A 71,778-nucleotide genomic window follows, 5' to 3' on the forward strand; every position below is an offset into this window, starting at 1 on the left:
ATGGAAGCATGGAGAGCATTGTGACACTAAGGAAACTCCTGGAACCAAGATGACCACTGGCACATAATGGAACCTCATGGAAGCAAGCCTCCACAATGACTTTGGAGGGCCTCAGGGACCACAGGACCCATTGTGACACAGCAGGACCTGGTGGAACCAAGGAGCCTTTGTGATACTCCACATCCACATGGAAGCCAGGGTGCACTGAGACACAGCGGGGCCTTGTTGGAACCAAAGACACCTCTGCAAAAAGCAGGCTAGCTCATAGAAGCAAGGAGTCCATTGTTACAACGTAAAAGCTATGGAAGCAAGGGACCATTGTGACACTGCGGGGCCTCATGGAACCAATTGTCCATGATGACAATGCGGATCAAAGGAGACCATGGTGACACTGCGGAACCTGATGGAACCAAGGAGCCATTGTGACACAGTGGGGCCTCATGGAATCAAGGAGACCATTGTGACCCAGGTGTTGCATGGGAAGGCAAGGAGCCATTGTGACACTTTGGGCTTCTTCCCTTGAGCTCTGCAGCTGGCTGTCCCAGCCCAGCGCACCATGTGCCACCTGCTCTCCTCAGGGCTCTGCCTGCACACAGCCCCAGGAGAAGTTTTCCTGTTTGCAAGGAAAGAATGGAAAAGCCGGAGCAGGTTTCCTAAACAACAAACCCCACTCAGGAGCCACATGCTCAGTACAGGCTGCCTGGAACGATGTCCCCTTTCTACAAGGGTCAGTGTGAGCAGGAATGAATGATCTCTGGGAGCAGAATTCTCGGAGTCTTTCCACTGAATTCTCTGTCCCTGTGTCTTGGGGTGACTTTATTGTGTGTATCCCCTATTGCTGCTCTATGCCCAGAAGTGAACTTTGTGCGTTTCTGTGCCTTTCAACTGAGCCTGAGAGGGGGGAGAGGAAAAAAAACCGGACAAACTTCTCAGAGCGTTTGTTCAAGGACACACATACACACTCCTCTGCATCCTGCTTGCAGCAAGAGCAGAGGAAGCAACTTTGTTTCTTTTTAGCCAGTTTTCAGCTCCTTTTCTCTGGGGGGAGATGGAGAGTTGAACTTTGTTTTCCTGGGACTTCGGGGGTTTTTTTTCCCTTCTTCTCTTCTTGACTCTTTCAACATCAGAGCACATTGGGAGAATTTTCTCCCGAGGTGGGGGCCCTGAATGTGGGCCCATGAGCCAGCTGCAAGGAGGAGGAGAGAGACTACACCTACGGAAGTGTTGGGGTTCCTCCCCCCTGCCATGCGGTCATGGGAGAGGGGACCCTGGGGTAGAGGCATGGCCTGGGCACGGGGGTCTCCCTGCTCCCTGCTCACATGTGCCCTAATCCTGTTCAGCACTGCTTATTTTGTGTTGCCCTGTGCGAGGAGGGCCCTGGTTGTGCTGTGATTGCTCAGTTCTTTGGCAGTGCCCCGCCCATGTGGCTGGAGAAGAAAGAGCTCTGAAACTTCTCTCAAGAATCGCTCCCTGTTTCTTTGCACGGGCCTCGCTGTCTATGGATGTTTCAGGAGACCCCACCGAAACACAGAAGGACTCTCAAATTATCCCAGCTTTCTCTGCACAGCGAGAGCTTTTAATATTTAGCATTGTTATCCTTTTCCTGTGTGTTTGTTAAAAAAATAGTTTTTATCTCTTTCACTTTCTTCCCAGGAAAGTTCTTTTTTCCAAAAACCTGGTGGGGGAGGGCTGGGTGTAACCTACCTTCTATCAGAGGATATTTTCCTCCACATTTGTCCAAACCGGCACAGCCTGTCCTTTCCTGGGTCTCTGTTGCAGATGGAAGCTGCTGGTGCCATTGTCAGCTTGAAGCCCTCTTTTGATGCAAGCAGATGTTGCCAGGTGTGTTCAGCAGCTGTTGCTCAATGCTTATGCCAAGCTATTGTGTTCCTCATGGAACCAAGGAGCCATTGTGACACTGCAGGGGCTGATGGCATCAAGGAGGCAATTGTGACAGTACAGAACCTCCTAGAAACAAGGCTCCATTGTGACACCGTGGGGAATCATGGAATCAAGGAGCCCATTGTGACACAGCCAGGCCGCATGGAACCAATGGTCCATGGTTACACTGCGGATTCAAGAAGAGCACGGTGACACCACGCAACATCATGGAACCATAGGTCCATTGTGACACAGCGGGGCCTCATGGAAACAAGGGGACCATTGTGGCAAAGCAGGGCCTAATGGAAGCATGGAGAGCATTGTGACACTAAGGAAACTCCTGGAACCAAGATGACCACTGGCACATAATGGAACCTCATGGAAGCAAGCCTCCACAATGACTTTGGAGGGCCTCAGGGACCACAGGACCCATTGTGACACAGCAGGACCTGGTGGAACCAAGGAGCCTTTGTGATACTCCACATCCACATGGAAGCCAGGGTGCACTGAGACACAGCGGGGCCTTGTTGGAACCAAAGACACCTCTGCAAAAAGCAGGCTAGCTCATAGAAGCAAGGAGTCCATTGTTACAACGTAAAAGCTATGGAAGCAAGGGACCATTGTGACACTGCGGGGCCTCATGGAACCAATTGTCCATGATGACAATGCGGATCAAAGGAGACCATGGTGACACTGCGGAACCTGATGGAACCAAGGAGCCATTGTGACACAGTGGGGCCTCATGGAATCAAGGAGACCATTGTGACCCAGGTGTTGCATGTGAAGGCAAGGAGCCATTGTGACACTTTGGGCTTCTTCCCTTGAGCTCTGCAGCTGGCTGTCCCAGCCCAGCGCACCATGTGCCACCTGCTCTCCTCAGGGCTCTGCCTGCACACAGCCCCAGGAGAAGTTTTCCTGTTTGCAAGGAAAGAATGGAAAAGCCGGAGCAGGTTTCCTAAACAACAAACCCCACTCAGGAGCCACATGCTCAGTACAGGCTGCCTGGAACGATGTCCCCTTTCTACAAGGGTCAGTGTGAGCAGGAATGAATGATCTCTGGGAGCAGAATTCTTGGAGTCTTTCCACTGAATTCTCTGTCCCTGTGTCTTGGGGTGACTTTATTGTGTGTATCCCCTATTGCTGCTCTATGCCCAGAAGTGAACTTTGTGCGTTTCTGTGCCTTTCAACTGAGCCTGAGAGGGGGGAGAGGAAAAAAAACCGGACAAACTTCTCAGAGCGTTTGTTCAAGGACACACATACACACTCCTCTGCATCCTGCTTGCAGCAAGAGCAGAGGAAGCAACTTTGTTTCTTTTTAGCCAGTTTTCAGCTCCTTTTCTCTGGGGGGAGATGGAGAGTTGAACTTTGTTTTCCTGGGACTTCGGGGGTTTTTTTTCCCTTCTTCTCTTCTTGACTCTTTCAACATCAGAGCACATTGGGAGAATTTTCTCCCGAGGTGGGGGCCCTGAATGTGGGCCCATGAGCCAGCTGCAAGGAGGAGGAGAGAGACTACACCTACGGAAGTGTTGGGGTTCCTCCCTCCTGCCATGCGGTCATGGGAGAGGGGACCCTGGAGTAGAGGCATGGCCTGGGCACGGGGGTCTCCCTGCTCCCTGCTCACATGTGCCCTAACCCTGTTCAGCACTGCTTATTTTGTGTTGCCTTGTGCGAGGAGGGCCCTGGTTGTGCTGTGATTGCTCAGTTCTTTGGCAGTGCCCCGCCCGTGTGGCTGGAGAAGAAAGAGCTCTGAAACTTCTCTCAAGAATCGCTCCCTGTTTCTTTGCACGGGCCTCGCTGTCTATGGATGTTTCAGGAGACCCCACCGAAACACAGAAGGACTCTCAAATTATCCCAGCTTTCTCTGCACAGCGAGAGCTTTTAATATTTAGTATTGCTATCCTTTTCCTGTGTGTTTGTTAAAAAAATAGTTTTTATCTCTTTCACTTTCTTCCCAGGAAAGTTCTTTTTTCCAAAAACCTGGTGGGGGAGGGCTGGGTGTAACCTGCCTTCTATCAGAGGATATTTTCCTCCAAATTTGTCCAAACCGGCACAGCCTGTCCTTTCCTGGGTCTCTGTTGCAGATGGAAGCTGCTGGTGCCATTGTCAGCTTGAAGCCCTCTTTTGATGCAAGCAGATGTTGCCAGGTGTGTTCAGCAGCTGTTGCTCAATGCTTATGCCAAGCTATTGTGTTCCTCATGGAACCAAGGAGCCATTGTGACACTGCAGGGGCTGATGGCATCAAGGAGGCAATTGTGACAGTACAGAACCTCCTAGAAACAAGGCTCCATTGTGACACCGTGGGGAATCATGGAATCAAGGAGCCCATTGTGACACGCCGCATGGAACCAATGGTCCATGGTTACACGGCGGATTCAAGAAGAGCACGGTGACACCACGCAACATCATGGAACCATAGGTCCATTGTGACACAGCGGGGCCTCATGGAAACAAGGGGACCATTGTGGCAAAGCAGGGCCTAATGGAAGCATGGAGAGCATTGTGACACTAAGGAAACTCCTGGAACCAAGATGACCACTGGCACATAATGGAACCTCATGGAAGCAAGCCTCCACAATGACTTTGGAGGGCCTCAGGGACCACAGGACCCATTGTGACACAGCAGGACCTGGTGGAACCAAGGAGCCTTTGTGATACTCCACATCCACATGGAAGCCAGGGTGCACTGAGACACAGCGGGGCCTTGTTGGAACCAAAGACACCTCTGCAAAAAGCAGGCTAGCTCATAGAAGCAAGGAGTCCATTGTTACAACGTAAAAGCTATGGAAGCAAGGGACCATTGTGACACTGCGGGGCCTCATGGAACCAATTGTCCATGATGACAGTGCGGATCAAAGGAGACCATGGTGACACTGCGGAACCTGATGGAACCAAGGAGCCATTGTGACACAGTGGGGCCTCATGGAATCAAGGAGACCATTGTGACCCAGGTGTTGCATGTGAAGGCAAGGAGCCATTGTGACACTTTGGGCTTCTTCCCTTGAGCTCTGCAGCTGGCTGTCCCAGCCCAGCGCACCATGTGCCACCTGCTCTCCTCAGGGCTCTGCCTGCACACAGCCCCAGGAGAAGTTTTCCTGTTTGCAAGGAAAGAATGGAAAAGCTGGAGCAGGTTTCCTAAACAACAAACCCCACTCAGGAGCCCCATGCTCAGTACAGGCTGCCTGGAACGATGTCCCCTTTCTACAAGGGTCAGTGTGAGCAGGAATGAATGATCTCTGGGAGCAGAATTCTCGGAGTCTTTCCACTGAATTCTCTGTCCCTGTGTCTTGGGGTGACTTTATTGTGTGTATCCCCTATTGCTGCTCTATGCCCAGAAGTGAACTTTGTGCGTTTCTGTGCCTTTCAACTGAGCCTGAGAGGGGGGAGAGGAAAAAAAACCGGACAAACTTCTCAGAGCGTTTGTTCAAGGACACACATACACACTCCTCTGCATCCTGCTTGCAGCAAGAGCAGAGGAAGCAACTTTGTTTCTTTTTAGCCAGTTTTCAGCTCCTTTTCTCTGGGAGGAGATGGAGAGTTGAACTTTGTTTTCCTGGGACTTCGGGGGTTTTTTTTCCCTTCTTCTCTTCTTGACTCTTTCAACATCAGAGCACATTGGGAGAATTTTCTCCCGAGGTGGGGGCCCTGAATGTGGGCCCATGAGCCAGCTGCAAGGAGGAGGAGAGAGACTACACCTACGGAAGTGTTGGGGTTCCTCCCCCCTGCCATGAGGTCATGGGAGAGGGGACCCTGGGGTAGAGGCATGGCCTGGGCACGGGGGTCTCCCTGCTCCCTGCTCACATGTGCCCTAATCCTGTTCAGCACTGCTTATTTTGTGTTGCCCTGTGCGAGGAGGGCCCTGGTTGTGCTGTGATTGCTCAGTTCTTTGGCAGTGCCCCGCCCATGTGGCTGGAGAAGAAAGAGCTCTGAAACTTCTGTCAAGAATCGCTCCCTGTTTCTTTGCACGGGCCTCGCTGTCTATGGATGTTTCAGGAGACCCCACCGAAACACGGAAGGACTCTCAAATTATCCCAGCTTTCTCTGCACAGCGAGAGCTTTTAATATTTAGCATTGCTATCCTTTTCCTGTGTGTTTGTTAAAAAAATAGTTTTTATCTCTTTCACTTTCTTCCCAGGAAAGTTCTTTTTTCCAAAAACCTGGTGGGGGAGGGCTGGGTGTAACCTGCCTTCTATCAGAGGATATTTTCCTCCACATTTGTCCAAACCGGCACAGCCTGTCCTTTCCTGGGTCTCTGTTGCAGATGGAAGCTGCTGGTGCCATTGTCAGCTTGAAGCCCTCTTTTGATGCAAGCAGATGTTGCCAGGTGTGTTCAGCAGCTGTTGCTCAATGCTTATGCCAAGCTATTGTGTTCCTCATGGAACCAAGGAGCCATTGTGACACTGCAGGGGCTGATGGCATCAAGGAGGCAATTGTGACAGTACAGAACCTCCTAGAAACAAGGCTCCATTGTGACACCGTGGGGAATCATGGAATCAAGGAGCCCATTGTGACACGGCTGCATGGAACCAATGGTCCATGGTTACACTGCGGATTCAAGAAGAGCACGGTGACACCACGCAACATCATGGAACCATAGGTCCATTGTGACACAGCGGGGCCTCATGGAAACAAGGGGACCATTGTGGCAAAGCAGGGCCTAATGGAAGCATGGAGAGCATTGTGACACTAAGGAAACTCCTGGAACCAAGATGACCACTGGCACATAATGGAACCTCATGGAACCAAGCCTCCATGGTGACTTTGGGGCGCCTCAGGGACCACAGGACCCATTGTGACACAGCAGGACCTGGTGGAACCAAGGAGCCTTTGTGATTCTCCAGATCCACATGGAAGCCAGGGTGCACTGAGACACAGCGGGGCCTTGTTGGAACCAAAGACACCTCTGCAAAAAGCAGGCTAGCTCATAGAAGCAAGGAGTCCATTGTTACAACGTAAAATCTATGGAACCAAGGGACCATTGTGACACTGCGGGGCCTCATGGAACCAATTGTCCATGATGACAATGCGGATCAAAGGAGACCATGGTGACACTGCGGAACCTGATGGAACCAAGGAGCCATTGTGACACAGTGGGGCCTCATGGAATCAAGGAGACCATTGTGACCCAGGTGTTGCATGTGAAGGCAAGGAGCCATTGTGACACTTTGGGCTTCTTCCCTTGAGCTCTGCAGCTGGCTGTCCCAGCCCAGCGCACCATGTGCCACCTGCTCTCCTCAGGGCTCTGCCTGCACACAGCCCCAGGAGAAGTTTTCCTGTTTGCAAGGAAAGAATGGAAAAGCCGGAGCAGGTTTCCTAAACAACAAACCCCACTCAGGAGCCACATGCTCAGTACAGGCTGCCTGGAACGATGTCCCCTTTCTACAAGGGTCAGTGTGAGCAGGAATGAATGATCTCTGGGAGCAGAATTCTTGGAGTCTTTCCACTGAATTCTCTGTCCCTGTGTCTTGGGGTGACTTTATTGTGTGTATCCCCTATTGCTGCTCTATGCCCAGAAGTGAACTTTGTGCGTTTCTGTGCCTTTCAACTGAGCCTGAGAGGGGGGAGAGGAAAAAAAAACCGGACAAACTTCTCAGAGCGTTTGTTCAAGGACACACATACACACTCCTCTGCATCCTGCTTGCAGCAAGAGCAGAGGAAGCAACTTTGTTTCTTTTTAGCCAGTTTTCAGCTCCTTTTCTCTGGGGGGAGATGGAGAGTTGAACTTTGTTTTCCTGGGACTTCGGGGGTTTTTTTTCCCTTCTTCTCTTCTTGACTCTTTCAACATCAGAGCACATTGGGAGAATTTTCTCCCGAGGTGGGGGCCCTGAATGCGGGCCCATGAGCCAGCTGCAAGGAGGAGGAGAGAGACTACACCTACGGAAGTGTTGGGGTTCCTCCCTCCTGCCATGCGGTCATGGGAGAGGGGACCCTGGGGTAGAGGCATGGCCTGGGCACGGGGGTCTCCCTGCTCCCTGCTCACATGTGCCCTAATCCTGTTCAGCACTGCTTATTTTGTGTTGCCCTGTGCGAGGAGGGCCCTGGTTGTGCTGTGATTGCTCAGTTCTTTGGCAGTGCCCCGCCCATGTGGCTGGAGAAGAAAGAGCTCTGAAACTTCTCTCAAGAATCGCTCCCTGTTTCTTTGCACGGGCCTCGCTGTCTATGGATGTTTCAGGAGACCCCACCGAAACACAGAAGGACTCTCAAATTATCCCAGCTTTCTCTGCACAGCGAGAGCTTTTAATATTTAGCATTGTTATCCTTTTCCTGTGTGTTTGTTAAAAAAATAGTTTTTATCTCTTTCACTTTCTTCCCAGGAAAGTTCTTTTTTCCAAAAACCTGGTGGGGGAGGGCTGGGTGTAACCTGCCTTCTATCAGAGGATATTTTCCTCCACATTTGTCCAAACCGGCACAGCCTGTCCTTTCCTGGGTCTCTGTTGCAGATGGAAGCTGCTGGTGCCATTGTCAGCTTGAAGCCCTCTTTTGATGCAAGCAGATGTTGCCAGGTGTGTTCAGCAGCTGTTGCTCAATGCTTATGCCAAGCTATTGTGTTCCTCATGGAACCAAGGAGCCATTGTGACACTGCAGGGGCTGATGGCATCAAGGAGGCAATTGTGACAGTACAGAACCTCCTAGAAACAAGGCTCCATTGTGACACCGTGGGGAATCATGGAATCAAGGAGCCCATTGTGACACGCCGCATGGAACCAATGGTCCATGGTTACACGGCGGATTCAAGAAGAGCACGGTGACACCACGCAACATCATGGAACCATAGGTCCATTGTGACACAGCGGGGCCTCATGGAAACAAGGGGACCATTGTGGCAAAGCAGGGCCTAATGGAAGCATGGAGAGCATTGTGACACTAAGGAAACTCCTGGAACCAAGATGACCACTGGCACATAATGGAACCTCATGGAAGCAAGCCTCCACAATGACTTTGGAGGGCCTCAGGGACCACAGGACCCATTGTGACACAGCAGGACCTGGTGGAACCAAGGAGCCTTTGTGATACTCCACATCCACATGGAAGCCAGGGTGCACTGAGACACAGCGGGGCCTTGTTGGAACCAAAGACACCTCTGCAAAAAGCAGGCTAGCTCATAGAAGCAAGGAGTCCATTGTTACAACGTAAAAGCTATGGAAGCAAGGGACCATTGTGACACTGCGGGGCCTCATGGAACCAATTGTCCATGATGACAATGCGGATCAAAGGAGACCATGGTGACACTGCGGAACCTGATGGAACCAAGGAGCCATTGTGACACAGTGGGGCCTCATGGAATCAAGGAGACCATTGTGACCCAGGTGTTGCATGTGAAGGCAAGGAGCCATTGTGACACTTTGGGCTTCTTCCCTTGAGCTCTGCAGCTGGCTGTCCCAGCCCAGCGCACCATGTGCCACCTGCTCTCTTCAGGGCTCTGCCTGCACACAGCCCCAGGAGAAGTTTTCCTGTTTGCAAGGAAAGAATGGAAAAGCCGGAGCAGGTTTCCTAAACAACAAACCCCACTCAGGAGCCACATGCTCAGTACAGGCTGCCTGGAACGATGTCCCCTTTCTACAAGGGTCAGTGTGAGCAGGAATGAATGATCTCTGGGAGCAGAATTCTCGGAGTCTTTCCACTGAATTCTCTGTCCCTGTGTCTTGGGGTGACTTTATTGTGTGTATCCCCTATTGCTGCTCTATGCCCAGAAGTGAACTTTGTGCGTTTCTGTGCCTTTCAACTGAGCCTGAGAGGGGGGAGAGGAAAAAAAACCGGACAAACTTCTCAGAGCGTTTGTTCAAGGACACACATACACACTCCTCTGCATCCTGCTTGCAGCAAGAGCAGAGGAAGCAACTTTGTTTCTTTTTAGCCAGTTTTCAGCTCCTTTTCTCTGGGAGGAGATGGAGAGTTGAACTTTGTTTTCCTGGGGCTTCGGGGGTTTTTTTTCCCTTCTTCTCTTCTTGACTCTTTCAACATCAGAGCACATTGGGAGAATTTTCTCCCGAGGTGGGGGCCCTGAATGTGGGCCCATGAGCCAGCTGCAAGGAGGAGGAGAGAGACTACACCTCCGGAAGTGTTGGGGTTCCTCCCCCCTGCCATGAGGTCATGGGAGAGGGGACCCTGGGGTAGAGGCATGGCCTGGGCACGGGGGTCTCCCTGCTCCCTGCTCACATGTGCCCTAACCCTGTTCAGCACTGCTTATTTTGTGTTGCCTTGTGCGAGGAGGGCCCTGGTTGTGCTGTGATTGCTCAGTTCTTTGGCAGTGCCCCGCCCGTGTGGCTGGAGAAGAAAGAGCTCTGAAACTTCTCTCAAGAATCGCTCCCTGTTTCTTTGCACGGGCCTCGCTGTCTATGGATGTTTCAGGAGACCCCACCGAAACACGGAAGGACTCTCAAATTATCCCAGCTTTCTCTGCACAGCGAGAGCTTTTAATATTTAGCATTGCTATCCTTTTCCTGTGTGTTTGTTAAAAAAATAGTTTTTATCTCTTTCACTTTCTTCCCAGGAAAGTTCTTTTTTCCAAAAACCTGGTGGGGGAGGGCTGGGTGTAACCTGCCTTCTATCAGAGGATATTTTCCTCCACATTTGTCCAAACCGGCACAGCCTGTCCTTTCCTGGGTCTCTGTTGCAGATGGAAGCTGCTGGTGCCATTGTCAGCTTGAAGCCCTCTTTTGATGCAAGCAGATGTTGCCAGGTGTGTTCAGCAGCTGTTGCTCAATGCTTATGCCAAGCTATTGTGTTCCTCATGGAACCAAGGAGCCATTGTGACACTGCAGGGGCTGATGGCATCAAGGAGGCAATTGTGACAGTACAGAACCTCCTAGAAACAAGGCTCCATTGTGACACCGTGGGGAATCATGGAATCAAGGAGCCCATTGTGACACAGCCAGGCCGCATGGAACCAATGGTCCATGGTTACACTGCGGATTCAAGAAGAGCACGGTGACACCACGCAACATCATGGAACCATAGGTCCATTGTGACACAGCGGGGCCTCATGGAAACAAGGGGACCATTGTGGCAAAGCAGGGCCTAATGGAAGCATGGAGAGCATTGTGACACTAAGGAAACTCCTGGAACCAAGATGACCACTGGCACATAATGGAACCTCATGGAAGCAAGCCTCCACAATGACTTTGGAGGGCCTCAGGGACCACAGGACCCATTGTGACACAGCAGGACCTGGTGGAACCAAGGAGCCTTTGTGATACTCCAGATCCACATGGAAGCCAGGGTGCACTGAGACACAGCGGGGCCTTGTTGGAACCAAAGACACCTCTGCAAAAAGCAGGCTAGCTCATAGAAGCAAGGAGTCCATTGTTACAACGTAAAAGCTATGGAAGCAAGGGACCATTGTGACACTGCGGGGCCTCATGGAACCAATTGTCCATGATGACAATGCGGATCAAAGGAGACCATGGTGACACTGCGGAACCTGATGGAACCAAGGAGCCATTGTGACACAGTGGGGCCTCATGGAATCAAGGAGACCATTGTGACCCAGGTGTTGCATGTGAAGGCAAGGAGCCATTGTGACACTTTGGGCTTCTTCCCTTGAGCTCTGCAGCTGGCTGTCCCAGCCCAGCGCACCATGTGCCACCTGCTCTCCTCAGGGCTCTGCCTGCACACAGCCCCAGGAGAAGTTTTCCTGTTTGCAAGGAAAGAATGGAAAAGCCGGAGCAGGTTTCCTAAACAACAAACCCCACTCAGGAGCCACATGCTCAGTACAGGCTGCCTGGAACGATGTCCCCTTTCTACAAGGGTCAGTGTGAGCAGGAATGAATGATCTCTGGGAGCAGAATTCTTGGAGTCTTTCCACTGAATTCTCTGTCCCTGTGTCTTGGGGTGACTTTATTGTGTGTATCCCCTATTGCTGCTCTATGCCCAGAAGTGAACTTTGTGCGTTTCTGTGCCTTTCAACTGAGCCTGAGAGGGGGGAGAGGAAAAAAAACCGGACAAACTTCTCAGAGCGTTTGTTCAAGGACACACATACACACTCCTCTGCATCCTGCTTGCAGCAAGAGCAGAGGAAGCAACTTTGTTTCTTTTTAGCCAGTTTTCAGCTCCTTTTCTCTGGGGGGAGATGGAGAGTTGAACTTTGTTTTCCTGGGACTTCGGGGGTTTTTTTTCCCTTCTTCTCTTCTTGACTCTTTCAACATCAGAGCACATTGGGAGAATTTTCTCCCGAGGTGGGGGCCCTGAATGTGGGCCCATGAGCCAGCTGCAAGGAGGAGGAGAGAGACTACACCTACGGAAGTGTTGGGGTTCCTCCCTCCTGCCATGCGGTCATGGGAGAGGGGACCCTGGAGTAGAGGCATGGCCTGGGCACGGGGGTCTCCCTGCTCCCTGCTCACATGTGCCCTAACCCTGTTCAGCACTGCTTATTTTGTGTTGCCTTGTGCGAGGAGGGCCCTGGTTGTGCTGTGATTGCTCAGTTCTTTGGCAGTGCCCCGCCCGTGTGGCTGGAGAAGAAAGAGCTCTGAAACTTCTCTCAAGAATCGCTCCCTGTTTCTTTGCACGGGCCTCGCTGTCTATGGATGTTTCAGGAGACCCCACCGAAACACAGAAGGACTCTCAAATTATCCCAGCTTTCTCTGCACAGCGAGAGCTTTTAATATTTAGTATTGCTATCCTTTTCCTGTGTGTTTGTTAAAAAAATAGTTTTTATCTCTTTCACTTTCTTCCCAGGAAAGTTCTTTTTTCCAAAAACCTGGTGGGGGAGGGCTGGGTGTAACCTGCCTTCTATCAGAGGATATTTTCCTCCAAATTTGTCCAAACCGGCACAGCCTGTCCTTTCCTGGGTCTCTGTTGCAGATGGAAGCTGCTGGTGCCATTGTCAGCTTGAAGCCCTCTTTTGATGCAAGCAGATGTTGCCAGGTGTGTTCAGCAGCTGTTGCTCAATGCTTATGCCAAGCTATTGTGTTCCTCATGGAACCAAGGAGCCATTGTGACACTGCAGGGGCTGATGGCATCAAGGAGGCAATTGTGACAGTACAGAACCTCCTAGAAACAAGGCTCCATTGTGACACCGTGGGGAATCATGGAATCAAGGAGCCCATTGTGACACGCCGCATGGAACCAATGGTCCATGGTTACACGGCGGATTCAAGAAGAGCACGGTGACACCACGCAACATCATGGAACCATAGGTCCATTGTGACACAGCGGGGCCTCATGGAAACAAGGGGACCATTGTGGCAAAGCAGGGCCTAATGGAAGCATGGAGAGCATTGTGACACTAAGGAAACTCCTGGAACCAAGATGACCACTGGCACATAATGGAACCTCATGGAAGCAAGCCTCCACAATGACTTTGGAGGGCCTCAGGGACCACAGGACCCATTGTGACACAGCAGGACCTGGTGGAACCAAGGAGCCTTTGTGATACTCCACATCCACATGGAAGCCAGGGTGCACTGAGACACAGCGGGGCCTTGTTGGAACCAAAGACACCTCTGCAAAAAGCAGGCTAGCTCATAGAAGCAAGGAGTCCATTGTTACAACATCAAACCTATGGAAGCAAGGGACCATTGTGACACTGCGGGGCCTCATGGAACCAATTGTCCATGATGACAGTGCGGATCAAAGGAGACCATGGTGACACTGCGGAACCTGATGGAACCAAGGAGCCATTGTGACACAGTGGGGCCTCATGGAATCAAGGAGACCATTGTGACCCAGGTGTTGCATGTGAAGGCAAGGAGCCATTGTGACACTTTGGGCTTCTTCCCTTGAGCTCTGCAGCTGGCTGTCCCAGCCCAGCGCACCATGTGCCACCTGCTCTCCTCAGGGCTCTGCCTGCACACAGCCCCAGGAGAAGTTTTCCTGTTTGCAAGGAAAGAATGGAAAAGCTGGAGCAGGTTTCCTAAACAACAAACCCCACTCAGGAGCCACATGCTCAGTACAGGCTGCCTGGAACGATGTCCCCTTTCTACAAGGGTCAGTGTGAGCAGGAATGAATGATCTCTGGGAGCAGAATTCTCGGAGTCTTTCCACTGAATTCTCTGTCCCTGTGTCTTGGGGTGACTTTATTGTGTGTATCCCCTATTGCTGCTCTATGCCCAGAAGTGAACTTTGTGCGTTTCTGTGCCTTTCAACTGAGCCTGAGAGGGGGGAGAGGAAAAAAAACCGGACAAACTTCTCAGAGCGTTTGTTCAAGGACACACATACACACTCCTCTGCATCCTGCTTGCAGCAAGAGCAGAGGAAGCAACTTTGTTTCTTTTTAGCCAGTTTTCAGCTCCTTTTCTCTGGGGGGAGATGGAGAGTTGAACTTTGTTTTCCTGGGACTTCGGGGGTTTTTTTTCCCTTCTTCTCTTCTTGACTCTTTCAACATCAGAGCACATTGGGAGAATTTTCTCCCGAGGTGGGGGCCCTGAATGTGGGCCCATGAGCCAGCTGCAAGGAGGAGGAGAGAGACTACACCTACGGAAGTGTTGGGGTTCCTCCCCCCTGCCATGAGGTCATGGGAGAGGGGACCCTGGGGTAGAGGCATGGCCTGGGCACGGGGGTCTCCCTGCTCCCTGCTCACATGTGCCCTAATCCTGTTCAGCACTGCTTATTTTGTGTTGCCTTGTGCGAGGAGGGCCCTGGTTGTGCTGTGATTGCTCAGTTCTTTGGCAGTGCCCCGCCCATGTGGCTGGAGAAGAAAGAGCTCTGAAACTTCTCTCAAGAATCGCTCCCTGTTTCTTTGCACGGGCCTCGCTGTCTATGGATGTTTCAGGAGACCCCACCGAAACACGGAAGGACTCTCAAATTATCCCAGCTTTCTCTGCACAGCGAGAGCTTTTAATATTTAGCATTGCTATCCTTTTCCTGTGTGTTTGTTAAAAAAATAGTTTTTATCTCTTTCACTTTCTTCCCAGGAAAGTTCTTTTTTCCAAAAACCTGGTGGGGGAGGGCTGGGTGTAACCTGCCTTCTATCAGAGGATATTTTCCTCCACATTTGTCCAAACCGGCACAGCCTGTCCTTTCCTGGGTCTCTGTTGCAGATGGAAGCTGCTGGTGCCATTGTCAGCTTGAAGCCCTCTTTTGATGCAAGCAGATGTTGCCAGGTGTGTTCAGCAGCTGTTGCTCAATGCTTATGCCAAGCTATTGTGTTCCTCATGGAACCAAGGAGCCATTGTGACACTGCAGGGGCTGATGGCATCAAGGAGGCAATTGTGACAGTACAGAACCTCCTAGAAACAAGGCTCCATTGTGACACCGTGGGGAATCATGGAATCAAGGAGCCCATTGTGACACGGCTGCATGGAACCAATGGTCCATGGTTACACTGCGGATTCAAGAAGAGCACGGTGACACCACGCAACATCATGGAACCATAGGTCCATTGTGACACAGCGGGGCCTCATGGAAACAAGGGGACCATTGTGGCAAAGCAGGGCCTAATGGAAGCATGGAGAGCATTGTGACACTAAGGAAACTCCTGGAACCAAGATGACCACTGGCACATAATGGAACCTCATGGAACCAAGCCTCCATGGTGACTTTGGGGCGCCTCAGGGACCACAGGACCCATTGTGACACAGCAGGACCTGGTGGAACCAAGGAGCCTTTGTGATTCTCCAGATCCACATGGAAGCCAGGGTGCACTGAGACACAGCGGGGCCTTGTTGGAACCAAAGACACCTCTGCAAAAAGCAGGCTAGCTCATAGAAGCAAGGAGTCCATTGTTACAACGTAAAAGCTATGGAACCAAGGGACCATTGTGACACTGCGGGGCCTCATGGAACCAATTGTCCATGATGACAATGCGGATCAAAGGAGACCATGGTGACACTGCGGAACCTGATGGAACCAAGGAGCCATTGTGACACAGTGGGGCCTCATGGAATCAAGGAGACCATTGTGACCCAGGTGTTGCATGTGAAGGCAAGGAGCCATTGTGACACTTTGGGCTTCTTCCCTTGAGCTCTGCAGCTGGCTGTCCCAGCCCAGCGCACCATGTGCCACCTGCTCTCCTCAGGGCTCTGCCTGCACACAGCCCCAGGAGAAGTTTTCCTGTTTGCAAGGAAAGAATGGAAAAGCCGGAGCAGGTTTCCTAAACAACAAACCCCACTCAGGAGCCACATGCTCAGTACAGGCTGCCTGGAACGATGTCCCCTTTCTACAAGGGTCAGTGTGAGCAGGAATGAATGATCTCTGGGAGCAGAATTCTTGGAGTCTTTCCACTGAATTCTCTGTCCCTGTGTCTTGGGGTGACTTTATTGTGTGTATCCCCTATTGCTGCTCTATGCCCAGAAGTGAACTTTGTGCGTTTCTGTGCCTTTCAACTGAGCCTGAGAGGGGGGAGAGGAAAAAAAAACCGGACAAACTTCTCAGAGCGTTTGTTCAAGGACACACATACACACTCCTCTGCATCCTGCTTGCAGCAAGAGCAGAGGAAGCAACTTTGTTTCTTTTTAGCCAGTTTTCAGCTCCTTTTCTCTGGGGGGAGATGGAGAGTTGAACTTTGTTTTCCTGGGACTTCGGGGGTTTTTTTTCCCTTCTTCTCTTCTTGACTCTTTCAACATCAGAGCACATTGGGAGAATTTTCTCCCGAGGTGGGGGCCCTGAATGCGGGCCCATGAGCCAGCTGCAAGGAGGAGGAGAGAGACTACACCTACGGAAGTGTTGGGGTTCCTCCCTCCTGCCATGCGGTCATGGGAGAGGGGACCCTGGGGTAGAGGCATGGCCTGGGCACGGGGGTCTCCCTGCTCCCTGCTCACATGTGCCCTAATCCTGTTCAGCACTGCTTATTTTGTGTTGCCCTGTGCGAGGAGGGCCCTGGTTGTGCTGTGATTGCTCAGTTCTTTGGCAGTGCCCCGCCCATGTGGCTGGAGAAGAAAGAGCTCTGAAACTTCTCTCAAGAATCGCTCCCTGTTTCTTTGCACGGGCCTCGCTGTCTATGGATGTTTCAGGAGACCCCACCGAAACACAGAAGGACTCTCAAATTATCCCAGCTTTCTCTGCACAGCGAGAGCTTTTAATATTTAGCATTGTTATCCTTTTCCTGTGTGTTTGTTAAAAAAATAGTTTTTATCTCTTTCACTTTCTTCCCAGGAAAGTTCTTTTTTCCAAAAACCTGGTGGGGGAGGGCTGGGTGTAACCTGCCTTCTATCAGAGGATATTTTCCTCCACATTTGTCCAAACCGGCACAGCCTGTCCTTTCCTGGGTCTCTGTTGCAGATGGAAGCTGCTGGTGCCATTGTCAGCTTGAAGCCCTCTTTTGATGCAAGCAGATGTTGCCAGGTGTGTTCAGCAGCTGTTGCTCAATGCTTATGCCAAGCTATTGTGTTCCTCATGGAACCAAGGAGCCATTGTGACACTGCAGGGGCTGATGGCATCAAGGAGGCAATTGTGACAGTACAGAACCTCCTAGAAACAAGGCTCCATTGTGACACCGTGGGGAATCATGGAATCAAGGAGCCCATTGTGACACAGCCAGGCCGCATGGAACCAATGGTCCATGGTTCCACTGCGGATTCAAGAAGAGCACGGTGACACCACGCAACATCATGGAACCATAGGTCCATTGTGACACAGCGGGGCCTCATGGAAACAAGGGGACCATTGTGGCAAAGCAGGGCCTAATGGAAGCATGGAGAGCATTGTGACACTAAGGAAACTCCTGGAACCAAGATGACCACTGGCACATAATGGAACCTCATGGAAGCAAGCCTCCACAATGACTTTGGAGGGCCTCAGGGACCACAGGACCCATTGTGACACAGCAGGACCTGGTGGAACCAAGGAGCCTTTGTGATACTCCACATCCACATGGAAGCCAGGGTGCACTGAGACACAGCGGGGCCTTGTTGGAACCAAAGACACCTCTGCAAAAAGCAGGCTAGCTCATAGAAGCAAGGAGTCCATTGTTACAACATCAAACCTATGGAAGCAAGGGACCATTGTGACACTGCGGGGCCTCATGGAACCAATTGTCCATGATGACAATGCGGATCAAAGGAGACCATGGTGACACTGCGGAACCTGATGGAACCAAGGAGCCATTGTGACACAGTGGGGCCTCATGGAATCAAGGAGACCATTGTGACCCAGGTGTTGCATGTGAAGGCAAGGAGCCATTGTGACACTTTGGGCTTCTTCCCTTGAGCTCTGCAGCTGGCTGTCCCAGCCCAGCGCACCATGTGCCACCTGCTCTCCTCAGGGCTCTGCCTGCACACAGCCCCAGGAGAAGTTTTCCTGTTTGCAAGGAAAGAATGGAAAAGCCGGAGCAGGTTTCCTAAACAACAAACCCCACTCAGGAGCCACATGCTCAGTACAGGCTGCCTGGAACGATGTCCCCTTTCTACAAGGGTCAGTGTGAGCAGGAATGAATGATCTCTGGGAGCAGAATTCTCGGAGTCTTTCCACTGAATTCTCTGTCCCTGTGTCTTGGGGTGACTTTATTGTGTGTATCCCCTATTGCTGCTCTATGCCCAGAAGTGAACTTTGTGCGTTTCTGTGCCTTTCAACTGAGCCTGAGAGGGGGGAGAGGAAAAAAAACCGGACAAACTTCTCAGAGCGTTTGTTCAAGGACACACATACACACTCCTCTGCATCCTGCTTGCAGCAAGAGCAGAGGAAGCAACTTTGTTTCTTTTTAGCCAGTTTTCAGCTCCTTTTCTCTGGGAGGAGATGGAGAGTTGAACTTTGTTTTCCTGGGACTTCGGGGGTTTTTTTTCCCTTCTTCTCTTCTTGACTCTTTCAACATCAGAGCACATTGGGAGAATTTTCTCCCGAGGTGGGGGCCCTGGATGTGGGCCCATGAGCCAGCTGCAAGGAGGAGGAGAGAGACTACACCTACGGAAGTGTTGGGGTTCCTCCCCCCTGCCATGAGGTCATGGGAGAGGGGACCCTGGGGTAGAGGCATGGCCTGGGCACGGGGGTCTCCCTGCTCCCTGCTCACATGTGCCCTAATCCTGTTCAGCACTGCTTATTTTGTGTTGCCTTGTGCGAGGAGCGCCCTGGTTGTGCTGTGATTGCTCAGTTCTTTGGCAGTGCCCCGCCCGTGTGGCTGGAGAAGAAAGAGCTCTGAAACTTCTCTCAAGAATCGCTCCCTGTTTCTTTGCACGGGCCTCGCTGTCTATGGATGTTTCAGGAGACCCCACCGAAACACGGAAGGACTCTCAAATTATCCCAGCTTTCTCTGCACAGCGAGAGCTTTTAATATTTAGCATTGCTATCCTTTTCCTGTGTGTTTGTTAAAAAAATAGTTTTTATCTCTTTCACTTTCTTCCCAGGAAAGTTCTTTTTTCCAAAAACCTGGTGGGGGAGGGCTGGGTGTAACCTGCCTTCTATCAGAGGATATTTTCCTCCACATTTGTCCAAACCGGCACAGCCTGTCCTTTCCTGGGTCTCTGTTGCAGATGGAAGCTGCTGGTGCCATTGTCAGCTTGAAGCCCTCTTTTGATGCAAGCAGATGTTGCCAGGTGTGTTCAGCAGCTGTTGCTCAATGCTTATGCCAAGCTATTGTGTTCCTCATGGAACCAAGGAGCCATTGTGACACTGCAGGGGCTGATGGCATCAAGGAGGCAATTGTGACAGTACAGAACCTCCTAGAAACAAGGCTCCATTGTGACACCGTGGGGAATCATGGAATCAAGGAGCCCATTGTGACACGCCGCATGGAACCAATGGTCCATGGTTACACGGCGGATTCAAGAAGAGCACGGTGACACCACGCAACATCATGGAACCATAGGTCCATTGTGACACAGCGGGGCCTCATGGAAACAAGGGGACCATTGTGGCAAAGCAGGGCCTAATGGAAGCATGGAGAGCATTGTGACACTAAGGAAACTCCTGGAACCAAGATGACCACTGGCACATAATGGAACCTCATGGAAGCAAGCCTCCACAATGACTTTGGAGGGCCTCAGGGACCACAGGACCCATTGTGACACAGCAGGACCTGGTGGAACCAAGGAGCCTTTGTGATACTCCACATCCACATGGAAGCCAGGGTGCACTGAGACACAGCGGGGCCTTGTTGGAACCAAAGACACCTCTGCAAAAAGCAGGCTAGCTCATAGAAGCAAGGAGTCCATTGTTACAACATCAAACCTATGGAAGCAAGGGACCATTGTGACACTGCGGGGCCTCATGGAACCAATTGTCCATGATGACAGTGCGGATCAAAGGAGACCATGGTGACACTGCGGAACCTGATGGAACCAAGGAGCCATTGTGACACAGTGGGGCCTCATGGAATCAAGGAGACCATTGTGACCCAGGTGTTGCATGGGAAGGCAAGGAGCCATTGTGACACTTTGGGCTTCTTCCCTTGAGCTCTGCAGCTGGCTGTCCCAGCCCAGCGCACCATGTGCCACCTGCTCTCCTCAGGGCTCTGCCTGCACACAGCCCCAGGAGAAGTTTTCCTGTTTGCAAGGAAAGAATGGAAAAGCCGGAGCAGGTTTCCTAAACAACAAACCCCACTCAGGAGCCACATGCTCAGTACAGGCTGCCTGGAACGATGTCCCCTTTCTACAAGGGTCAGTGTGAGCAGGAATGAATGATCTCTGGGAGCAGAATTCTTGGAGTCTTTCCACTGAATTCTCTGTCCCTGTGTCTTGGGGTGACTTTATTGTGTGTATCCCCTATTGCTGCTCTATGCCCAGAAGTGAACTTTGTGCGTTTCTGTGCCTTTCAACTGAGCCTGAGAGGGGGGAGAGGAAAAAAAACCGGACAAACTTCTCAGAGCGTTTGTTCAAGGACACACATACACAGTCCTCTGCATCCTGCTTGCAGCAAGAGCAGAGGAAGCAACTTTGTTTCTTTTTAGCCAGTTTTCAGCTCCTTTTCTCTGGGGGGAGATGGAGAGTTGAACTTTGTTTTCCTGGGACTTCGGGGGTTTTTTTTCCCTTCTTCTCTTCTTGACTCTTTCAACATCAGAGCACATTGGGAGAATTTTCTCCCGAGGTGGGGGCCCTGAATGTGGGCCCATGAGCCAGCTGCAAGGAGGAGGAGAGAGACTACACCTACGGAAGTGTTGGGGTTCCTCCCTCCTGCCATGCGGTCATGGGAGAGGGGACCCTGGAGTAGAGGCATGGCCTGGGCACGGGGGTCTCCCTGCTCCCTGCTCACATGTGCCCTAACCCTGTTCAGCACTGCTTATTTTGTGTTGCCTTGTGCGAGGAGGGCCCTGGTTGTGCTGTGATTGCTCAGTTCTTTGGCAGTGCCCCGCCCGTGTGGCTGGAGAAGAAAGAGCTCTGAAACTTCTCTCAAGAATCGCTCCCTGTTTCTTTGCACGGGCCTCGCTGTCTATGGATGTTTCAGGAGACCCCACCGAAACACGGAAGGACTCTCAAATTATCCCAGGTTTCTCTGCACAGCGAGAGCTTTTAATATTTAGTATTGCTATCCTTTTCCTGTGTGTTTGTTAAAAAAATAGTTTTTATCTCTTTCACTTTCTTCCCAGGAAAGTTCTTTTTTCCAAAAACCTGGTGGGGGAGGGCTGGGTGTAACCTGCCTTCTATCAGAGGATATTTTCCTCCACATTTGTCCAAACTTGCACAGCCTGTCCTTTCCTGGGTCTCTGTTGCAGATGGAAGCTGCTGGTGCCATTGTCAGCTTGAAGCCCTCTTTTGATGCAAGCAGATGTTGCCAGGTGTGTTCAGCAGCTGTTGCTCAATGCTTATGCCAAGCTATTGTGTTCCTCATGGAACCAAGGAGCCATTGTGACACTGCAGGGGCTGATGGCATCAAGGAGGCAATTGTGACAGTACAGAACCTCCTAGAAACAAGGCTCCATTGTGACACCGTGGGGAATCATGGAATCAAGGAGCCCATTGTGACACGCCGCATGGAACCAATGGTCCATGGTTACACGGCGGATTCAAGAAGAGCACGGTGACACCACGCAACATCATGGAACCATAGGTCCATTGTGACACAGCGGGGCCTCATGGAAACAAGGGGACCATTGTGGCAAAGCAGGGCCTAATGGAAGCATGGAGAGCATTGTGACACTAAGGAAACTCCTGGAACCAAGATGACCACTGGCACATAATGGAACCTCATGGAAGCAAGCCTCCACAATGACTTTGGAGGGCCTCAGGGACCACAGGACCCATTGTGACACAGCAGGACCTGGTGGAACCAAGGAGCCTTTGTGATACTCCAGATCCACATGGAAGCCAGGGTGCACTGAGACACAGCGGGGCCTTGTTGGAACCAAAGACACCTCTGCAAAAAGCAGGCTAGCTCATAGAAGCAAGGAGTCCATTGTTACAACGTAAAAGCTATGGAAGCAAGGGACCATTGTGACACTGCGGGGCCTCATGGAACCAATTGTCCATGATGACAGTGCGGATCAAAGGAGACCATGGTGACACTGCGGAACCTGATGGAACCAAGGAGCCATTGTGACACAGTGGGGCCTCATGGAATCAAGGAGACCATTGTGACCCAGGTGTTGCATGTGAAGGCAAGGAGCCATTGTGACACTTTGGGCTTCTTCCCTTGAGCTCTGCAGCTGGCTGTCCCAGCCCAGCGCACCATGTGCCACCTGCTCTCCTCAGGGCTCTGCCTGCACACAGCCCCAGGAGAAGTTTTCCTGTTTGCAAGGAAAGAATGGAAAAGCCTGAGCAGGTTTCCTAAACAACAAACCCCACTCAGGAGCCACATGCTCAGTACAGGCTGCCTGGAACGATGTCCCCTTTCTACAAGGGTCAGTGTGAGCAGGAATGAATGATCTCTGGGAGCAGAATTCTCGGAGTCTTTCCACTGAATTCTCTGTCCCTGTGTCTTGGGGTGACTTTATTGTGTGTATCCCCTATTGCTGCTCTATGCCCAGAAGTGAACTTTGTGCGTTTCTGTGCCTTTCAACTGAGCCTGAGAGGGGGGAGAGGAAAAAAAACCGGACAAACTTCTCAGAGCGTTTGTTCAAGGACACACATACACACTCCTCTGCATCCTGCTTGCAGCAAGAGCAGAGGAAGCAACTTTGTTTCTTTTTAGCCAGTTTTCAGCTCCTTTTCTCTGGGGGGAGATGGAGAGTTGAACTTTGTTTTCCTGGGACTTCGGGGGTTTTTTTTCCCTTCTTCTCTTCTTGACTCTTTCAACATCAGAGCACATTGGGAGAATTTTCTCCCGAGGTGGGGGCCCTGAATGTGGGCCCATGAGCCAGCTGCAAGGAGGAGGAGAGAGACTACACCTACGGAAGTGTTGGGGTTCCTCCCCCCTGCCATGAGGTCATGGGAGAGGGGACCCTGGGGTAGAGGCATGGCCTGGGCACGGGGGTCTCCCTGCTCCCTGCTCACATGTGCCCTAATCCTGTTCAGCACTGCTTATTTTGTGTTGCCTTGTGCGAGGAGGGCCCTGGTTGTGCTGTGATTGCTCAGTTCTTTGGCAGTGCCCCGCCCATGTGGCTGGAGAAGAAAGAGCTCTGAAACTTCTCTCAAGAATCGCTCCCTGTTTCTTTGCACGGGCCTCGCTGTCTATGGATGTTTCAGGAGACCCCACCGAAACACGGAAGGACTCTCAAATTATCCCAGCTTTCTCTGCACAGCGAGAGCTTTTAATATTTAGCATTGCTATCCTTTTCCTGTGTGTTTGTTAAAAAAATAGTTTTTATCTCTTTCACTTTCTTCCCAGGAAAGTTCTTTTTTCCAAAAACCTGGTGGGGGAGGGCTGGGTGTAACCTGCCTTCTATCAGAGGATATTTTCCTCCACATTTGTCCAAACCGGCACAGCCTGTCCTTTCCTGGGTCTCTGTTGCAGATGGAAGCTGCTGGTGCCATTGTCAGCTTGAAGCCCTCTTTTGATGCAAGCAGATGTTGCCAGGTGTGTTCAGCAGCTGTTGCTCAATGCTTATGCCAAGCTATTGTGTTCCTCATGGAACCAAGGAGCCATTGTGACACTGCAGGGGCTGATGGCATCAAGGAGGCAATTGTGACAGTACAGAACCTCCTAGAAACAAGGCTCCATTGTGACACCGTGGGGAATCATGGAATCAAGGAGCCCATTGTGACACGGCTGCATGGAACCAATGGTCCATGGTTACACTGCGGATTCAAGAAGAGCACGGTGACACCACGCAACATCATGGAACCATAGGTCCATTGTGACACAGCGGGGCCTCATGGAAACAAGGGGACCATTGTGGCAAAGCAGGGCCTAATGGAAGCATGGAGAGCATTGTGACACTAAGGAAACTCCTGGAACCAAGATGACCACTGGCACATAATGGAACCTCATGGAAGCAAGCCTCCACAATGACTTTGGAGGGCCTCAGGGACCACAGGACCCATTGTGACACAGCAGGACCTGGTGGAACCAAGGAGCCTTTGTGATACTCCACATCCACATGGAAGCCAGGGTGCACTGAGACACAGCGGGGCCTTGTTGGAACCAAAGACACCTCTGCAAAAAGCAGGCTAGCTCATAGAAGCAAGGAGTCCATTGTTACAACGTAAAAGCTATGGAACCAAGGGACCATTGTGACACTGCGGGGCCTCATGGAACCAATTGTCCATGATGACAATGCGGATCAAAGGAGACCATGGTGACACTGCGGAACCTGATGGAACCAAGGAGCCATTGTGACACAGTGGGGCCTCATGGAATCAAGGAGACCATTGTGACCCAGGTGTTGCATGGGAAGGCAAGGAGCCATTGTGACACTTTGGGCTTCTTCCCTTGAGCTCTGCAGCTGGCTGTCCCAGCCCAGCGCACCATGTGCCACCTGCTCTCCTCAGGGCTCTGCCTGCACACAGCCCCAGGAGAAGTTTTCCTGTTTGCAAGGAAAGAATGGAAAAGCCGGAGCAGGTTTCCTAAACAACAAACCCCACTCAGGAGCCACATGCTCAGTACAGGCTGCCTGGAACGATGTCCCCTTTCTACAAGGGTCAGTGTGAGCAGGAATGAATGATCTCTGGGAGCAGAATTCTCGGAGTCTTTCCACTGAATTCTCTGTCCCTGTGTCTTGGGGTGACTTTATTGTGTGTATCCCCTATTGCTGCTCTATGCCCAGAAGTGAACTTTGTGCGTTTCTGTGCCTTTCAACTGAGCCTGAGAGGGGGGAGAGGAAAAAAAACCGGACAAACTTCTCAGAGCGTTTGTTCAAGGACACACATACACACTCCTCTGCATCCTGCTTGCAGCAAGAGCAGAGGAAGCAACTTTGTTTCTTTTTAGCCAGTTTTCAGCTCCTTTTCTCTGGGGGGAGATGGAGAGTTGAACTTTGTTTTCCTGGGACTTCGGGGGTTTTTTTTCCCTTCTTCTCTTCTTGACTCTTTCAACATCAGAGCACATTGGGAGAATTTTCTCCCGAGGTGGGGGCCCTGAATGTGGGCCCATGAGCCAGCTGCAAGGAGGAGGAGAGAGACTACACCTACGGAAGTGTTGGGGTTCCTCCCCCCTGCCATGCGGTCATGGGAGAGGGGACCCTGGGGTAGAGGCATGGCCTGGGCACGGGGGTCTCCCTGCTCCCTGCTCACATGTGCCCTAATCCTGTTCAGCACTGCTTATTTTGTGTTGCCCTGTGCGAGGAGGGCCCTGGTTGTGCTGTGATTGCTCAGTTCTTTGGCAGTGCCCCGCCCATGTGGCTGGAGAAGAAAGAGCTCTGAAACTTCTCTCAAGAATCGCTCCCTGTTTCTTTGCACGGGCCTCGCTGTCTATGGATGTTTCAGGAGACCCCACCGAAACACAGAAGGACTCTCAAATTATCCCAGCTTTCTCTGCACAGCGAGAGCTTTTAATATTTAGCATTGCTATCCTTTTCCTGTGTGTTTGTTAAAAAAATAGTTTTTATCTCTTTCACTTTCTTCCCAGGAAAGTTCTTTTTTCCAAAAACCTGGTGGGGGAGGGCTGGGTGTAACCTGCCTTCTATCAGAGGATATTTTCCTCCACATTTGTCCAAACCGGCACAGCCTGTCCTTTCCTGGGTCTCTGTTGCAGATGGAAGCTGCTGGTGCCATTGTCAGCTTGAAGCCCTCTTTTGATGCAAGCAGATGTTGCCAGGTGTGTTCAGCAGCTGTTGCTCAATGCTTATGCCAAGCTATTGTGTTCCTCATGGAACCAAGGAGCCATTGTGACACTGCAGGGGCTGATGGCATCAAGGAGGCAATTGTGACAGTACAGAACCTCCTAGAAACAAGGCTCCATTGTGACACCGTGGGGAATCATGGAATCAAGGAGCCCATTGTGACACAGCCAGGCCGCATGGAACCAATGGTCCATGGTTCCACTGCGGATTCAAGAAGAGCACGGTGACACCACGCAACATCATGGAACCATAGGTCCATTGTGACACAGCGGGGCCTCATGGAAACAAGGGGACCATTGTGGCAAAGCAGGGCCTAATGGAAGCATGGAGAGCATTGTGACACTAAGGAAACTCCTGGAACCAAGATGACCACTGGCACATAATGGAACCTCATGGAAGCAAGCCTCCACAATGACTTTGGAGGGCCTCAGGGACCACAGGACCCATTGTGACACAGCAGGACCTGGTGGAACCAAGGAGCCTTTGTGATACTCCACATCCACATGGAAGCCAGGGTGCACTGAGACACAGCGGGGCCTTGTTGGAACCAAAGACACCTCTGCAAAAAGCAGGCTAGCTCATAGAAGCAAGGAGTCCATTGTTACAACATCAAACCTATGGAAGCAAGGGACCATTGTGACACTGCGGGGCCTCATGGAACCAATTGTCCATGATGACAGTGCGGATCAAAGGAGACCATGGTGACACTGCGGAACCTGATGGAACCAAGGAGCCATTGTGACACAGTGGGGCCTCATGGAATCAAGGAGACCATTGTGACCCAGGTGTTGCATGGGAAGGCAAGGAGCCATTGTGACACTTTGGGCTTCTTCCCTTGAGCTCTGCAGCTGGCTGTCCCAGCCCAGCGCACCATGTGCCACCTGCTCTCCTCAGGGCTCTGCCTGCACACAGCCCCAGGAGAAGTTTTCCTGTTTGCAAGGAAAGAATGGAAAAGCCGGAGCAGGTTTCCTAAACAACAAACCCCACTCAGGAGCCACATGCTCAGTACAGGCTGCCTGGAACGATGTCCCCTTTCTACAAGGGTCAGTGTGAGCAGGAATGAATGATCTCTGGGAGCAGAATTCTTGGAGTCTTTCCACTGAATTCTCTGTCCCTGTGTCTTGGGGTGACTTTATTGTGTGTATCCCCTATTGCTGCTCTATGCCCAGAAGTGAACTTTGTGCGTTTCTGTGCCTTTCAACTGAGCCTGAGAGGGGGGAGAGGAAAAAAAACCGGACAAACTTCTCAGAGCGTTTGTTCAAGGACACACATACACACTCCTCTGCATCCTGCTTGCAGCAAGAGCAGAGGAAGCAACTTTGTTTCTTTTTAGCCAGTTTTCAGCTCCTTTTCTCTGGGGGGAGATGGAGAGTTGAACTTTGTTTTCCTGGGACTTCGGGGGTTTTTTTTCCCTTCTTCTCTTCTTGACTCTTTCAACATCAGAGCACATTGGGAGAATTTTCTCCCGAGGTGGGGGCCCTGAATGTGGGCCCATGAGCCAGCTGCAAGGAGGAGGAGAGAGACTACACCTACGGAAGTGTTGGGGTTCCTCCCTCCTGCCATGCGGTCATGGGAGAGGGGACCCTGGAGTAGAGGCATGGCCTGGGCACGGGGGTCTCCCTGCTCCCTGCTCACATGTGCCCTAACCCTGTTCAGCACTGCTTATTTTGTGTTGCCTTGTGCGAGGAGGGCCCTGGTTGTGCTGTGATTGCTCAGTTCTTTGGCAGTGCCCCGCCCGTGTGGCTGGAGAAGAAAGAGCTCTGAAACTTCTCTCAAGAATCGCTCCCTGTTTCTTTGCACGGGCCTCGCTGTCTATGGATGTTTCAGGAGACCCCACCGAAACACGGAAGGACTCTCAAATTATCCCAGGTTTCTCTGCACAGCGAGAGCTTTTAATATTTAGTATTGCTATCCTTTTCCTGTGTGTTTGTTAAAAAAATAGTTTTTATCTCTTTCACTTTCTTCCCAGGAAAGTTCTTTTTTCCAAAAACCTGGTGGGGGAGGGCTGGGTGTAACCTGCCTTCTATCAGAGGATATTTCCCTCCACATTTGTCCAAACCGGCACAGCCTGTCCTTTCCTGGGTCTCTGTTGCAGATGGAAGCTGCTGGTGCCATTGTCAGCTTGAAGCCCTCTTTTGATGCAAGCAGATGTTGCCAGGTGTGTTCAGCAGCTGTTGCTCAATGCTTATGCCAAGCTATTGTGTTCCTCATGGAACCAAGGAGCCATTGTGACACTGCAGGGGCTGATGGCATCAAGGAGGCAATTGTGACAGTACAGAACCTCCTAGAAACAAGGCTCCATTGTGACACCGTGGGGAATCATGGAATCAAGGAGCCCATTGTGACACGCCGCATGGAACCAATGGTCCATGGTTACACGGCGGATTCAAGAAGAGCACGGTGACACCACGCAACATCATGGAACCATAGGTCCATTGTGACACAGCGGGGCCTCATGGAAACAAGGGGACCATTGTGGCAAAGCAGGGCCTAATGGAAGCATGGAGAGCATTGTGACACTAAGGAAACTCCTGGAACCAAGATGACCACTGGCACATAATGGAACCTCATGGAAGCAAGCCTCCACAATGACTTTGGAGGGCCTCAGGGACCACAGGACCCATTGTGACACAGCAGGACCTGGTGGAACCAAGGAGCCTTTGTGATACTCCACATCCACATGGAAGCCAGGGTGCACTGAGACACAGCGGGGCCTTGTTGGAACCAAAGACACCTCTGCAAAAAGCAGGCTAGCTCATAGAAGCAAGGAGTCCATTGTTACAACGTAAAAGCTATGGAAGCAAGGGACCATTGTGACACTGCGGGGCCTCATGGAACCAATTGTCCATGATGACAGTGCGGATCAAAGGAGACCATGGTGACACTGCGGAACCTGATGGAACCAAGGAGCCATTGTGACACAGTGGGGCCTCATGGAATCAAGGAGACCATTGTGACCCAGGTGTTGCATGTGAAGGCAAGGAGCCATTGTGACACTTTGGGCTTCTTCCCTTGAGCTCTGCAGCTGGCTGTCCCAGCCCAGCGCACCATGTGCCACCTGCTCTCCTCAGGGCTCTGCCTGCACACAGCCCCAGGAGAAGTTTTCCTGTTTGCAAGGAAAGAATGGAAAAGCCTGAGCAGGTTTCCTAAACAACAAACCCCACTCAGGAGCCACATGCTCAGTACAGGCTGCCTGGAACGATGTCCCCTTTCTACAAGGGTCAGTGTGAGCAGGAATGAATGATCTCTGGGAGCAGAATTCTCGGAGTCTTTCCACTGAATTCTCTGTCCCTGTGTCTTGGGGTGACTTTATTGTGTGTATCCCCTATTGCTGCTCTATGCCCAGAAGTGAACTTTGTGCGTTTCTGTGCCTTTCAACTGAGCCTGAGAGGGGGGAGAGGAAAAAAAACCGGACAAACTTCTCAGAGCGTTTGTTCAAGGACACACATACACACTCCTCTGCATCCTGCTTGCAGCAAGAGCAGAGGAAGCAACTTTGTTTCTTTTTAGCCAGTTTTCAGCTCCTTTTCTCTGGGAGGAGATGGAGAGTTGAACTTTGTTTTCCTGGGACTTCGGGGGTTTTTTTTCCCTTCTTCTCTTCTTGACTCTTTCAACATCAGAGCACATTGGGAGAATTTTCTCCCGAGGTGGGGGCCCTGAATGTGGGCCCATGAGCCAGCTGCAAGGAGGAGGAGAGAGACTACACCTCCGGAAGTGTTGGGGTTCCTCCCCCCTGCCATGAGGTCATGGGAGAGGGGACCCTGGGGTAGAGGCATGGCCTGGGCACGGGGGTCTCCCTGCTCCCTGCTCACATGTGCCCTAATCCTGTTCAGCACTGCTTATTTTGTGTTGCCTTGTGCGAGGAGGGCCCTGGTTGTGCTGTGATTGCTCAGTTCTTTGGCAGTGCCCCGCCCGTGTGGCTGGAGAAGAAAGAGCTCTGAAACTTCTCTCAAGAATCGCTCCCTGTTTCTTTGCACGGGCCTCGCTGTCTATGGATGTTTCAGGAGACCCCACCGAAACACGGAAGGACTCTCAAATTATCCCAGCTTTCTCTGCACAGCGAGAGCTTTTAATATTTAGCATTGCTATCCTTTTCCTGTGTGTTTGTTAAAAAAATAGTTTTTATCTCTTTCACTTTCTTCCCAGGAAAGTTCTTTTTTCCAAAAACCTGGTGGGGGAGGGCTGGGTGTAACCTGCCTTCTATCAGAGGATATTTTCCTCCACATTTGTCCAAACCGGCACAGCCTGTCCTTTCCTGGGTCTCTGTTGCAGATGGAAGCTGCTGGTGCCATTGTCAGCTTGAAGCCCTCTTTTGATGCAAGCAGATGTTGCCAGGTGTGTTCAGCAGCTGTTGCTCAATGCTTATGCCAAGCTATTGTGTTCCTCATGGAACCAAGGAGCCATTGTGACACTGCAGGGGCTGATGGCATCAAGGAGGCAATTGTGACAGTACAGAACCTCCTAGAAACAAGGCTCCATTGTGACACCGTGGGGAATCATGGAATCAAGGAGCCCATTGTGACACGGCTGCATGGAACCAATGGTCCATGGTTCCACTGCGGATTCAAGAAGAGCACGGTGACACCACGCAACATCATGGAACCATAGGTCCATTGTGACACAGCGGGGCCTCATGGAAACAAGGGGACCATTGTGGCAAAGCAGGGCCTAATGGAAGCATGGAGAGCATTGTGACACTAAGGAAACTCCTGGAACCAAGATGACCACTGGCACATAATGGAACCTCATGGAAGCAAGCCTCCACAATGACTTTGGAGGGCCTCAGGGACCACAGGACCCATTGTGACACAGCAGGACCTGGTGGAACCAAGGAGCCTTTGTGATACTCCACATCCACATGGAAGCCAGGGTGCACTGAGACACAGCGGGGCCTTGTTGGAACCAAAGACACCTCTGCAAAAAGCAGGCTAGCTCATAGAAGCAAGGAGTCCATTGTTACAACGTAAAAGCTATGGAACCAAGGGACCATTGTGACACTGCGGGGCCTCATGGAACCAATTGTCCATGATGACAGTGCGGATCAAAGGAGACCATGGTGACACTGCGGAACCTGATGGAACCAAGGAGCCATTGTGACACAGTGGGGCCTCATGGAATCAAGGAGACCATTGTGACCCAGGTGTTGCATGGGAAGGCAAGGAGCCATTGTGACACTTTGGGCTTCTTCCCTTGAGCTCTGCAGCTGGCTGTCCCAGCCCAGCGCACCATGTGCCACCTGCTCTCCTCAGGGCTCTGCCTGCACACAGCCCCAGGAGAAGTTTTCCTGTTTGCAAGGAAAGAATGGAAAAGCCGGAGCAGGTTTCCTAAACAACAAACCCCACTCAGGAGCCACATGCTCAGTACAGGCTGCCTGGAATGATGTCCCCTTTCTACAAGGGTCAGTGTGAGCAGGAATGAATGATCTCTGGGAGCAGAATTCTCGGAGTCTTTCCACTGAATTCTCTGTCCCTGTGTCTTGGGGTGACTTTATTGTGTGTATCCCCTATTGCTGCTCTATGCCCAGAAGTGAACTTTGTGCGTTTCTGTGCCTTTCAACTGAGCCTGAGAGGGGGGAGAGGAAAAAAAACCGGACAAACTTCTCAGAGCGTTTGTTCAAGGACACACATACACACTCCTCTGCATCCTGCTTGCAGCAAGAGCAGAGGAAGCAACTTTGTTTCTTTTTAGCCAGTTTTCAGCTCCTTTTCTCTGGGGGGAGATGGAGAGTTGAACTTTGTTTTCCTGGGACTTCGGGGGTTTTTTTTCCCTTCTTCTCTTCTTGACTCTTTCAACATCAGAGCACATTGGGAGAATTTTCTCCCGAGGTGGGGGCCCTGAATGTGGGCCCATGAGCCAGCTGCAAGGAGGAGGAGAGAGACTACACCTACGGAAGTGTTGGGGTTCCTCCCCCCTGCCATGCGGTCATGGGAGAGGGGACCCTGGGGTAGAGGCATGGCCTGGGCACGGGGGTCTCCCTGCTCCCTGCTCACATGTGCCCTAATCCTGTTCAGCACTGCTTATTTTGTGTTGCCCTGTGCGAGGAGGGCCCTGGTTGTGCTGTGATTGCTCAGTTCTTTGGCAGTGCCCCGCCCATGTGGCTGGAGAAGAAAGAGCTCTGAAACTTCTCTCAAGAATCGCTCCCTGTTTCTTTGCACGGGCCTCGCTGTCTATGGATGTTTCAGGAGACCCCACCGAAACACAGAAGGACTCTCAAATTATCCCAGCTTTCTCTGCACAGCGAGAGCTTTTAATATTTAGCATTGCTATCCTTTTCCTGTGTGTTTGTTAAAAAAATAGTTTTTATCTCTTTCACTTTCTTCCCAGGAAAGTTCTTTTTTCCAAAAACCTGGTGGGGGAGGGCTGGGTGTAACCTGCCTTCTATCAGAGGATATTTTCCTCCACATTTGTCCAAACCGGCACAGCCTGTCCTTTCCTGGGTCTCTGTTGCAGATGGAAGCTGCTGGTGCCATTGTCAGCTTGAAGCCCTCTTTTGATGCAAGCAGATGTTGCCAGGTGTGTTCAGCAGCTGTTGCTCAATGCTTATGCCAAGCTATTGTGTTCCTCATGGAACCAAGGAGCCATTGTGACACTGCAGGGGCTGATGGCATCAAGGAGGCAATTGTGACAGTACAGAACCTCCTAGAAACAAGGCTCCATTGTGACACCGTGGGGAATCATGGAATCAAGGAGCCCATTGTGACACAGCCAGGCCGCATGGAACCAATGGTCCATGGTTACACGGCGGATTCAAGAAGAGCACGGTGACACCACGCAACATCATGGAACCATAGGTCCATTGTGACACAGCGGGGCCTCATGGAAACAAGGGGACCATTGTGGCAAAGCAGGGCCTAATGGAAGCATGGAGAGCATTGTGACACTAAGGAAACTCCTGGAACCAAGATGACCACTGGCACATAATGGAACCTCATGGAAGCAAGCCTCCACAATGACTTTGGAGGGCCTCAGGGACCACAGGACCCATTGTGACACAGCAGGACCTGGTGGAACCAAGGAGCCTTTGTGATACTCCAGATCCACATGGAAGCCAGGGTGCACTGAGACACAGCGGGGCCTTGTTGGAACCAAAGACACCTCTGCAAAAAGCAGGCTAGCTCATAGAAGCAAGGAGTCCATTGTTACAACGTAAAAGCTATGGAAGCAAGGGACCATTGTGACACTGCGGGGCCTCATGGAACCAATTGTCCATGATGACAGTGCGGATCAAAGGAGACCATGGTGACACTGCGGAACCTGATGGAACCAAGGAGCCATTGTGACACAGTGGGGCCTCATGGAATCAAGGAGACCATTGTGACCCAGGTGTTGCATGGGAAGGCAAGGAGCCATTGTGACACTTTGGGCTTCTTCCCTTGAGCTCTGCAGCTGGCTGTCCCAGCCCAGCGCACCATGTGCCACCTGCTCTCCTCAGGGCTCTGCCTGCACACAGCCCCAGGAGAAGTTTTCCTGTTTGCAAGGAAAGAATGGAAAAGCCTGAGCAGGTTTCCTAAACAACAAACCCCACTCAGGAGCCACATGCTCAGTACAGGCTGCCTGGAACGATGTCCCCTTTCTACAAGGGTCAGTGTGAGCAGGAATGAATGATCTCTGGGAGCAGAATTCTCGGAGTCTTTCCACTGAATTCTCTGTCCCTGTGTCTTGGGGTGACTTTATTGTGTGTATCCCCTATTGCTGCTCTATGCCCAGAAGTGAACTTTGTGCGTTTCTGTGCCTTTCAACTGAGCCTGAGAGGGGGGAGAGGAAAAAAAACCGGACAAACTTCTCAGAGCGTTTGTTCAAGGACACACATACACACTCCTCTGCATCCTGCTTGCAGCAAGAGCAGAGGAAGCAACTTTGTTTCTTTTTAGCCAGTTTTCAGCTCCTTTTCTCTGGGGGGAGATGGAGAGTTGAACTTTGTTTTCCTGGGACTTCGGGGGTTTTTTTTCCCTTCTTCTCTTCTTGACTCTTTCAACATCAGAGCACATTGGGAGAATTTTCTCCCGAGGTGGGGGCCCTGAATGTGGGCCCATGAGCCAGCTGCAAGGAGGAGGAGAGAGACTACACCTACGGAAGTGTTGGGGTTCCTCCCCCCTGCCATGAGGTCATGGGAGAGGGGACCCTGGGGTAGAGGCATGGCCTGGGCACGGGGGTCTCCCTGCTCCCTGCTCACATGTGCCCTAATCCTGTTCAGCACTGCTTATTTTGTGTTGCCTTGTGCGAGGAGGGCCCTGGTTGTGCTGTGATTGCTCAGTTCTTTGGCAGTGCCCCGCCCGTGTGGCTGGAGAAGAAAGAGCTCTGAAACTTCTCTCAAGAATCGCTCCCTGTTTCTTTGCCCGGGCCTCGCTGTCTATGGATGTTTCAGGAGACCCCACCGAAACACGGAAGGACTCTCAAATTATCCCAGGTTTCTCTGCACAGCGAGAGCTTTTAATATTTAGCATTGCTATCCTTTTCCTGTGTGTTTGTTAAAAAAATAGTTTTTATCTCTTTCACTTTCTTCCCAGGAAAGTTCTTTTTTCCAAAAACCTGGTGGGGGAGGGCTGGGTGTAACCTGCCTTCTATCAGAGGATATTTTCCTCCAAATTTGTCCAAACCGGCACAGCCTGTCCTTTCCTGGGTCTCTGTTGCAGATGGAAGCTGCTGGTGCCATTGTCAGCTTGAAGCCCTCTTTTGATGCAAGCAGATGTTGCCAGGTGTGTTCAGCAGCTGTTGCTCAATGCTTATGCCAAGCTATTGTGTTCCTCATGGAACCAAGGAGCCATTGTGACACTGCAGGGGCTGATGGCATCAAGGAGGCAATTGTGACAGTACAGAACCTCCTAGAAACAAGGCTCCATTGTGACACCGTGGGGAATCATGGAATCAAGGAGCCCATTGTGACACGCCGCATGGAACCAATGGTCCATGGTTACACGGCGGATTCAAGAAGAGCACGGTGACACCACGCAACATCATGGAACCATAGGTCCATTGTGACACAGCGGGGCCTCATGGAAACAAGGGGACCATTGTGGCAAAGCAGGGCCTAATGGAAGCATGGAGAGCATTGTGACACTAAGGAAACTCCTGGAACCAAGATGACCACTGGCACATAATGGAACCTCATGGAAGCAAGCCTCCACAATGACTTTGGAGGGCCTCAGGGACCACAGGACCCATTGTGACACAGCAGGACCTGGTGGAACCAAGGAGCCTTTGTGATACTCCACATCCACATGGAAGCCAGGGTGCACTGAGACACAGCGGGGCCTTGTTGGAACCAAAGACACCTCTGCAAAAAGCAGGCTAGCTCATAGAAGCAAGGAGTCCATTGTTACAACATCAAACCTATGGAAGCAAGGGACCATTGTGACACTGCGGGGCCTCATGGAACCAATTGTCCATGATGACAGTGCGGATCAAAGGAGACCATGGTGACACTGCGGAACCTGATGGAACCAAGGAGCCATTGTGACACAGTGGGGCCTCATGGAATCAAGGAGACCATTGTGACCCAGGTGTTGCATGGGAAGGCAAGGAGCCATTGTGACACTTTGGGCTTCTTCCCTTGAGCTCTGCAGCTGGCTGTCCCAGCCCAGCGCACCATGTGCCACCTGCTCTCCTCAGGGCTCTGCCTGCACACAGCCCCAGGAGAAGTTTTCCTGTTTGGAAGGAAAGAATGGAAAAGCCGGAGCAGGTTTCCTAAACAACAAACCCCACTCAGGAGCCACATGCTCAGTACAGGCTGCCTGGAACGATGTCCCCTTTCTACAAGGGTCAGTGTGAGCAGGAATGAATGATCTCTGGGAGCAGAATTCTCGGAGTCTTTCCACTGAATTCTCTGTCCCTGTGTCTTGGGGTGACTTTATTGTGTGTATCCCCTATTGCTGCTCTATGCCCAGAAGTGAACTTTGTGCGTTTCTGTGCCTTTCAACTGAGCCTGAGAGGGGGGAGAGGAAAAAAAAACCGGACAAACTTCTCAGAGCGTTTGTTCAAGGACACACATACACACTCCTCTGCATCCTGCTTGCAGCAAGAGCAGAGGAAGCAACTTTGTTTCTTTTTAGCCAGTTTTCAGCTCCTTTTCTCTGGGAGGAGATGGAGAGTTGAACTTTGTTTTCCTGGGACTTCGGGGGTTTTTTTTCCCTTCTTCTCTTCTTGACTCTTTCAACATCAGAGCACATTGGGAGAATTTTCTCCCGAGGTGGGGGCCCTGAATGTGGGCCCATGAGCCAGCTGCAAGGAGGAGGAGAGAGACTACACCTACGGAAGTGTTGGGGTTCCTCCCCCCTGCCATGCGGTCATGGGAGAGGGGACCCTGGGGTAGAGGCATGGCCTGGGCACGGGGGTCTCCCTGCTCCCTGCTCACATGTGCCCTAATCCTGTTCAGCACTGCTTATTTTGTGTTGCCCTGTGCGAGGAGGGCCCTGGTTGTGCTGTGATTGCTCAGTTCTTTGGCAGTGCCCCGCCCATGTGGCTGGAGAAGAAAGAGCTCTGAAACTTCTCTCAAGAATCGCTCCCTGTTTCTTTGCACGGGCCTCGCTGTCTATGGATGTTTCAGGAGACCCCACCGAAACACGGAAGGACTCTCAAATTATCCCAGGTTTCTCTGCACAGCGAGAGCTTTTAATATTTAGCATTGCTATCCTTTTCCTGTGTGTTTGTTAAAAAAATAGGTTTTATCTCTTTCACTTTCTTCCCAGGAAAGTTCTTTTTTCCAAAAACCTGGTGGGGGAGGGCTGGGTGTAACCTGCCTTCTATCAGAGGATATTTTCCTCCACATTTGTCCAAACCGGCACAGCCTGTCCTTTCCTGGGTCTCTGTTGCAGATGGAAGCTGCTGGTGCCATTGTCAGCTTGAAGCCCTCTTTTGATGCAAGCAGATGTTGCCAGGTGTGTTCAGCAGCTGTTGCTCAATGCTTATGCCAAGCTATTGTGTTCCTCATGGAACCAAGGAGCCATTGTGACACTGCAGGGGCTGATGGCATCAAGGAGGCAATTGTGACAGTACAGAACCTCCTAGAAACAAGGCTCCATTGTGACACCGTGGGGAATCATGGAATCAAGGAGCCCATTGTGACACGCCGCATGGAACCAATGGTCCATGGTTACACGGCGGATTCAAGAAGAGCACGGTGACACCACGCAACATCATGGAACCATAGGTCCATTGTGACACAGCGGGGCCTCATGGAAACAAGGGGACCATTGTGGCAAAGCAGGGCCTAATGGAAGCATGGAGAGCATTGTGACACTAAGGAAACTCCTGGAACCAAGATGACCACTGGCACATAATGGAACCTCATGGAAGCAAGCCTCCACAATGACTTTGGAGGGCCTCAGGGACCACAGGACCCATTGTGACACAGCAGGACCTGGTGGAACCAAGGAGCCTTTGTGATACTCCACATCCACATGGAAGCCAGGGTGCACTGAGACACAGCGGGGCCTTGTTGGAACCAAAGACACCTCTGCAAAAAGCAGGCTAGCTCATAGAAGCAAGGAGTCCATTGTTACAACATCAAACCTATGGAAGCAAGGGACCATTGTGACACTGCGGGGCCTCATGGAACCAATTGTCCATGATGACAGTGCGGATCAAAGGAGACCATGGTGACACTGCGGAACCTGATGGAACCAAGGAGCCATTGTGACACAGTGGGGCCTCATGGAATCAAGGAGACCATTGTGACCCAGGTGTTGCATGGGAAGGCAAGGAGCCATTGTGACACTTTGGGCTTCTTCCCTTGAGCTCTGCAGCTGGCTGTCCCAGCCCAGCGCACCATGTGCCACCTGCTCTCCTCAGGGCTCTGCCTGCACACAGCCCCAGGAGAAGTTTTCCTGTTTGCAAGGAAAGAATGGAAAAGCCGGAGCAGGTTTCCTAAACAACAAACCCCACTCAGGAGCCACATGCTCAGTACAGGCTGCCTGGAACGATGTCCCCTTTCTACAAGGGTCAGTGTGAGCAGGAATGAATGATCTCTGGGAGCAGAATTCTCGGAGTCTTTCCACTGAATTCTCTGTCCCTGTGTCTTGGGGTGACTTTATTGTGTGTATCCCCTATTGCTGCTCTATGCCCAGAAGTGAACTTTGTGCGTTTCTGTGCCTTTCAACTGAGCCTGAGAGGGGGGAGAGGAAAAAAAAACCGGACAAACTTCTCAGAGCGTTTGTTCAAGGACACACATACACACTCCTCTGCATCCTGCTTGCAGCAAGAGCAGAGGAAGCAACTTTGTTTCTTTTTAGCCAGTTTTCAGCTCCTTTTCTCTGGGAGGAGATGGAGAGTTGAACTTTGTTTTCCTGGGACTTCGGGGGTTTTTTTTCCCTTCTTCTCTTCTTGACTCTTTCAACATCAGAGCACATTGGGAGAATTTTCTCCCGAGGTGGGGGCCCTGAATGTGGGCCCATGAGCCAGCTGCAAGGAGGAGGAGAGAGACTACACCTACGGAAGTGTTGGGGTTCCTCCCCCCTGCCATGCGGTCATGGGAGAGGGGACCCTGGGGTAGAGGCATGGCCTGGGCACGGGGGTCTCCCTGCTCCCTGCTCACATGTGCCCTAATCCTGTTCAGCACTGCTTATTTTGTGTTGCCCTGTGCGAGGAGGGCCCTGGTTGTGCTGTGATTGCTCAGTTCTTTGGCAGTGCCCCGCCCGTGTGGCTGGAGAAGAAAGAGCTCTGAAACTTCTCTCAAGAATCGCTCCCTGTTTCTTTGCACGGGCCTCGCTGTCTATGGATGTTTCAGGAGACCCCACCGAAACACGGAAGGACTCTCAAATTATCCCAGCTTTCTCTGCACAGCGAGAGCTTTTAATATTTAGCATTGCTATCCTTTTCCTGTGTGTTTGTTAAAAAAATAGTTTTTATCTCTTTCACTTTCTTCCCAGGAAAGTTCTTTTTTCCAAAAACCTGGTGGGGGAGGGCTGGGTGTAACCTGCCTTCTATCAGAGGATATTTTCCTCCACATTTGTCCAAACCGGCACAGCCTGTCCTTTCCTGGGTCTCTGTTGCAGATGGAAGCTGCTGGTGCCATTGTCAGCTTGAAGCCCTCTTTTGATGCAAGCAGATGTTGCCAGGTGTGTTCAGCAGCTGTTGCTCAATGCTTATGCCAAGCTATTGTGTTCCTCATGGAACCAAGGAGCCATTGTGACACTGCAGGGGCTGATGGCATCAAGGAGGCAATTGTGACAGTACAGAACCTCCTAGAAACAAGGCTCCATTGTGACACCGTGGGGAATCATGGAATCAAGGAGCCCATTGTGACACGCCGCATGGAACCAATGGTCCATGGTTACACGGCGGATTCAAGAAGAGCACGGTGACACCACGCAACATCATGGAACCATAGGTCCATTGTGACACAGCGGGGCCTCATGGAAACAAGGGGACCATTGTGGCAAAGCAGGGCCTAATGGAAGCATGGAGAGCATTGTGACACTAAGGAAACTCCTGGAACCAAGATGACCACTGGCACATAATGGAACCTCATGGAAGCAAGCCTCCACAATGACTTTGGAGGGCCTCAGGGACCACAGGACCCATTGTGACACAGCAGGACCTGGTGGAACCAAGGAGCCTTTGTGATACTCCACATCCACATGGAAGCCAGGGTGCACTGAGACACAGCGGGGCCTTGTTGGAACCAAAGACACCTCTGCAAAAAGCAGGCTAGCTCATAGAAGCAAGGAGTCCATTGTTACAACGTAAAAGCTATGGAAGCAAGGGACCATTGTGACACTGCGGGGCCTCATGGAACCAATTGTCCATGATGACAGTGCGGATCAAAGGAGACCATGGTGACACTGCGGAACCTGATGGAACCAAGGAGCCATTGTGACACAGTGGGGCCTCATGGAATCAAGGAGACCATTGTGACCCAGGTGTTGCATGGGAAGGCAAGGAGCCATTGTGACACTTTGGGCTTCTTCCCTTGAGCTCTGCAGCTGGCTGTCCCAGCCCAGCGCACCATGTGCCACCTGCTCTCCTCAGGGCTCTGCCTGCACACAGCCCCAGGAGAAGTTTTCCTGTTTGCAAGGAAAGAATGGAAAAGCCTGAGCAGGTTTCCTAAACAACAAACCCCACTCAGGAGCCACATGCTCAGTACAGGCTGCCTGGAACGATGTCCCCTTTCTACAAGGGTCAGTGTGAGCAGGAATGAATGATCTCTGGGAGCAGAATTCTCGGAGTCTTTCCACTGAATTCTCTGTCCCTGTGTCTTGGGGTGACTTTATTGTGTGTATCCCCTATTGCTGCTCTATGCCCAGAAGTGAACTTTGTGCGTTTCTGTGCCTTTCAACTGAGCCTGAGAGGGGGGAGAGGAAAAAAAACCGGACAAACTTCTCAGAGCGTTTGTTCAAGGACACACATACACACTCCTCTGCATCCTGCTTGCAGCAAGAGCAGAGGAAGCAACTTTGTTTCTTTTTAGCCAGTTTTCAGCTCCTTTTCTCTGGGAGGAGATGGAGAGTTGAACTTTGTTTTCCTGGGACTTCGGGGGTTTTTTTTCCCTTCTTCTCTTCTTGACTCTTTCAACATCAGAGCACATTGGGAGAATTTTCTCCCGAGGTGGGGGCCCTGAATGTGGGCCCATGAGCCAGCTGCAAGGAGGAGGAGAGAGACTACACCTACGGAAGTGTTGGGGTTCCTCCCCCCTGCCATGAGGTCATGGGAGAGGGGACCCTGGGGTAGAGGCATGGCCTGGGCACGGGGGTCTCCCTGCTCCCTGCTCACATGTGCCCTAATCCTGTTCAGCACTGCTTATTTTGTGTTGCCTTGTGCGAGGAGGGCCCTGGTTGTGCTGTGATTGCTCAGTTCTTTGGCAGTGCCCCGCCCATGTGGCTGGAGAAGAAAGAGCTCTGAAACTTCTCTCAAGAATCGCTCCCTGTTTCTTTGCACGGGCCTCGCTGTCTATGGATGTTTCAGGAGACCCCACCGAAACACGGAAGGACTCTCAAATTATCCCAGCTTTCTCTGCACAGCGAGAGCTTTTAATATTTAGCATTGCTATCCTTTTCCTGTGTGTTTGTTAAAAAAATAGTTTTTATCTCTTTCACTTTCTTCCCAGGAAAGTTCTTTTTTCCAAAAACCTGGTGGGGGAGGGCTGGGTGTAACCTGCCTTCTATCAGAGGATATTTTCCTCCACATTTGTCCAAACCGGCACAGCCTGTCCTTTCCTGGGTCTCTGTTGCAGATGGAAGCTGCTGGTGCCATTGTCAGCTTGAAGCCCTCTTTTGATGCAAGCAGATGTTGCCAGGTGTGTTCAGCAGCTGTTGCTCAATGCTTATGCCAAGCTATTGTGTTCCTCATGGAACCAAGGAGCCATTGTGACACTGCAGGGGCTGATGGCATCAAGGAGGCAATTGTGACAGTACAGAACCTCCTAGAAACAAGGCTCCATTGTGACACCGTGGGGAATCATGGAATCAAGGAGCCCATTGTGACACGGCTGCATGGAACCAATGGTCCATGGTTACACTGCGGATTCAAGAAGAGCACGGTGACACCACGCAACATCATGGAACCATAGGTCCATTGTGACACAGCGGGGCCTCATGGAAACAAGGGGACCATTGTGGCAAAGCAGGGCCTAATGGAAGCATGGAGAGCATTGTGACACTAAGGAAACTCCTGGAACCAAGATGACCACTGGCACATAATGGAACCTCATGGAAGCAAGCCTCCACAATGACTTTGGAGGGCCTCAGGGACCACAGGACCCATTGTGACACAGCAGGACCTGGTGGAACCAAGGAGCCTTTGTGATACTCCACATCCACATGGAAGCCAGGGTGCACTGAGACACAGCGGGGCCTTGTTGGAACCAAAGACACCTCTGCAAAAAGCAGGCTAGCTCATAGAAGCAAGGAGTCCATTGTTACAACGTAAAAGCTATGGAACCAAGGGACCATTGTGACACTGCGGGGCCTCATGGAACCAATTGTCCATGATGACAATGCGGATCAAAGGAGACCATGGTGACACTGCGGAACCTGATGGAACCAAGGAGCCATTGTGACACAGTGGGGCCTCATGGAATCAAGGAGACCATTGTGACCCAGGTGTTGCATGGGAAGGCAAGGAGCCATTGTGACACTTTGGGCTTCTTCCCTTGAGCTCTGCAGCTGGCTGTCCCAGCCCAGCGCACCATGTGCCACCTGCTCTCCTCAGGGCTCTGCCTGCACACAGCCCCAGGAGAAGTTTTCCTGTTTGCAAGGAAAGAATGGAAAAGCCGGAGCAGGTTTCCTAAACAACAAACCCCACTCAGGAGCCACATGCTCAGTACAGGCTGCCTGGAACGATGTCCCCTTTCTACAAGGGTCAGTGTGAGCAGGAATGAATGATCTCTGGGAGCAGAATTCTCGGAGTCTTTCCACTGAATTCTCTGTCCCTGTGTCTTGGGGTGACTTTATTGTGTGTATCCCCTATTGCTGCTCTATGCCCAGAAGTGAACTTTGTGCGTTTCTGTGCCTTTCAACTGAGCCTGAGAGGGGGGAGAGGAAAAAAAACCGGACAAACTTCTCAGAGCGTTTGTTCAAGGACACACATACACACTCCTCTGCATCCTGCTTGCAGCAAGAGCAGAGGAAGCAACTTTGTTTCTTTTTAGCCAGTTTTCAGCTCCTTTTCTCTGGGGGGAGATGGAGAGTTGAACTTTGTTTTCCTGGGACTTCGGGGGTTTTTTTTCCCTTCTTCTCTTCTTGACTCTTTCAACATCAGAGCACATTGGGAGAATTTTCTCCCGAGGTGGGGGCCCTGAATGTGGGCCCATGAGCCAGCTGCAAGGAGGAGGAGAGAGACTACACCTACGGAAGTGTTGGGGTTCCTCCCCCCTGCCATGCGGTCATGGGAGAGGGGACCCTGGGGTAGAGGCATGGCCTGGGCACGGGGGTCTCCCTGCTCCCTGCTCACATGTGCCCTAATCCTGTTCAGCACTGCTTATTTTGTGTTGCCCTGTGCGAGGAGGGCCCTGGTTGTGCTGTGATTGCTCAGTTCTTTGGCAGTGCCCCGCCCATGTGGCTGGAGAAGAAAGAGCTCTGAAACTTCTCTCAAGAATCGCTCCCTGTTTCTTTGCACGGGCCTCGCTGTCTATGGATGTTTCAGGAGACCCCACCGAAACACAGAAGGACTCTCAAATTATCCCAGCTTTCTCTGCACAGCGAGAGCTTTTAATATTTAGCATTGCTATCCTTTTCCTGTGTGTTTGTTAAAAAAATAGTTTTTATCTCTTTCACTTTCTTCCCAGGAAAGTTCTTTTTTCCAAAAACCTGGTGGGGGAGGGCTGGGTGTAACCTGCCTTCTATCAGAGGATATTTTCCTCCAAATTTGTCCAAACCGGCACAGCCTGTCCTTTCCTGGGTCTCTGTTGCAGATGGAAGCTGCTGGTGCCATTGTCAGCTTGAAGCCCTCTTTTGATGCAAGCAGATGTTGCCAGGTGTGTTCAGCAGCTGTTGCTCAATGCTTATGCCAAGCTATTGTGTTCCTCATGGAACCAAGGAGCCATTGTGACACTGCAGGGGCTGATGGCATCAAGGAGGCAATTGTGACAGTACAGAACCTCCTAGAAACAAGGCTCCATTGTGACACCGTGGGGAATCATGGAATCAAGGAGCCCATTGTGACACAGCCAGGCCGCATGGAACCAATGGTCCATGGTTACACTGCGGATTCAAGAAGAGCACGGTGACACCACGCAACATCATGGAACCATAGGTCCATTGTGACACAGCGGGGCCTCATGGAAACAAGGGGACCATTGTGGCAAAGCAGGGCCTAATGGAAGCATGGAGAGCATTGTGACACTAAGGAAACTCCTGGAACCAAGATGACCACTGGCACATAATGGAACCTCATGGAAGCAAGCCTCCACAATGACTTTGGAGGGCCTCAGGGACCACAGGACCCATTGTGACACAGCAGGACCTGGTGGAACCAAGGAGCCTTTGTGATACTCCAGATCCACATGGAAGCCAGGGTGCACTGAGACACAGCGGGGCCTTGTTGGAACCAAAGACACCTCTGCAAAAAGCAGGCTAGCTCATAGAAGCAAGGAGTCCATTGTTACAACGTAAAAGCTATGGAACCAAGGGACCATTGTGACACTGCGGGGCCTCATGGAACCAATTGTCCATGATGACAGTGCGGATCAAAGGAGACCATGGTGACACTGCGGAACCTGATGGAACCAAGGAGCCATTGTGACACAGTGGGGCCTCATGGAATCAAGGAGACCATTGTGACCCAGGTGTTGCATGGGAAGGCAAGGAGCCATTGTGACACTTTGGGCTTCTTCCCTTGAGCTCTGCAGCTGGCTGTCCCAGCCCAGCGCACCATGTGCCACCTGCTCTCCTCAGGGCTCTGCCTGCACACAGCCGCAGGAGAAGTTTTCCTGTTTGCAAGGAAAGAATGGAAAAGCCTGAGCAGGTTTCCTAAACAACAAACCCCACTCAGGAGCCACATGCTCAGTACAGGCTGCCTGGAACGATGTCCCCTTTCTACAAGGGTCAGTGTGAGCAGGAATGAATGATCTCTGGGAGCAGAATTCTCGGAGTCTTTCCACTGAATTCTCTGTCCCTGTGTCTTGGGGTGACTTTATTGTGTGTATCCCCTATTGCTGCTCTATGCCCAGAAGTGAACTTTGTGCGTTTCTGTGCCTTTCAACTGAGCCTGAGAGGGGGGAGAGGAAAAAAAACCGGACAAACTTCTCAGAGCGTTTGTTCAAGGACACACATACACACTCCTCTGCATCCTGCTTGCAGCAAGAGCAGAGGAAGCAACTTTGTTTCTTTTTAGCCAGTTTTCAGCTCCTTTTCTCTGGGAGGAGATGGAGAGTTGAACTTTGTTTTCCTGGGACTTCGGGGGTTTTTTTTCCCTTCTTCTCTTCTTGACTCTTTCAACATCAGAGCACATTGGGAGAATTTTCTCCCGAGGTGGGGGCCCTGAATGTGGGCCCATGAGCCAGCTGCAAGGAGGAGGAGAGAGACTACACCTCCGGAAGTGTTGGGGTTCCTCCCCCCTGCCATGAGGTCATGGGAGAGGGGACCCTGGGGTAGAGGCATGGCCTGGGCACGGGGGTCTCCCTGCTCCCTGCTCACATGTGCCCTAACCCTGTTCAGCACTGCTTATTTTGTGTTGCCTTGTGCGAGGAGGGCCCTGGTTGTGCTGTGATTGCTCAGTTCTTTGGCAGTGCCCCGCCCGTGTGGCTGGAGAAGAAAGAGCTCTGAAACTTCTCTCAAGAATCGCTCCCTGTTTCTTTGCCCGGGCCTCGCTGTCTATGGATGTTTCAGGAGACCCCACCGAAACACGGAAGGACTCTCAAATTATCCCAGGTTTCTCTGCACAGCGAGAGCTTTTAATATTTAGCATTGCTATCCTTTTCCTGTGTGTTTGTTAAAAAAATAGTTTTTATCTCTTTCACTTTCTTCCCAGGAAAGTTCTTTTTTCCAAAAACCTGGTGGGGGAGGGCTGGGTGTAACCTGCCTTCTATCAGAGGATATTTTCCTCCAAATTTGTCCAAACCGGCACAGCCTGTCCTTTCCTGGGTCTCTGTTGCAGATGGAAGCTGCTGGTGCCATTGTCAGCTTGAAGCCCTCTTTTGATGCAAGCAGATGTTGCCAGGTGTGTTCAGCAGCTGTTGCTCAATGCTTATGCCAAGCTATTGTGTTCCTCATGGAACCAAGGAGCCATTGTGACACTGCAGGGGCTGATGGCATCAAGGAGGCAATTGTGACAGTACAGAACCTCCTAGAAACAAGGCTCCATTGTGACACCGTGGGGAATCATGGAATCAAGGAGCCCATTGTGACGCCGCATGGAACCAATGGTCCATGGTTACACGGCGGATTCAAGAAGAGCACAGTGACACCACGCAACATCATGGAACCATAGGTCCATTGTGACACAGCGGGGCCTCATGGAAACAAGGGGACCATTGTGGCAAAGCAGGGCCTAATGGAAGCATGGAGAGCATTGTGACACTAAGGAAACTCCTGGAACCAAGATGACCACTGGCACATAATGGAACCTCATGGAAGCAAGCCTCCACAATGACTTTGGAGGGCCTCAGGGACCACAGGACCCATTGTGACACAGCAGGACCTGGTGGAACCAAGGAGCCTTTGTGATACTCCACATCCACATGGAAGCCAGGGTGCACTGAGACACAGCGGGGCCTTGTTGGAACCAAAGACACCTCTGCAAAAAGCAGGCTAGCTCATAGAAGCAAGGAGTCCATTGTTACAACATCAAACCTATGGAAGCAAGGGACCATTGTGACACTGCGGGGCCTCATGGAACCAATTGTCCATGATGACAGTGCGGATCAAAGGAGACCATGGTGACACTGCGGAACCTGATGGAACCAAGGAGCCATTGTGACACAGTGGGGCCTCATGGAATCAAGGAGACCATTGTGACCCAGGTGTTGCATGGGAAGGCAAGGAGCCATTGTGACACTTTGGGCTTCTTCCCTTGAGCTCTGCAGCTGGCTGTCCCAGCCCAGCGCACCATGTGCCACCTGCTCTCCTCAGGGCTCTGCCTGCACACAGCCCCAGGAGAAGTTTTCCTGTTTGCAAGGAAAGAATGGAAAAGCCGGAGCAGGTTTCCTAAACAACAAACCCCACTCAGGAGCCACATGCTCAGTACAGGCTGCCTGGAACGATGTCCCCTTTCTACAAGGGTCAGTGTGAGCAGGAATGAATGATCTCTGGGAGCAGAATTCTCGGAGTCTTTCCACTGAATTCTCTGTCCCTGTGTCTTGGGGTGACTTTATTGTGTGTATCCCCTATTGCTGCTCTATGCCCAGAAGTGAACTTTGTGCGTTTCTGTGCCTTTCAACTGAGCCTGAGAGGGGGGAGAGGAAAAAAAAACCGGACAAACTTCTCAGAGCGTTTGTTCAAGGACACACATACACACTCCTCTGCATCCTGCTTGCAGCAAGAGCAGAGGAAGCAACTTTGTTTCTTTTTAGCCAGTTTTCAGCTCCTTTTCTCTGGGAGGAGATGGAGAGTTGAACTTTGTTTTCCTGGGACTTCGGGGGTTTTTTTTCCCTTCTTCTCTTCTTGACTCTTTCAACATCAGAGCACATTGGGAGAATTTTCTCCCGAGGTGGGGGCCCTGAATGTGGGCCCATGAGCCAGCTGCAAGGAGGAGGAGAGAGACTACACCTACGGAAGTGTTGGGGTTCCTCCCCCCTGCCATGCGGTCATGGGAGAGGGGACCCTGGGGTAGAGGCATGGCCTGGGCACGGGGGTCTCCCTGCTCCCTGCTCACATGTGCCCTAATCCTGTTCAGCACTGCTTATTTTGTGTTGCCCTGTGCGAGGAGGGCCCTGGTTGTGCTGTGATTGCTCAGTTCTTTGGCAGTGCCCCGCCCATGTGGCTGGAGAAGAAAGAGCTCTGAAACTTCTCTCAAGAATCGCTCCCTGTTTCTTTGCACGGGCCTCGCTGTCTATGGATGTTTCAGGAGACCCCACCGAAACACGGAAGGACTCTCAAATTATCCCAGGTTTCTCTGCACAGCGAGAGCTTTTAATATTTAGCATTGCTATCCTTTTCCTGTGTGTTTGTTAAAAAAATAGGTTTTATCTCTTTCACTTTCTTCCCAGGAAAGTTCTTTTTTCCAAAAACCTGGTGGGGGAGGGCTGGGTGTAACCTGCCTTCTATCAGAGGATATTTTCCTCCACATTTGTCCAAACCGGCACAGCCTGTCCTTTCCTGGGTCTCTGTTGCAGATGGAAGCTGCTGGTGCCATTGTCAGCTTGAAGCCCTCTTTTGATGCAAGCAGATGTTGCCAGGTGTGTTCAGCAGCTGTTGCTCAATGCTTATGCCAAGCTATTGTGTTCCTCATGGAACCAAGGAGCCATTGTGACACTGCAGGGGCTGATGGCATCAAGGAGGCAATTGTGACAGTACAGAACCTCCTAGAAACAAGGCTCCATTGTGACACCGTGGGGAATCATGGAATCAAGGAGCCCATTGTGACACGCCGCATGGAACCAATGGTCCATGGTTACACGGCGGATTCAAGAAGAGCACGGTGACACCACGCAACATCATGGAACCATAGGTCCATTGTGACACAGCGGGGCCTCATGGAAACAAGGGGACCATTGTGGCAAAGCAGGGCCTAATGGAAGCATGGAGAGCATTGTGACACTAAGGAAACTCCTGGAACCAAGATGACCACTGGCACATAATGGAACCTCATGGAAGCAAGCCTCCACAATGACTTTGGAGGGCCTCAGGGACCACAGGACCCATTGTGACACAGCAGGACCTGGTGGAACCAAGGAGCCTTTGTGATACTCCAGATCCACATGGAAGCCAGGGTGCACTGAGACACAGCGGGGCCTTGTTGGAACCAAAGACACCTCTGCAAAAAGCAGGCTAGCTCATAGAAGCAAGGAGTCCATTGTTACAACGTAAAAGCTATGGAAGCAAGGGACCATTGTGACACTGCGGGGCCTCATGGAACCAATTGTCCATGATGACAGTGCGGATCAAAGGAGACCATGGTGACACTGCGGAACCTGATGGAACCAAGGAGCCATTGTGACACAGTGGGGCCTCATGGAATCAAGGAGACCATTGTGACCCAGGTGTTGCATGGGAAGGCAAGGAGCCATTGTGACACTTTGGGCTTCTTCCCTTGAGCTCTGCAGCTGGCTGTCCCAGCCCAGCGCACCATGTGCCACCTGCTCTCCTCAGGGCTCTGCCTGCACACAGCCCCAGGAGAAGTTTTCCTGTTTGCAAGGAAAGAATGGAAAAGCCGGAGCAGGTTTCCTAAACAACAAACCCCACTCAGGAGCCACATGCTCAGTACAGGCTGCCTGGAACGATGTCCCCTTTCTACAAGGGTCAGTGTGAGCAGGAATGAATGATCTCTGGGAGCAGAATTCTCGGAGTCTTTCCACTGAATTCTCTGTCCCTGTGTCTTGGGGTGACTTTATTGTGTGTATCCCCTATTGCTGCTCTATGCCCAGAAGTGAACTTTGTGCGTTTCTGTGCCTTTCAACTGAGCCTGAGAGGGGGGAGAGGAAAAAAAAACCGGACAAACTTCTCAGAGCGTTTGTTCAAGGACACACATACACACTCCTCTGCATCCTGCTTGCAGCAAGAGCAGAGGAAGCAACTTTGTTTCTTTTTAGCCAGTTTTCAGCTCCTTTTCTCTGGGAGGAGATGGAGAGTTGAACTTTGTTTTCCTGGGACTTCGGGGGTTTTTTTTCCCTTCTTCTCTTCTTGACTCTTTCAACATCAGAGCACATTGGGAGAATTTTCTCCCGAGGTGGGGGCCCTGAATGTGGGCCCATGAGCCAGCTGCAAGGAGGAGGAGAGAGACTACACCTACGGAAGTGTTGGGGTTCCTCCCCCCTGCCATGCGGTCATGGGAGAGGGGACCCTGGGGTAGAGGCATGGCCTGGGCACGGGGGTCTCCCTGCTCCCTGCTCACATGTGCCCTAATCCTGTTCAGCACTGCTTATTTTGTGTTGCCCTGTGCGAGGAGGGCCCTGGTTGTGCTGTGATTGCTCAGTTCTTTGGCAGTGCCCCGCCCATGTGGCTGGAGAAGAAAGAGCTCTGAAACTTCTCTCAAGAATCGCTCCCTGTTTCTTTGCACGGGCCTCGCTGTCTATGGATGTTTCAGGAGACCCCACCGAAACACGGAAGGACTCTCAAATTATCCCAGGTTTCTCTGCACAGCGAGAGCTTTTAATATTTAGCATTGCTATCCTTTTCCTGTGTGTTTGTTAAAAAAATAGGTTTTATCTCTTTCACTTTCTTCCCAGGAAAGTTCTTTTTTCCAAAAACCTGGTGGGGGAGGGCTGGGTGTAACCTGCCTTCTATCAGAGGATATTTTCCTCCACATTTGTCCAAACCGGCACAGCCTGTCCTTTCCTGGGTCTCTGTTGCAGATGGAAGCTGCTGGTGCCATTGTCAGCTTGAAGCCCTCTTTTGATGCAAGCAGATGTTGCCAGGTGTGTTCAGCAGCTGTTGCTCAATGCTTATGCCAAGCTATTGTGTTCCTCATGGAACCAAGGAGCCATTGTGACACTGCAGGGGCTGATGGCATCAAGGAGGCAATTGTGACAGTACAGAACCTCCTAGAAACAAGGCTCCATTGTGACACCGTGGGGAATCATGGAATCAAGGAGCCCATTGTGACACGCCGCATGGAACCAATGGTCCATGGTTACACGGCGGATTCAAGAAGAGCACGGTGACACCACGCAACATCATGGAACCATAGGTCCATTGTGACACAGCGGGGCCTCATGGAAACAAGGGGACCATTGTGGCAAAGCAGGGCCTAATGGAAGCATGGAGAGCATTGTGACACTAAGGAAACTCCTGGAACCAAGATGACCACTGGCACATAATGGAACCTCATGGAAGCAAGCCTCCACAATGACTTTGGAGGGCCTCAGGGACCACAGGACCCATTGTGACACAGCAGGACCTGGTGGAACCAAGGAGCCTTTGTGATACTCCACATCCACATGGAAGCCAGGGTGCACTGAGACACAGCGGGGCCTTGTTGGAACCAAAGACACCTCTGCAAAAAGCAGGCTAGCTCATAGAAGCAAGGAGTCCATTGTTACAACATCAAACCTATGGAAGCAAGGGACCATTGTGACACTGCGGGGCCTCATGGAACCAATTGTCCATGATGACAGTGCGGATCAAAGGAGACCATGGTGACACTGCGGAACCTGATGGAACCAAGGAGCCATTGTGACACAGTGGGGCCTCATGGAATCAAGGAGACCATTGTGACCCAGGTGTTGCATGGGAAGGCAAGGAGCCATTGTGACACTTTGGGCTTCTTCCCTTGAGCTCTGCAGCTGGCTGTCCCAGCCCAGCGCACCATGTGCCACCTGCTCTCCTCAGGGCTCTGCCTGCACACAGCCCCAGGAGAAGTTTTCCTGTTTGCAAGGAAAGAATGGAAAAGCCGGAGCAGGTTTCCTAAACAACAAACCCCACTCAGGAGCCACATGCTCAGTACAGGCTGCCTGGAACGATGTCCCCTTTCTACAAGGGTCAGTGTGAGCAGGAATGAATGATCTCTGGGAGCAGAATTCTCGGAGTCTTTCCACTGAATTCTCTGTCCCTGTGTCTTGGGGTGACTTTATTGTGTGTATCCCCTATTGCTGCTCTATGCCCAGAAGTGAACTTTGTGCGTTTCTGTGCCTTTCAACTGAGCCTGAGAGGGGGGAGAGGAAAAAAAACCGGACAAACTTCTCAGAGCGTTTGTTCAAGGACACACATACACACTCCTCTGCATCCTGCTTGCAGCAAGAGCAGAGGAAGCAACTTTGTTTCTTTTTAGCCAGTTTTCAGCTCCTTTTCTCTGGGGGGAGATGGAGAGTTGAACTTTGTTTTCCTGGGACTTCGGGGGTTTTTTTTCCCTTCTTCTCTTCTTGACTCTTTCAACATCAGAGCACATTGGGAGAATTTTCTCCCGAGGTGGGGGCCCTGAATGTGGGCCCATGAGCCAGCTGCAAGGAGGAGGAGAGAGACTACACCTACGGAAGTGTTGGGGTTCCTCCCCCCTGCCATGCGGTCATGGGAGAGGGGACCCTGGGGTAGAGGCATGGCCTGGGCACGGGGGTCTCCCTGCTCCCTGCTCACATGTGCCCTAATCCTGTTCAGCACTGCTTATTTTGTGTTGCCCTGTGCGAGGAGGGCCCTGGTTGTGCTGTGATTGCTCAGTTCTTTGGCAGTGCCCCGCCCATGTGGCTGGAGAAGAAAGAGCTCTGAAACTTCTCTCAAGAATCGCTCCCTGTTTCTTTGCACGGGCCTCGCTGTCTATGGATGTTTCAGGAGACCCCACCGAAACACGGAAGGACTCTCAAATTATCCCAGGTTTCTCTGCACAGCGAGAGCTTTTAATATTTAGCATTGCTATCCTTTTCCTGTGTGTTTGTTAAAAAAATAGGTTTTATCTCTTTCACTTTCTTCCCAGGAAAGTTCTTTTTTCCAAAAACCTGGTGGGGGAGGGCTGGGTGTAACCTGCCTTCTATCAGAGGATATTTTCCTCCACATTTGTCCAAACCGGCACAGCCTGTCCTTTCCTGGGTCTCTGTTGCAGATGGAAGCTGCTGGTGCCATTGTCAGCTTGAAGCCCTCTTTTGATGCAAGCAGATGTTGCCAGGTGTGTTCAGCAGCTGTTGCTCAATGCTTATGCCAAGCTATTGTGTTCCTCATGGAACCAAGGAGCCATTGTGACACTGCAGGGGCTGATGGCATCAAGGAGGCAATTGTGACAGTACAGAACCTCCTAGAAACAAGGCTCCATTGTGACACCGTGGGGAATCATGGAATCAAGGAGCCCATTGTGACACGCCGCATGGAACCAATGGTCCATGGTTACACGGCGGATTCAAGAAGAGCACGGTGACACCACGCAACATCATGGAACCATAGGTCCATTGTGACACAGCGGGGCCTCATGGAAACAAGGGGACCATTGTGGCAAAGCAGGGCCTAATGGAAGCATGGAGAGCATTGTGACACTAAGGAAACTCCTGGAACCAAGATGACCACTGGCACATAATGGAACCTCATGGAAGCAAGCCTCCACAATGACTTTGGAGGGCCTCAGGGACCACAGGACCCATTGTGACACAGCAGGACCTGGTGGAACCAAGGAGCCTTTGTGATACTCCAGATCCACATGGAAGCCAGGGTGCACTGAGACACAGCGGGGCCTTGTTGGAACCAAAGACACCTCTGCAAAAAGCAGGCTAGCTCATAGAAGCAAGGAGTCCATTGTTACAACATCAAACCTATGGAAGCAAGGGACCATTGTGACACTGCGGGGCCTCATGGAACCAATTGTCCATGATGACAGTGCGGATCAAAGGAGACCATGGTGACACTGCGGAACCTGATGGAACCAAGGAGCCATTGTGACACAGTGGGGCCTCATGGAATCAAGGAGACCATTGTGACCCAGGTGTTGCATGGGAAGGCAAGGAGCCATTGTGACACTTTGGGCTTCTTCCCTTGAGCTCTGCAGCTGGCTGTCCCAGCCCAGCGCACCATGTGCCACCTGCTCTCCTCAGGGCTCTGCCTGCACACAGCCCCAGGAGAAGTTTTCCTGTTTGCAAGGAAAGAATGGAAAAGCCGGAGCAGGTTTCCTAAACAACAAACCCCACTCAGGAGCCACATGCTCAGTACAGGCTGCCTGGAACGATGTCCCCTTTCTACAAGGGTCAGTGTGAGCAGGAATGAATGATCTCTGGGAGCAGAATTCTCGGAGTCTTTCCACTGAATTCTCTGTCCCTGTGTCTTGGGGTGACTTTATTGTGTGTATCCCCTATTGCTGCTCTATGCCCAGAAGTGAACTTTGTGCGTTTCTGTGCCTTTCAACTGAGCCTGAGAGGGGGGAGAGGAAAAAAAACCGGACAAACTTCTCAGAGCGTTTGTTCAAGGACACACATACACACTCCTCTGCATCCTGCTTGCAGCAAGAGCAGAGGAAGCAACTTTGTTTCTTTTTAGCCAGTTTTCAGCTCCTTTTCTCTGGGGGGAGATGGAGAGTTGAACTTTGTTTTCCTGGGACTTCGGGGGTTTTTTTTCCCTTCTTCTCTTCTTGACTCTTTCAACATCAGAGCACATTGGGAGAATTTTCTCCCGAGGTGGGGGCCCTGAATGTGGGCCCATGAGCCAGCTGCAAGGAGGAGGAGAGAGACTACACCTACGGAAGTGTTGGGGTTCCTCCCCCCTGCCATGCGGTCATGGGAGAGGGGACCCTGGGGTAGAGGCATGGCCTGGGCACGGGGGTCTCCCTGCTCCCTGCTCACATGTGCCCTAATCCTGTTCAGCACTGCTTATTTTGTGTTGCCCTGTGCGAGGAGGGCCCTGGTTGTGCTGTGATTGCTCAGTTCTTTGGCAGTGCCCCGCCCATGTGGCTGGAGAAGAAAGAGCTCTGAAACTTCTCTCAAGAATCGCTCCCTGTTTCTTTGCACGGGCCTCGCTGTCTATGGATGTTTCAGGAGACCCCACCGAAACACAGAAGGACTCTCAAATTATCCCAGCTTTCTCTGCACAGCGAGAGCTTTTAATATTTAGCATTGCTATCCTTTTCCTGTGTGTTTGTTAAAAAAATAGTTTTTATCTCTTTCACTTTCTTCCCAGGAAAGTTCTTTTTTCCAAAAACCTGGTGGGGGAGGGCTGGGTGTAACCTGCCTTCTATCAGAGGATATTTTCCTCCACATTTGTCCAAACCGGCACAGCCTGTCCTTTCCTGGGTCTCTGTTGCAGATGGAAGCTGCTGGTGCCATTGTCAGCTTGAAGCCCTCTTTTGATGCAAGCAGATGTTGCCAGGTGTGTTCAGCAGCTGTTGCTCAATGCTTATGCCAAGCTATTGTGTTCCTCATGGAACCAAGGAGCCATTGTGACACTGCAGGGGCTGATGGCATCAAGGAGGCAATTGTGACAGTACAGAACCTCCTAGAAACAAGGCTCCATTGTGACACCGTGGGGAATCATGGAATCAAGGAGCCCATTGTGACACAGCCAGGCCGCATGGAACCAATGGTCCATGGTTACACTGCGGATTCAAGAAGAGCACGGTGACACCACGCAACATCATGGAACCATAGGTCCATTGTGACACAGCGGGGCCTCATGGAAACAAGGGGACCATTGTGGCAAAGCAGGGCCTAATGGAAGCATGGAGAGCATTGTGACACTAAGGAAACTCCTGGAACCAAGATGACCACTGGCACATAATGGAACCTCATGGAAGCAAGCCTCCACAATGACTTTGGAGGGCCTCAGGGACCACAGGACCCATTGTGACACAGCAGGACCTGGTGGAACCAAGGAGCCTTTGTGATACTCCACATCCACATGGAAGCCAGGGTGCACTGAGACACAGCGGGGCCTTGTTGGAACCAAAGACACCTCTGCAAAAAGCAGGCTAGCTCATAGAAGCAAGGAGTCCATTGTTACAACGTAAAAGCTATGGAACCAAGGGACCATTGTGACACTGCGGGGCCTCATGGAACCAATTGTCCATGATGACAGTGCGGATCAAAGGAGACCATGGTGACACTGCGGAACCTGATGGAACCAAGGAGCCATTGTGACACAGTGGGGCCTCATGGAATCAAGGAGACCATTGTGACCCAGGTGTTGCATGGGAAGGCAAGGAGCCATTGTGACACTTTGGGCTTCTTCCCTTGAGCTCTGCAGCTGGCTGTCCCAGCCCAGCGCACCATGTGCCACCTGCTCTCCTCAGGGCTCTGCCTGCACACAGCCCCAGGAGAAGTTTTCCTGTTTGCAAGGAAAGAATGGAAAAGCCGGAGCAGGTTTCCTAAACAACAAACCCCACTCAGGAGCCACATGCTCAGTACAGGCTGCCTGGAACGATGTCCCCTTTCTACAAGGGTCAGTGTGAGCAGGAATGAATGATCTCTGGGAGCAGAATTCTCGGAGTCTTTCCACTGAATTCTCTGTCCCTGTGTCTTGGGGTGACTTTATTGTGTGTATCCCCTATTGCTGCTCTATGCCCAGAAGTGAACTTTGTGCGTTTCTGTGCCTTTCAACTGAGCCTGAGAGGGGGGAGAGGAAAAAAAACCGGACAAACTTCTCAGAGCGTTTGTTCAAGGACACACATACACACTCCTCTGCATCCTGCTTGCAGCAAGAGCAGAGGAAGCAACTTTGTTTCTTTTTAGCCAGTTTTCAGCTCCTTTTCTCTGGGAGGAGATGGAGAGTTGAACTTTGTTTTCCTGGGACTTCGGGGGTTTTTTTTCCCTTCTTCTCTTCTTGACTCTTTCAACATCAGAGCACATTGGGAGAATTTTCTCCCGAGGTGGGGGCCCTGAATGTGGGCCCATGAGCCAGCTGCAAGGAGGAGGAGAGAGACTACACCTCCGGAAGTGTTGGGGTTCCTCCCCCCTGCCATGAGGTCATGGGAGAGGGGACCCTGGGGTAGAGGCATGGCCTGGGCACGGGGGTCTCCCTGCTCCCTGCTCACATGTGCCCTAACCCTGTTCAGCACTGCTTATTTTGTGTTGCCTTGTGCGAGGAGGGCCCTGGTTGTGCTGTGATTGCTCAGTTCTTTGGCAGTGCCCCGCCCGTGTGGCTGGAGAAGAAAGAGCTCTGAAACTTCTCTCAAGAATCGCTCCCTGTTTCTTTGCCCGGGCCTCGCTGTCTATGGATGTTTCAGGAGACCCCACCGAAACACGGAAGGACTCTCAAATTATCCCAGGTTTCTCTGCACAGCGAGAGCTTTTAATATTTAGCATTGCTATCCTTTTCCTGTGTGTTTGTTAAAAAAATAGTTTTTATCTCTTTCACTTTCTTCCCAGGAAAGTTCTTTTTTCCAAAAACCTGGTGGGGGAGGGCTGGGTGTAACCTGCCTTCTATCAGAGGATATTTTCCTCCAAATTTGTCCAAACCGGCACAGCCTGTCCTTTCCTGGGTCTCTGTTGCAGATGGAAGCTGCTGGTGCCATTGTCAGCTTGAAGCCCTCTTTTGATGCAAGCAGATGTTGCCAGGTGTGTTCAGCAGCTGTTGCTCAATGCTTATGCCAAGCTATTGTGTTCCTCATGGAACCAAGGAGCCATTGTGACACTGCAGGGGCTGATGGCATCAAGGAGGCAATTGTGACAGTACAGAACCTCCTAGAAACAAGGCTCCATTGTGACACCGTGGGGAATCATGGAATCAAGGAGCCCATTGTGACACGCCGCATGGAACCAATGGTCCATGGTTACACGGCGGATTCAAGAAGAGCACAGTGACACCACGCAACATCATGGAACCATAGGTCCATTGTGACACAGCGGGGCCTCATGGAAACAAGGGGACCATTGTGGCAAAGCAGGGCCTAATGGAAGCATGGAGAGCATTGTGACACTAAGGAAACTCCTGGAACCAAGATGACCACTGGCACATAATGGAACCTCATGGAAGCAAGCCTCCACAATGACTTTGGAGGGCCTCAGGGACCACAGGACCCATTGTGACACAGCAGGACCTGGTGGAACCAAGGAGCCTTTGTGATACTCCACATCCACATGGAAGCCAGGGTGCACTGAGACACAGCGGGGCCTTGTTGGAACCAAAGACACCTCTGCAAAAAGCAGGCTAGCTCATAGAAGCAAGGAGTCCATTGTTACAACATCAAACCTATGGAAGCAAGGGACCATTGTGACACTGCGGGGCCTCATGGAACCAATTGTCCATGATGACAGTGCGGATCAAAGGAGACCATGGTGACACTGCGGAACCTGATGGAACCAAGGAGCCATTGTGACACAGTGGGGCCTCATGGAATCAAGGAGACCATTGTGACCCAGGTGTTGCATGGGAAGGCAAGGAGCCATTGTGACACTTTGGGCTTCTTCCCTTGAGCTCTGCAGCTGGCTGTCCCAGCCCAGCGCACCATGTGCCACCTGCTCTCCTCAGGGCTCTGCCTGCACACAGCCCCAGGAGAAGTTTTCCTGTTTGCAAGGAAAGAATGGAAAAGCCGGAGCAGGTTTCCTAAACAACAAACCCCACTCAGGAGCCACATGCTCAGTACAGGCTGCCTGGAACGATGTCCCCTTTCTACAAGGGTCAGTGTGAGCAGGAATGAATGATCTCTGGGAGCAGAATTCTCGGAGTCTTTCCACTGAATTCTCTGTCCCTGTGTCTTGGGGTGACTTTATTGTGTGTATCCCCTATTGCTGCTCTATGCCCAGAAGTGAACTTTGTGCGTTTCTGTGCCTTTCAACTGAGCCTGAGAGGGGGGAGAGGAAAAAAAACCGGACAAACTTCTCAGAGCGTTTGTTCAAGGACACACATACACACTCCTCTGCATCCTGCTTGCAGCAAGAGCAGAGGAAGCAACTTTGTTTCTTTTTAGCCAGTTTTCAGCTCCTTTTCTCTGGGAGGAGATGGAGAGTTGAACTTTGTTTTCCTGGGACTTCGGGGGTTTTTTTTCCCTTCTTCTCTTCTTGACTCTTTCAACATCAGAGCACATTGGGAGAATTTTCTCCCGAGGTGGGGGCCCTGAATGTGGGCCCATGAGCCAGCTGCAAGGAGGAGGAGAGAGACTACACCTACGGAAGTGTTGGGGTTCCTCCCCCCTGCCATGCGGTCATGGGAGAGGGGACCCTGGGGTAGAGGCATGGCCTGGGCACGGGGGTCTCCCTGCTCCCTGCTCACATGTGCCCTAATCCTGTTCAGCACTGCTTATTTTGTGTTGCCCTGTGCGAGGAGGGCCCTGGTTGTGCTGTGATTGCTCAGTTCTTTGGCAGTGCCCCGCCCATGTGGCTGGAGAAGAAAGAGCTCTGAAACTTCTCTCAAGAATCGCTCCCTGTTTCTTTGCACGGGCCTCGCTGTCTATGGATGTTTCAGGAGACCCCACCGAAACACGGAAGGACTCTCAAATTATCCCAGCTTTCTCTGCACAGCGAGAGCTTTTAATATTTAGCATTGCTATCCTTTTCCTGTGTGTTTGTTAAAAAAATAGGTTTTATCTCTTTCACTTTCTTCCCAGGAAAGTTCTTTTTTCCAAAAACCTGGTGGGGGAGGGCTGGGTGTAACCTGCCTTCTATCAGAGGATATTTTCCTCCACATTTGTCCAAACCGGCACAGCCTGTCCTTTCCTGGGTCTCTGTTGCAGATGGAAGCTGCTGGTGCCATTGTCAGCTTGAAGCCCTCTTTTGATGCAAGCAGATGTTGCCAGGTGTGTTCAGCAGCTGTTGCTCAATGCTTATGCCAAGCTATTGTGTTCCTCATGGAACCAAGGAGCCATTGTGACACTGCAGGGGCTGATGGCATCAAGGAGGCAATTGTGACAGTACAGAACCTCCTAGAAACAAGGCTCCATTGTGACACCGTGGGGAATCATGGAATCAAGGAGCCCATTGTGACACGCCGCATGGAACCAATGGTCCATGGTTACACGGCGGATTCAAGAAGAGCACGGTGACACCACGCAACATCATGGAACCATAGGTCCATTGTGACACAGCGGGGCCTCATGGAAACAAGGGGACCATTGTGGCAAAGCAGGGCCTAATGGAAGCATGGAGAGCATTGTGACACTAAGGAAACTCCTGGAACCAAGATGACCACTGGCACATAATGGAACCTCATGGAAGCAAGCCTCCACAATGACTTTGGAGGGCCTCAGGGACCACAGGACCCATTGTGACACAGCAGGACCTGGTGGAACCAAGGAGCCTTTGTGATACTCCAGATCCACATGGAAGCCAGGGTGCACTGAGACACAGCGGGGCCTTGTTGGAACCAAAGACACCTCTGCAAAAAGCAGGCTAGCTCATAGAAGCAAGGAGTCCATTGTTACAACATCAAACCTATGGAAGCAAGGGACCATTGTGACACTGCGGGGCCTCATGGAACCAATTGTCCATGATGACAGTGCGGATCAAAGGAGACCATGGTGACACTGCGGAACCTGATGGAACCAAGGAGCCATTGTGACACAGTGGGGCCTCATGGAATCAAGGAGACCATTGTGACCCAGGTGTTGCATGGGAAGGCAAGGAGCCATTGTGACACTTTGGGCTTCTTCCCTTGAGCTCTGCAGCTGGCTGTCCCAGCCCAGCGCACCATGTGCCACCTGCTCTCCTCAGGGCTCTGCCTGCACACAGCCCCAGGAGAAGTTTTCCTGTTTGCAAGGAAAGAATGGAAAAGCCGGAGCAGGTTTCCTAAACAACAAACCCCACTCAGGAGCCACATGCTCAGTACAGGCTGCCTGGAACGATGTCCCCTTTCTACAAGGGTCAGTGTGAGCAGGAATGAATGATCTCTGGGAGCAGAATTCTCGGAGTCTTTCCACTGAATTCTCTGTCCCTGTGTCTTGGGGTGACTTTATTGTGTGTATCCCCTATTGCTGCTCTATGCCCAGAAGTGAACTTTGTGCGTTTCTGTGCCTTTCAACTGAGCCTGAGAGGGGGGAGAGGAAAAAAAAACCGGACAAACTTCTCAGAGCGTTTGTTCAAGGACACACATACACACTCCTCTGCATCCTGCTTGCAGCAAGAGCAGAGGAAGCAACTTTGTTTCTTTTTAGCCAGTTTTCAGCTCCTTTTCTCTGGGAGGAGATGGAGAGTTGAACTTTGTTTTCCTGGGACTTCGGGGGTTTTTTTTCCCTTCTTCTCTTCTTGACTCTTTCAACATCAGAGCACATTGGGAGAATTTTCTCCCGAGGTGGGGGCCCTGAATGTGGGCCCATGAGCCAGCTGCAAGGAGGAGGAGAGAGACTACACCTACGGAAGTGTTGGGGTTCCTCCCCCCTGCCATGCGGTCATGGGAGAGGGGACCCTGGGGTAGAGGCATGGCCTGGGCACGGGGGTCTCCCTGCTCCCTGCTCACATGTGCCCTAATCCTGTTCAGCACTGCTTATTTTGTGTTGCCCTGTGCGAGGAGGGCCCTGGTTGTGCTGTGATTGCTCAGTTCTTTGGCAGTGCCCCGCCCATGTGGCTGGAGAAGAAAGAGCTCTGAAACTTCTCTCAAGAATCGCTCCCTGTTTCTTTGCACGGGCCTCGCTGTCTATGGATGTTTCAGGAGACCCCACCGAAACACGGAAGGACTCTCAAATTATCCCAGCTTTCTCTGCACAGCGAGAGCTTTTAATATTTAGCATTGCTATCCTTTTCCTGTGTGTTTGTTAAAAAAATAGTTTTTATCTCTTTCACTTTCTTCCCAGGAAAGTTCTTTTTTCCAAAAACCTGGTGGGGGAGGGCTGGGTGTAACCTGCCTTCTATCAGAGGATATTTTCCTCCACATTTGTCCAAACCGGCACAGCCTGTCCTTTCCTGGGTCTCTGTTGCAGATGGAAGCTGCTGGTGCCATTGTCAGCTTGAAGCCCTCTTTTGATGCAAGCAGATGTTGCCAGGTGTGTTCAGCAGCTGTTGCTCAATGCTTATGCCAAGCTATTGTGTTCCTCATGGAACCAAGGAGCCATTGTGACACTGCAGGGGCTGATGGCATCAAGGAGGCAATTGTGACAGTACAGAACCTCCTAGAAACAAGGCTCCATTGTGACACCGTGGGGAATCATGGAATCAAGGAGCCCATTGTGACACGCCGCATGGAACCAATGGTCCATGGTTACACGGCGGATTCAAGAAGAGCACGGTGACACCACGCAACATCATGGAACCATAGGTCCATTGTGACACAGCGGGGCCTCATGGAAACAAGGGGACCATTGTGGCAAAGCAGGGCCTAATGGAAGCATGGAGAGCATTGTGACACTAAGGAAACTCCTGGAACCAAGATGACCACTGGCACATAATGGAACCTCATGGAAGCAAGCCTCCACAATGACTTTGGAGGGCCTCAGGGACCACAGGACCCATTGTGACACAGCAGGACCTGGTGGAACCAAGGAGCCTTTGTGATACTCCAGATCCACATGGAAGCCAGGGTGCACTGAGACACAGCGGGGCCTTGTTGGAACCAAAGACACCTCTGCAAAAAGCAGGCTAGCTCATAGAAGCAAGGAGTCCATTGTTACAACATCAAACCTATGGAAGCAAGGGACCATTGTGACACTGCGGGGCCTCATGGAACCAATTGTCCATGATGACAGTGCGGATCAAAGGAGACCATGGTGACACTGCGGAACCTGATGGAACCAAGGAGCCATTGTGACACAGTGGGGCCTCATGGAATCAAGGAGACCATTGTGACCCAGGTGTTGCATGGGAAGGCAAGGAGCCATTGTGACACTTTGGGCTTCTTCCCTTGAGCTCTGCAGCTGGCTGTCCCAGCCCAGCGCACCATGTGCCACCTGCTCTCCTCAGGGCTCTGCCTGCACACAGCCCCAGGAGAAGTTTTCCTGTTTGCAAGGAAAGAATGGAAAAGCCGGAGCAGGTTTCCTAAACAACAAACCCCACTCAGGAGCCACATGCTCAGTACAGGCTGCCTGGAACGATGTCCCCTTTCTACAAGGGTCAGTGTGAGCAGGAATGAATGATCTCTGGGAGCAGAATTCTCGGAGTCTTTCCACTGAATTCTCTGTCCCTGTGTCTTGGGGTGACTTTATTGTGTGTATCCCCTATTGCTGCTCTATGCCCAGAAGTGAACTTTGTGCGTTTCTGTGCCTTTCAACTGAGCCTGAGAGGGGGGAGAGGAAAAAAAAACCGGACAAACTTCTCAGAGCGTTTGTTCAAGGACACACATACACACTCCTCTGCATCCTGCTTGCAGCAAGAGCAGAGGAAGCAACTTGGTTTCTTTTTAGCCAGTTTTCAGCTCCTTTTCTCTGGGAGGAGATGGAGAGTTGAACTTTGTTTTCCTGGGACTTCGGGGGTTTTTTTTCCCTTCTTCTCTTCTTGACTCTTTCAACATCAGAGCACATTGGGAGAATTTTCTCCCGAGGTGGGGGCCCTGAATGTGGGCCCATGAGCCAGCTGCAAGGAGGAGGAGAGAGACTACACCTACGGAAGTGTTGGGGTTCCTCCCCCCTGCCATGCGGTCATGGGAGAGGGGACCCTGGGGTAGAGGCATGGCCTGGGCACGGGGGTCTCCCTGCTCCCTGCTCACATGTGCCCTAATCCTGTTCAGCACTGCTTATTTTGTGTTGCCCTGTGCGAGGAGGGCCCTGGTTGTGCTGTGATTGCTCAGTTCTTTGGCAGTGCCCCGCCCATGTGGCTGGAGAAGAAAGAGCTCTGAAACTTCTCTCAAGAATCGCTCCCTGTTTCTTTGCACGTGCCTCGCTGTCTATGGATGTTTCAGGAGACCCCACCGAAACACGGAAGGACTCTCAAATTATCCCAGCTTTCTCTGCACAGCGAGAGCTTTTAATATTTAGCATTGCTATCCTTTTCCTGTGTGTTTGTTAAAAAAATAGTTTTTATCTCTTTCACTTTCTTCCCAGGAAAGTTCTTTTTTCCAAAAACCTGGTGGGGGAGGGCTGGGTGTAACCTGCCTTCTATCAGAGGATATTTTCCTCCACATTTGTCCAAACCGGCACAGCCTGTCCTTTCCTGGGTCTCTGTTGCAGATGGAAGCTGCTGGTGCCATTGTCAGCTTGAAGCCCTCTTTTGATGCAAGCAGATGTTGCCAGGTGTGTTCAGCAGCTGTTGCTCAATGCTTATGCCAAGCTATTGTGTTCCTCATGGAACCAAGGAGCCATTGTGACACTGCAGGGGCTGATGGCATCAAGGAGGCAATTGTGACAGTACAGAACCTCCTAGAAACAAGGCTCCATTGTGACACCGTGGGGAATCATGGAATCAAGGAGCCCATTGTGACACGGCTGCATGGAACCAATGGTCCATGGTTACACGGCGGATTCAAGAAGAGCACGGTGACACCACGCAACATCATGGAACCATAGGTCCATTGTGACACAGCGGGGCCTCATGGAAACAAGGGGACCATTGTGGCAAAGCAGGGCCTAATGGAAGCATGGAGAGCATTGTGACACTAAGGAAACTCCTGGAACCAAGATGACCACTGGCACATAATGGAACCTCATGGAAGCAAGCCTCCACAATGACTTTGGAGGGCCTCAGGGACCACAGGACCCATTGTGACACAGCAGGACCTGGTGGAACCAAGGAGCCTTTGTGATACTCCACATCCACATGGAAGCCAGGGTGCACTGAGACACAGCGGGGCCTTGTTGGAACCAAAGACACCTCTGCAAAAAGCAGGCTAGCTCATAGAAGCAAGGAGTCCATTGTTACAACATCAAACCTATGGAAGCAAGGGACCATTGTGACACTGCGGGGCCTCATGGAACCAATTGTCCATGATGACAGTGCGGATCAAAGGAGACCATGGTGACACTGCGGAACCTGATGGAACCAAGGAGCCATTGTGACACAGTGGGGCCTCATGGAATCAAGGAGACCATTGTGACCCAGGTGTTGCATGGGAAGGCAAGGAGCCATTGTGACACTTTGGGCTTCTTCCCTTGAGCTCTGCAGCTGGCTGTCCCAGCCCAGCGCACCATGTGCCACCTGCTCTCCTCAGGGCTCTGCCTGCACACAGCCCCAGGAGAAGTTTTCCTGTTTGCAAGGAAAGAATGGAAAAGCCGGAGCAGGTTTCCTAAACAACAAACCCCACTCAGGAGCCACATGCTCAGTACAGGCTGCCTGGAACGATGTCCCCTTTCTACAAGGGTCAGTGTGAGCAGGAATGAATGATCTCTGGGAGCAGAATTCTCGGAGTCTTTCCACTGAATTCTCTGTCCCTGTGTCTTGGGGTGACTTTATTGTGTGTATCCCCTATTGCTGCTCTATGCCCAGAAGTGAACTTTGTGCGTTTCTGTGCCTTTCAACTGAGCCTGAGAGGGGGGAGAGGAAAAAAAAACCGGACAAACTTCTCAGAGCGTTTGTTCAAGGACACACATACACACTCCTCTGCATCCTGCTTGCAGCAAGAGCAGAGGAAGCAACTTGGTTTCTTTTTAGCCAGTTTTCAGCTCCTTTTCTCTGGGAGGAGATGGAGAGTTGAACTTTGTTTTCCTGGGACTTCGGGGGTTTTTTTTCCCTTCTTCTCTTCTTGACTCTTTCAACATCAGAGCACATTGGGAGAATTTTCTCCCGAGGTGGGGGCCCTGAATGTGGGCCCATGAGCCAGCTGCAAGGAGGAGGAGAGAGACTACACCTACGGAAGTGTTGGGGTTCCTCCCCCCTGCCATGCGGTCATGGGAGAGGGGACCCTGGGGTAGAGGCATGGCCTGGGCACGGGGGTCTCCCTGCTCCCTGCTCACATGTGCCCTAATCCTGTTCAGCACTGCTTATTTTGTGTTGCCCTGTGCGAGGAGGGCCCTGGTTGTGCTGTGATTGCTCAGTTCTTTGGCAGTGCCCCGCCCATGTGGCTGGAGAAGAAAGAGCTCTGAAACTTCTCTCAAGAATCGCTCCCTGTTTCTTTGCACGGGCCTCGCTGTCTATGGATGTTTCAGGAGACCCCACCGAAACACGGAAGGACTCTCAAATTATCCCAGCTTTCTCTGCACAGCGAGAGCTTTTAATATTTAGCATTGCTATCCTTTTCCTGTGTGTTTGTTAAAAAAATAGTTTTTATCTCTTTCACTTTCTTCCCAGGAAAGTTCTTTTTTCCAAAAACCTGGTGGGGGAGGGCTGGGTGTAACCTGCCTTCTATCAGAGGATATTTTCCTCCACATTTGTCCAAACCGGCACAGCCTGTCCTTTCCTGGGTCTCTGTTGCAGATGGAAGCTGCTGGTGCCATTGTCAGCTTGAAGCCCTCTTTTGATGCAAGCAGATGTTGCCAGGTGTGTTCAGCAGCTGTTGCTCAATGCTTATGCCAAGCTATTGTGTTCCTCATGGAACCAAGGAGCCATTGTGACACTGCAGGGGCTGATGGCATCAAGGAGGCAATTGTGACAGTACAGAACCTCCTAGAAACAAGGCTCCATTGTGACACCGTGGGGAATCATGGAATCAAGGAGCCCATTGTGACACGGCTGCATGGAACCAATGGTCCATGGTTACACGGCGGATTCAAGAAGAGCACGGTGACACCACGCAACATCATGGAACCATAGGTCCATTGTGACACAGCGGGGCCTCATGGAAACAAGGGGACCATTGTGGCAAAGCAGGGCCTAATGGAAGCATGGAGAGCATTGTGACACTAAGGAAACTCCTGGAACCAAGATGACCACTGGCACATAATGGAACCTCATGGAAGCAAGCCTCCACAATGACTTTGGAGGGCCTCAGGGACCACAGGACCCATTGTGACACAGCAGGACCTGGTGGAACCAAGGAGCCTTTGTGATACTCCACATCCACATGGAAGCCAGGGTGCACTGAGACACAGCGGGGCCTTGTTGGAACCAAAGACACCTCTGCAAAAAGCAGGCTAGCTCATAGAAGCAAGGAGTCCATTGTTACAACATCAAACCTATGGAAGCAAGGGACCATTGTGACACTGCGGGGCCTCATGGAACCAATTGTCCATGATGACAGTGCGGATCAAAGGAGACCATGGTGACACTGCGGAACCTGATGGAACCAAGGAGCCATTGTGACACAGTGGGGCCTCATGGAATCAAGGAGACCATTGTGACCCAGGTGTTGCATGGGAAGGCAAGGAGCCATTGTGACACTTTGGGCTTCTTCCCTTGAGCTCTGCAGCGGGCTGTCCCAGCCCAGCGCACCATGTGCCACCTGCTCTCCTCAGGGCTCTGCCTGCACACAGCCCCAGGAGAAGTTTTCCTGTTTGCAAGGAAAGAATGGAAAAGCCGGAGCAGGTTTCCTAAACAACAAACCCCACTCAGGAGCCACATGCTCAGTACAGGCTGCCTGGAACGATGTCCCCTTTCTACAAGGGTCAGTGTGAGCAGGAATGAATGATCTCTGGGAGCAGAATTCTTGGAGTCTTTCCACTGAATTCTCTGTCCCTGTGTCTTGGGGTGACTTTATTGTGTGTATCCCCTATTGCTGCTCTATGCCCAGAAGTGAACTTTGTGCGTTTCTGTGCCTTTCAACTGAGCCTGAGAGGGGGGAGAGGAAAAAAAACCGGACAAACTTCTCAGAGCGTTTGTTCAAGGACACACATACACACTCCTCTGCATCCTGCTTGCAGCAAGAGCAGAGGAAGCAACTTTGTTTCTTTTTAGCCAGTTTTCAGCTCCTTTTCTCTGGGGGGAGATGGAGAGTTGAACTTTGTTTTCCTGGGACTTCGGGGGTTTTTTTTCCCTTCTTCTCTTCTTGACTCTTTCAACATCAGAGCACATTGGGAGAATTTTCTCCCGAGGTGGGGGCCCTGAATGTGGGCCCATGAGCCAGCTGCAAGGAGGAGGAGAGAGACTACACCTACGGAAGTGTTGGGGTTCCTCCCTCCTGCCATGCGGTCATGGGAGAGGGGACCCTGGAGTAGAGGCATGGCCTGGGCACGGGGGTCTCCCTGCTCCCTGCTCACATGTGCCCTAACCCTGTTCAGCACTGCTTATTTTGTGTTGCCTTGTGCGAGGAGGGCCCTGGTTGTGCTGTGATTGCTCAGTTCTTTGGCAGTGCCCCGCCCGTGTGGCTGGAGAAGAAAGAGCTCTGAAACTTCTCTCAAGAATCGCTCCCTGTTTCTTTGCACGGGCCTCGCTGTCTATGGATGTTTCAGGAGACCCCACCGAAACACGGAAGGACTCTCAAATTATCCCAGCTTTCTCTGCACAGCGAGAGCTTTTAATATTTAGCATTGCTATCCTTTTCCTGTGTGTTTGTTAAAAAAATAGTTTTTATCTCTTTCACTTTCTTCCCAGGAAAGTTCTTTTTTCCAAAAACCTGGTGGGGGAGGGCTGGGTGTAACCTGCCTTCTATCAGAGGATATTTTCCTCCACATTTGTCCAAACCGGCACAGCCTGTCCTTTCCTGGGTCTCTGTTGCAGATGGAAGCTGCTGGTGCCATTGTCAGCTTGAAGCCCTCTTTTGATGCAAGCAGATGTTGCCAGGTGTGTTCAGCAGCTGTTGCTCAATGCTTATGCCAAGCTATTGTGTTCCTCATGGAACCAAGGAGCCATTGTGACACTGCAGGGGCTGATGGCATCAAGGAGGCAATTGTGACAGTACAGAACCTCCTAGAAACAAGGCTCCATTGTGACACCGTGGGGAATCATGGAATCAAGGAGCCCATTGTGACACGCCGCATGGAACCAATGGTCCATGGTTACACGGCGGATTCAAGAAGAGCACGGTGACACCACGCAACATCATGGAACCATAGGTCCATTGTGACACAGCGGGGCCTCATGGAAACAAGGGGACCATTGTGGCAAAGCAGGGCCTAATGGAAGCATGGAGAGCATTGTGACACTAAGGAAACTCCTGGAACCAAGATGACCACTGGCACATAATGGAACCTCATGGAAGCAAGCCTCCACAATGACTTTGGAGGGCCTCAGGGACCACAGGACCCATTGTGACACAGCAGGACCTGGTGGAACCAAGGAGCCTTTGTGATACTCCACATCCACATGGAAGCCAGGGTGCACTGAGACACAGCGGGGCCTTGTTGGAACCAAAGACACCTCTGCAAAAAGCAGGCTAGCTCATAGAAGCAAGGAGTCCATTGTTACAACATCAAACCTATGGAAGCAAGGGACCATTGTGACACTGCGGGGCCTCATGGAACCAATTGTCCATGATGACAGTGCGGATCAAAGGAGACCATGGTGACACTGCGGAACCTGATGGAACCAAGGAGCCATTGTGACACAGTGGGGCCTCATGGAATCAAGGAGACCATTGTGACCCAGGTGTTGCATGTGAAGGCAAGGAGCCATTGTGACACTTTGGGCTTCTTCCCTTGAGCTCTGCAGCTGGCTGTCCCAGCCCAGCGCACCATGTGCCACCTGCTCTCCTCAGGGCTCTGCCTGCACACAGCCCCAGGAGAAGTTTTCCTGTTTGCAAGGAAAGAATGGAAAAGCCTGAGCAGGTTTCCTAAACAACAAACCCCACTCAGGAGCCACATGCTCAGTACAGGCTGCCTGGAACGATGTCCCCTTTCTACAAGGGTCAGTGTGAGCAGGAATGAATGATCTCTGGGAGCAGAATTCTCGGAGTCTTTCCACTGAATTCTCTGTCCCTGTGTCTTGGGGTGACTTTATTGTGTGTATCCCCTATTGCTGCTCTATGCCCAGAAGTGAACTTTGTGCGTTTCTGTGCCTTTCAACTGAGCCTGAGAGGGGGGAGAGGAAAAAAAACCGGACAAACTTCTCAGAGCGTTTGTTCAAGGACACACATACACACTCCTCTGCATCCTGCTTGCAGCAAGAGCAGAGGAAGCAACTTTGTTTCTTTTTAGCCAGTTTTCAGCTCCTTTTCTCTGGGAGGAGATGGAGAGTTGAACTTTGTTTTCCTGGGGCTTCGGGGGTTTTTTTTCCCTTCTTCTCTTCTTGACTCTTTCAACATCAGAGCACATTGGGAGAATTTTCTCCCGAGGTGGGGGCCCTGAATGTGGGCCCATGAGCCAGCTGCAAGGAGGAGGAGAGAGACTACACCTACGGAAGTGTTGGGGTTCCTCCCCCCTGCCATGAGGTCATGGGAGAGGGGACCCTGGGGTAGAGGCATGGCCTGGGCACGGGGGTCTCCCTGCTCCCTGCTCACATGTGCCCTAACCCTGTTCAGCACTGCTTATTTTGTGTTGCCTTGTGCGAGGAGGGCCCTGGTTGTGCTGTGATTGCTCAGTTCTTTGGCAGTGCCCCGCCCGTGTGGCTGGAGAAGAAAGAGCTCTGAAACTTCTCTCAAGAATCGCTCCCTGTTTCTTTGCCCGGGCCTCGCTGTCTATGGATGTTTCAGGAGACCCCACCGAAACACGGAAGGACTCTCAAATTATCCCAGCTTTCTCTGCACAGCGAGAGCTTTTAATATTTAGCATTGCTATCCTTTTCCTGTGTGTTTGTTAAAAAAATAGTTTTTATCTCTTTCACTTTCTTCCCAGGAAAGTTCTTTTTTCCAAAAACCTGGTGGGGGAGGGCTGGGTGTAACCTGCCTTCTATCAGAGGATATTTTCCTCCACATTTGTCCAAACCGGCACAGCCTGTCCTTTCCTGGGTCTCTGTTGCAGATGGAAGCTGCTGGTGCCATTGTCAGCTTGAAGCCCTCTTTTGATGCAAGCAGATGTTGCCAGGTGTGTTCAGCAGCTGTTGCTCAATGCTTATGCCAAGCTATTGTGTTCCTCATGGAACCAAGGAGCCATTGTGACACTGCAGGGGCTGATGGCATCAAGGAGGCAATTGTGACAGTACAGAACCTCCTAGAAACAAGGCTCCATTGTGACACCGTGGGGAATCATGGAATCAAGGAGCCCATTGTGACACGGCTGCATGGAACCAATGGTCCATGGTTACACGGCGGATTCAAGAAGAGCACGGTGACACCACGCAACATCATGGAACCATAGGTCCATTGTGACACAGCGGGGCCTCATGGAAACAAGGGGACCATTGTGGCAAAGCAGGGCCTAATGGAAGCATGGAGAGCATTGTGACACTAAGGAAACTCCTGGAACCAAGATGACCACTGGCACATAATGGAACCTCATGGAAGCAAGCCTCCACAATGACTTTGGAGGGCCTCAGGGACCACAGGACCCATTGTGACACAGCAGGACCTGGTGGAACCAAGGAGCCTTTGTGATACTCCACATCCACATGGAAGCCAGGGTGCACTGAGACACAGCGGGGCCTTGTTGGAACCAAAGACACCTCTGCAAAAAGCAGGCTAGCTCATAGAAGCAAGGAGTCCATTGTTACAACATCAAACCTATGGAAGCAAGGGACCATTGTGACACTGCGGGGCCTCATGGAACCAATTGTCCATGATGACAGTGCGGATCAAAGGAGACCATGGTGACACTGCGGAACCTGATGGAACCAAGGAGCCATTGTGACACAGTGGGGCCTCATGGAATCAAGGAGACCATTGTGACCCAGGTGTTGCATGTGAAGGCAAGGAGCCATTGTGACACTTTGGGCTTCTTCCCTTGAGCTCTGCAGCGGGCTGTCCCAGCCCAGCGCACCATGTGCCACCTGCTCTCCTCAGGGCTCTGCCTGCACACAGCCCCAGGAGAAGTTTTCCTGTTTGCAAGGAAAGAATGGAAAAGCCGGAGCAGGTTTCCTAAACAACAAACCCCACTCAGGAGCCACATGCTCAGTACAGGCTGCCTGGAACGATGTCCCCTTTCTACAAGGGTCAGTGTGAGCAGGAATGAATGATCTCTGGGAGCAGAATTCTTGGAGTCTTTCCACTGAATTCTCTGTCCCTGTGTCTTGGGGTGACTTTATTGTGTGTATCCCCTATTGCTGCTCTATGCCCAGAAGTGAACTTTGTGCGTTTCTGTGCCTTTCAACTGAGCCTGAGAGGGGGGAGAGGAAAAAAAACCGGACAAACTTCTCAGAGCGTTTGTTCAAGGACACACATACACAGTCCTCTGCATCCTGCTTGCAGCAAGAGCAGAGGAAGCAACTTTGTTTCTTTTTAGCCAGTTTTCAGCTCCTTTTCTCTGGGGGGAGATGGAGAGTTGAACTTTGTTTTCCTGGGACTTCGGGGGTTTTTTTTCCCTTCTTCTCTTCTTGACTCTTTCAACATCAGAGCACATTGGGAGAATTTTCTCCCGAGGTGGGGGCCCTGAATGTGGGCCCATGAGCCAGCTGCAAGGAGGAGGAGAGAGACTACACCTACGGAAGTGTTGGGGTTCCTCCCTCCTGCCATGCGGTCATGGGAGAGGGGACCCTGGAGTAGAGGCATGGCCTGGGCACGGGGGTCTCCCTGCTCCCTGCTCACATGTGCCCTAACCCTGTTCAGCACTGCTTATTTTGTGTTGCCTTGTGCGAGGAGGGCCCTGGTTGTGCTGTGATTGCTCAGTTCTTTGGCAGTGCCCCGCCCGTGTGGCTGGAGAAGAAAGAGCTCTGAAACTTCTCTCAAGAATCGCTCCCTGTTTCTTTGCACGGGCCTCGCTGTCTATGGATGTTTCAGGAGACCCCACCGAAACACGGAAGGACTCTCAAATTATCCCAGCTTTCTCTGCACAGCGAGAGCTTTTAATATTTAGCATTGCTATCCTTTTCCTGTGTGTTTGTTAAAAAAATAGTTTTTATCTCTTTCACTTTCTTCCCAGGAAAGTTCTTTTTTCCAAAAACCTGGTGGGGGAGGGCTGGGTGTAACCTGCCTTCTATCAGAGGATATTTTCCTCCAAATTTGTCCAAACCGGCACAGCCTGTCCTTTCCTGGGTCTCTGTTGCAGATGGAAGCTGCTGGTGCCATTGTCAGCTTGAAGCCCTCTTTTGATGCAAGCAGATGTTGCCAGGTGTGTTCAGCAGCTGTTGCTCAATGCTTATGCCAAGCTATTGTGTTCCTCATGGAACCAAGGAGCCATTGTGACACTGCAGGGGCTGATGGCATCAAGGAGGCAATTGTGACAGTACAGAACCTCCTAGAAACAAGGCTCCATTGTGACACCGTGGGGAATCATGGAATCAAGGAGCCCATTGTGACACGCCGCATGGAACCAATGGTCCATGG

The sequence above is a fragment of the Aphelocoma coerulescens genome, unplaced genomic scaffold (assembly GCF_041296385.1).
Source record: "Aphelocoma coerulescens isolate FSJ_1873_10779 unplaced genomic scaffold, UR_Acoe_1.0 HiC_scaffold_39, whole genome shotgun sequence".
NCBI lineage: Eukaryota > Metazoa > Chordata > Aves > Passeriformes > Corvidae > Aphelocoma > Aphelocoma coerulescens.